The sequence below is a fragment of the Cydia amplana genome, chromosome 8 (genome assembly GCF_948474715.1).
Source record: "Cydia amplana chromosome 8, ilCydAmpl1.1, whole genome shotgun sequence".
NCBI classification, from domain to species: domain Eukaryota; kingdom Metazoa; phylum Arthropoda; class Insecta; order Lepidoptera; family Tortricidae; genus Cydia; species Cydia amplana.
The window spans coordinates 15,412,687-15,478,802 of NC_086076.1; the positions used below are offsets into that span (position 1 = coordinate 15,412,687).

The following is a 66,116-nucleotide window of genomic DNA, read 5'->3' on the forward strand; positions in this document are numbered from 1 at the left end:
CTGAATTATTACGCACCATCGACGATCAGGCGTTTTTAAATAAACAATAGTTTCAATACATAATATAAAAAATTGCAGCCGGTGGGTTGGGCCACTTCAGGGGAGTAATTTGACTCGAGATTTACTGATGTAGGTAATATATAGTTGGTCAAACCAATTTGTCAGTAAATAAGAACCAAAAAAACTACTCATCCTTTTCTTTCGGGTGCTAGTACTAGTGTAAGACAAATATATAAGTATGATTATCTCTGTCTTTGTTTGAAATGAGACAGTCCTTTGACAAACTATATTATGGTATTTTTGACAAATGGCGATATCACATCGAAGCTGTCAAATTAGATAGGAAAGACAACACACAACTTGGCTTGTTAAGTTGCTAAATTTGACTTTGACATTACCATTCATCACAAAATTACATAGAATTAATATGACTAGAACAACTGTCAATCTTCAAAAGTGTGACCAAAAATGAAATGCAAGTGTGTGCGTAAATTGTCTATGTGAGATCAAAAATAGTGATGTCATGTTACAACATATTAATAATCTGTCGATGTTTGATTGCTTTATCGACTACTTTTTCAAATGTGTTATTTTAAACGTTAAAATTCTACGACATTATGACGTATAAAGTATAAATAACACTTGCACTGCGTGTGCTATCAAAATCGTTACAGACTTATCTTAATGTAACTCTTACTGTGTTGGAAAGTGAAGTTTAAATTTACCGCTAAACATGAGCACCTTCAAAAAGGTATAACAATCGTTATTATTTGAAGTCGGTTATAAAAGATAATATCTTAATGATGTCTTGTGAAGAAATAATTACATAGCTATTAATATACCGACAAGTTATCGATACTGTCATATGAACATTTTGTCAAGCCCTAGCGTAAAGTAACATGTTATGTTTTTACACAAAATATTTTAAATTATAGACTAATATGATAAAATATTAGCACACAAAGGAAGAAAAACTTATAATGAACTTTATAAACCGGCTTCTTACACTTTTTACGCTGTTAATTTGACAAAATATCGTTATGAAAATTTCGCTCGGAATATCATAAATCCTCTGAAATGAGTATTTGCTTGGATTATTTGGCCCTGTAACACTGAAATCCGGCACACTACAAGACACCATCTTCACTGAATTACTTTATTTAATACCTTTCGTTCTAATCCGTGTATATTTTTCAATTTGAAAATGACCGTGATACGCTCTTGGCCGTCTGCGGCCGTCATCAAACTCAAAAGTGGTCACGTTTTCTCATTTGTAGTCTGACTCTTTCGCACTCATTGGATGTTCATATACGTGATGGCTTCCCTTTCGCACACTTCAGCTGTCTGTCAAGCGCAAGCGCGAAAATGACAAGTCTGTGCAAAATTACAATAGGGGCCCGATTCGGATTTTGAAATAGATATCTATAAGATATCTTTTAGACATCACCAAGATACGATAACGATATTTTTAGGATCTAACCTGTCAAATTTGACATTTCCGCGATTCTGGAGATACTCTTGAACGTTTTCCACAAGATATGACTTAGAGATCCAATTCACATCTAATATTAGATATCTAACTCTATCTAACGTAAAAGTGACATTGGTTGCCCGAATTGAGCTGCAAAAGAGAACTAGTTGAAATCTTAACTATAACGTATCTAGAATGGATCTAGTACGTGTCGTCTCTTGTGAATATCTTGAAGTTCGAATACGGCAGTTTGTATCGACTTTGACAGAACAACTTGTGGTCCTTGTGGTAGTCTCACTATGAAGATGAACGTCCTATTTTCATAGGATTTTGATGTTTATGGTGGCAGTATCAAACATTGATGGAGAATATTTTATTTAATAGAAACAATTAATTAACTATAATAATGGGAGCATTTGTTGTGTTTTATGCCAATGACCTTTTACCGTCCTTTGTTCCGTCGTACCATCGTACCCATCTAAATAACACTTCGCGCAAAAACTAATGTGATGACAAAGAATGTGGAAGTCATAGTTCCGTCTTAGTTAGAATACAAATCTATATTTAAAATACATGAAGATGACACAGATTGTTCTGTTTTCTCATTACCTATATGAAGTTATAAAGAGCAATTCAATGCCCACACCGAGGATATCTAGAGTTATAGTAATAAAATGGTATGATTATTTGTTTGTCGTCTACAAATCCCCATTCAGTCTACAAATTAGAAATATTAGCAAGCAACAAGTTGAAGACTAAGTAATTAAATAGTAGTTTTATGTTTGATTAATAATTCAAATAGAAATGTCAAAGTAGTGGATGATATTTACAAAGTAATACCTAGTTCACATGAATAATGTATCATAGGCCATACAAGAATAGATTCCTAGTGACACTGGAATATATATCTACTTCTATCACTATATATTCACTTCATCAAAATGTTTAAGCTATGGCTTTATTAATTAGTTTATGTGAGTTATATAATAAATCAATTACAGATTTTGAGAGATATTTGGAGAAAAGTAAAAATTTGTGTCAAGGTCAAAAGGGAAAATTACCTACGTGTGTAGTATATGCGTTTTTTTTAGAAAATGGAATTTCGTCATTGTTCGTTATTGAGGAAATGCGCCCTTGTCACAATAATATCAAAATAGAGGTGTGATTATAATATGTGTTGTAATTAATGTAGTAGTGTTACACATTTTCCTTCATAAATCTGAAATTGATTTATGAAGGAAAATCGCTATCGAGTTGTAAGATATTTAGCTATGTTACAGACGGACAGAATCGTACCATAAGGGCTCATCTATACCTTTTTGGCAGAGTTATTTGGAGCAAGAGGAATTGGTACTCAATATAATTGGCGAAATTAAAGCCACACGACTCAGCTGGCTCTGACACCTGCGGGCTCAGCACGGTTCCATTTTTATCGACTATCACTATGCCCGTCACTTTCGCACTTACATACTTGTTAGAACGTGACAGGCATGGTGATAAACGATAAAAATGCTACCATGCTACTAGGGCTGGAAGGGAAGGGATAGAGCTATGAGAAGAGCATGTGTGGGGTACCCACGTGGAAAACGATAGTCCTGACGACCTAGATAAAGCTGGAGTGACAAAGCTCTAAAAGACCTGTGAACCCAGAGTACCATTGGCGTGAAACTGCAGAAGCCCTCTTGTGTCCGGCCAAGGTCCTTTTTTGGTCACGGATTCAATGAAGCTAGTACCATAAAATGTGCCTACTTTGGCCCAAAATCCATACTAATATTATAAACGAGAAAGTGTGTCTGTCTGTCTGTCTGTCTGTCTGTTACCTCTTCACGCTTAAACCGCTGAACCGATTTAATTGAATTTTGGCATAGAGGCACTTTGAGTTCCGGGATAGGACATAGGATACTTTTTATCCCAGAACTCACCCCTCAAGGAGGTGAAAAGAGGGGTGGAACTTTGTATGGGAAATCAATAACCGCTGAACCGATTTAGATGAAACTTGGTATGCGGATAGTATGAGCTGTGGGGAGGGATATAGAATAGTTTTATCCCCAAAATCTCCCTTTAGAGTGTAAAAAATGGTAGCTATGTTGATACACCGATATAAAGAAGACTATCACTAAAATTACACACTTAAATGAGGTTGTGATATAGTTTTCATACCTATATAAAAACTGTTGAAGTACCTACAATTACCCAGTGGGGAGAAAAGTAGGAAAATTTTAAGGTAATTTGACCAATTCATTGGTGAATTAGCCTCACGAAATTTTCTTATTACCTTATGTTAACCACACCTAAGTCGTGACATAAACACTGACGTTGATTCATCACAATATTTTGAAAACAAAAAACCTAAAGCGAATTCTTAAATTGTCTCTCACTTAAGTGTGAATTACAATATGCTAGAAAAGGATTTTATATTGTGATCTTAGTAAATCCAAAATCTTGTATTATTGACATTTGAAATTTATTTGCACTATATGTGATCTGATAATGGTTGTCTATTTCATAGTTATAAACTTTTTGATTTATGGTTCAATTTCATTGGAATTTCTGCTTTGTTCTTTGTAAAAACACATTTTAATCTTAGCCGGGTTAAAGTAAAAAATAATGCTATGGTAGCCAAAATTTAACTGAAAGTGTATCATCACCTATGATGTGGAGAATTTCAAGGCTGTTATACTCATCAAATCAAACACATAATAAAATGACTATAACAACATTAATAACTTCATCACAACCAGATCAATAAAACTAAATTTATCTATGCAAAGCGACTCTATTGATTATAAATTTATAATTATTTGTTATAATGTATTTATTCTCGTAAACTAAAAAGGTCAAACCAAGTCAAAGTAATACTTCTGTAAAAAAATATATCGGTTTGAAAGTGATATTTTACGGTAGGAATGAATAATGATAATGACTATAGTTCGTTTTTTTTAGCATTAGAAAGAACTTGAAAGAAGGTAAGCGATTTTGACATGTCTTTTAATTGAAAAACACTTTTTAAAAATCAATAACTCTTACTTATGAAAGCAGAAGACTATAAAAGATCGTATTAGATTCATAATTGTTACATATTTACCGTAACTTATTTTTAAAATGTGTATTTCAATTAAAAGACACATCAAGATTGTTTACCTTATTTCTATTGCTAAAAAAAAACGAACTATACCTTCAACGAAGTATGTTCAGTCACATCAAAATTTGTAGGTAGATATAGGTACCTAATGATGACTGGCGCAGAAGTTAGCAAAAATAACTCTGTACTATAACGTATCTTTTTGTAACACGCCTTGTCTTGAAGTTCCATGATTTGCGCAGTTTAACATCAGGGTGCCTAGCCAAGGTGACAATTGCTTGCGCTACGAGTGTTACGACAACGAAACGCTTTGTGTCTCTCCATCACTCTTCCATATTAGTGCGACAGTAATATTTGCGTTTCATTCGCTACGGAGCGTAAACGATTGGCATGTTGGCTGCTTGACAGCCATATTCGGACCTTAAAATACGTCAAACATTAGATATAGAAACGATATGGATCGGATATGTCAGTTTCAAACTGTCCTGCTGTCTAACCTTCCACCGATAACTGCAGCGGCCCATAATCATATAAACTGTACATGTCACCAGGTACAAACATGGTTAGGCCATTGCCTAACCATGTTTGTACCTGGTGACACCCCATAAATGAGGTTGGGTGCTTCAAAACCAATTACTGGAGCCAATTACAACAAAATTAGCACCAGCTCCATATGAGCTACTAAATACCATATTTTTCAATTGTAAAAGGGGTGTGGTCCACGCTGAGGTTGCAGAAAATCAGGGTTGCAATGCTCTTTAGCTTGTGGCCAGTGCAATGGGCAAGCCACCGGGGTCGCTTTGCAATGCAGCTTCATTGCAAAGCGACCCCTATGATGAAAGTGATAGACTGATAGTGATGTGAAGATTTGATAATAGATGATAAAGAAGACGATGAATATGAAAATAATTGAACCGTTATTTGTTTCTTGTAATCTCGTTTTTATTGTTTCTCTCGGTCATCAACTACTCTAGACGATTGTAACAAAAAAGTTATCGAGAAATGCGTGGCTAATTTGGTAGCCGTTCATAGTTACATACGAACATCGGGATTAACTACTTATTAATTTTATTTAACATAAAAGCTTGTGAAAACAACTCTTTCCTGTTGAAATACCTAAAGTAAAAGGCTATAAAGCTTAATTTCCTGATTAAACCTGAATAAAGAGGTACCCTTTTTATGTTAAAATATGTCATAAAATCATTTGCTAACAGCTTGTGTGCATAATCACAAGCTGTTAACTGATGTCCACAGGAGGGGCAACTTTTGTTTTAAATTCTATGTATGACCCACAAGTGTAATTTTAACGGTTAATAACTATATAAGTAGAACGTATTATTCACAGACATTACCAGCGACCCTTCCGTCATAGTGCGTTAGGCTGGCCGCCGCGCCTTCTATGCCGTATCCGTATATCTTGAAAACGGCTAATTGCATGAAAAAATGTTTGATACCTAACTTGTCGCAAATTTTATGCTCTATAAGTCTTACCTACATGTAAACATCATGAGAGTTATAGAAATTTGGATATCCTCAAAAAACCGATTTTGATGACCTTTGACCTTGAATAACTTCCGACGCGCACACGATATATGCGTTGACTTTTAAGAGAACCTTTAATACATCATAACGAAGGTGTATACGCATTCCGAGGTGAAACCCTTAATTTAATTGGCCTAATTGTAAGTTTGGCTACACGACCTACATTACCATACCAGATTGTCTTAGTTGAAGCGTAAAATTAAGTAGATATGTTCCGATATGTGACTTAACGAGTTGACGTCAAATCCATCAATTCTACTAGGAGTTAACATGTATTCAAATTTATGCCTCATTTTAAAATGGCCAAGAAGTTTACTTAAGATTAATGAATAAAATCACACTTCGGAACTTCGATATCACGCAGTTTAAACACTTATAATTTAGGCTAGGCTAAAGATAAAGTTATTATAATAACCAAACAAATTTCTATGAGTCATGTTATTTGAAATAAATAAATAAATGAATTGAATTGAATAGGAAATAAACTTACTACTTACACTAAGTAAATGGTTGCCATATAAATATATTATATCTATGAGTCATGTTATTTAAAATAAATAAATGAATTGATGAATTTAATTGAACAGGTTCACTTAGCGAAATAAGAACGGATCACTTCATTTTCTTTACAAAACATCCCGTTTTATTGATCTTGAATGAAACCCAAGTCATGAAAATCACAAATTACCTGGGAGAATGAAAAACATTCAAGTTGTGCCAATATCTAGCGGAACCGGAAGTATTTAAATTACCTATTTATTTTCACATTATCTGCAGCAAAATATTAAGCTGAATTCAAGGGGTTTGTGATCGTTATAACTACACTAATATTCAGTGTCTAAACTATGAGTTTTTATATTTTGAGACTAAAGTAAAGATTGGAATGAATACCACTTTAATTTATAAAAAGTATATGATTAATTTTGATTAATTCTCCAATTCAATCATTGGAAACGTTAAAGCTGATAACTCGAATGGCTAGTTACTGAAAAAACTACAATCCAAAATAAATCAAAAATTATAAACTCAGTAAAAGATTATTTAATATTAATCTTGATCCGGTTACCTCACAATGGCATTTCGCTTTTAAAAATAAATCTCGATTTGATACTCATATAAATAAGTGATATTCTGCTCTCATCTCGCTCATAGTTGTATATTACAGCGAAAATACACTGCGATTAATATCATCTCGATCTTAAAAATATATTTTCTTAAATCTGAATGTCGCTAAAGGTGTTTGCAACAATGAAGAATTTGCGTGGGCCGTTGAATAACGATTTTTTTGTCTTAAGATACATTACGGTTCTGGGATAAGAGTTTACTGCGAAATGGTGTAACTGCGGACCGAAGTCAAATGCCATTTAAAAGCTGATTTTTATTTTATTGTCGATTTTTTCCTTAGATTCGGATAAAATTTGGCTGGGATCAAGAGAACATAAACGGTTTGTGTGCCACCACATGTCTGTGCGCCAATCGTTTACCACAAAGTGAATACTTAGTTTTAAAATGTTATTAAATTTTATCACAATAAATAAACTAAGTGTCAATATAACTATAATTCATCATAACATAGATATACCTACAGCGAATAATGTTCTTCTGTCTCCAACACCAATATTGTTGTTATGTTGTCTTTAGTTTGGCATTCCTACCTACATAATATATATTTTTAACTTGAATATTATGTAACTATAACTTGTTTACAAAAAGTTAAGTATAGGCACTGGTTTGACAGGGACATATGGAAAAGGCGAGCTTTGATGTTATTGAACCCATTTTCAATAACCTGTCAAAGTTCGTGAACAGGATGTCGCTTCTAGATAACCTGCCAGCCTCACGAACATTGTTTCTGATAGCCGTAAATCAAGTTTCCAGCATTATTGTATGACAACATCTGACCCATTATAAACATTAACATTAAACAGCCATCAATTTACTTTTGTGGAAGTATTGGCCTTGGTGACAAGACGAGTAGATAAATTTACGGTTCCATCATCTGCTTTGGTGAATTTAGTGGAACGTGTATTATGGATGATAATTAATTAATAGTTTAGCAATGGTCCCCAAACTTCGCGCTGTTTGAGAAATTTGCTTAATTTATATATCGGCTATCGATAATCAAAAGATTGACTTTCAGCTCCTTAGCTATAATTGACTACTTCCTGCCATTTTCAGTACAATGCGATGTGAAGAACTATTTACGGCTCAAATATAACTCATTTCTTATTCCACATTCCATAAAAATATGCATTTCACGTAGCATGTCTAGTTAACTTATGGCTAGGTTTGCTCAAGAGTTAAAATTGAAAGAAATTAGTCAAAGATTACACAATCATACAGTATTAGTAAAGGTTATCCCCGTGGACACGTCATTTTGTCATATCACACAAAAATATTTGAAAAGAATGAATGCAAATAAACAATGCCAAGCCATAATAAAAACTACGATTAATCGCTTGACGCGGCAATCAAATTAATCAATTCAACAGTGTTCAAGTTTGAGAAACGTTGCCTATGTATAAACGGCAACCGACACAGCAAATGAGACGAACCAGACAAGAGGATCGTCTATTTAAAATAATATATAAGATAAAATGGTATAAATAGGCTTTCGTCTTTGAAATAGCACATTCAGGGAGTTAAACCCCGTGTGTAACAACGAAAATGCGTGGGTTCTTCGTAAGTGCTTTTTTTTTGGATTAGTCGGACCACAGTTTTGATATTTGTGTGAAAACATTTAAAAAAAACGTTGGATAATTTATGTGTGCTTAGTGACTCATTATCAATTTATTGTTTTAGATTGTTTGTTTGTGTTTGGGCGTGGCCCTTGCTGCCGAGTTCCCTGGAAAGTAAGTTAATTATACAACTAGGGAACAGATCAAATTATTTTGATATGTGTTTTTTAAGTAGTATAAATTATAAACTGAAATAGATATAAATACACTAAAAATCCGGACCGGTGGACTAGGTCACTTTTTCTTCAGTATTTCAGTTTATAAGTTAGTTATATTTTAAATTAGTATTTTTTTTATAATTAAAAGTGTAATAAGTAATTTTTTTAATCTTTAAATTTTGTGGGCATTATTTTAATAATAGTTTAGCCGTATTAACTGACATTAAAATAATATCAAAGTATTTTAAAACGCTGACTTTGAAAACAGTGAACTTAACCCACCTACCTATTTTATTTTGCCAACTATAGGTTTCTAGGAAATATTTTTGACCTTTCTAGGTTTAAACCTAGGGCAGTTAGACTCAGACTAAGCACATTTTTGTCTTCGCAGGTTCCAGTTCAACTCAAATGCCCGCCGATTCAACAGCGGCGTGAGCGCCTCGGCGTCGGCCAGCTACAACCCTGGTGCCAACACTGACAATTCTGGGCGCTACCGCGGCGACGTCAACTCTGGACGCTACGTCGACAACTCTGGACGCTACAACCCGGCGGCCGACAACTCGGGCCGTTACGTGCCCGATGATCTTGGCAAATACGAGTAAGTTTTAGTTGTATGCCCTTGTTGTATTGGTAGATAGAACTTATATCGACCGGGATATGAACCGTGATTACCTTTTGTATTGTTTTTGAGCTCCCGATATTTCGACGCAATTACATGCATCTTGTTCACGGGTAAACAATACAAAAGGTAATCACGGTTTATATCCCGGTCGATATAAGTCTAGTGAAACTAACCGTGAATCATTCAAAACTGTTATGGTAGATAGAAATTTGTGTTGAGGTATAAAATTTAGTCTGGCAAATAAATTAGCCATTAGAAAAAAGGCAGCACATTTGAAGATTGTAGGTACGGAAGGTCAATATCTCATAAAAGTTTTAAATTTCGCGCTATTTATACTAGAAAATTGCTATTCCAGAATACATATATTGCCTATTACTAAATGTTATCAGTTTATGGCTTTATCAATGGTTAAAAATACTTTCATGGAAATATAATCAAAATATAATTTGGGTAGGACTTGACATCGTTTAAACGTTAATATAATACCGATAAAGTATCACTGTTCAGTATTAAACGATACAATGAGTAATAAAATACTTACAAGACACATCCTCGCCCAGCAACCCTGTGCGTTAAGCAATACAAATATGGTCTGATAATACTCCAAATAATAATTTAACTTGTCAGTGAGACATTAACATCCATTTTATTTGCTTTTTAATACTTTCTGCATGCACATGATACATGACTTATTATTGGAAGTCCATTTAAACTCTTCCGTCCACTCCTGCAGCGTGCATATTTTGCATAGTGAAACTAGAGGAAGTAGGTAGATTTCACGATAGTGTTGTAGGATTGTGGAATTGAAATAAAGTGATACATACTGGGTGATATTTTTAGGTGATACAAGATATTTGTATGCGATTTTACTCATTTATATGATCAACTTTTATTATAGCAGCAACTTTGAAATAATAACAAAACCATCCTGGTCTACAATTGTGTGGAATTGTTAAATGGTTTTTTTTGCGATTTCAGGGTTGCTCTCATAATAAAGTAGGTCACAGTATCACCTATGAATATACGATCAAAGGGATTGAAATAAGACAAGTAAGTTGATGAAACACTATCTTGCCAACTTCGTAAAAAAATCTTTAACTGTTTTGTATAATCCTGGAAGGAGGACTATTTTACCCAAAAATTTGACAAACTATAACTTTCAGCGGTGACCGAGGAGACCGCGGTGGCGCCGGCGGTTTCTATAGCGGCTCCAGCGACCGCGGCGCTCCCGGAGGCTTCTACAAGGGCTCAAGCGACCGTGGTGACCGCGGTGGTCCCGGTGGCCAGTACTCCGGCAGCAAAGACAAGTGAGTATACGACAAGGGTACCAGTAAAACGGGTGGGTCTAAGGGATACAATGACTGCCGCGGTGGCGGAGCCTTCTACAAGGGCCCCAGCGATCGTGGTGACCGCGGCGGTCCCGGTGGCCAGTACTCCGGCAGCAACGACAAGTGAGTATACAAGACAGGTGCCAGTAAAACGGGTGGGTCTAAAGGATCCAACGACCGCGGCGGTCCCGGAGGCTTCTACAAGGGCTCGAGCGACCTTGGTGACCGCGGTGGTCCCGGTGGCCAGTACTCCGCCGGCAGCAACGACAAGTGAGTATACGACAAGGGTACCAGTAAAACGGGTGGGTCTAAGGGCTTTTACAAGGGCTCCAACAACTGCCGCGGTCCCGGATCCTTCTACAAGGGCTCCAGCAATCGTGGTGATCGTGGTGGTCCCGGTGGCCAGTAGACTGGCGACAGCAATAAGTGAGTACTACGTTACACGAGTACAATACAAGAGCTCGACGATGACAGGGGTTCCAGCGATGCGAGTGTTTTGACTTAACCACAGGCAGTATTGTAACTTACCTTCTCTCGTGGTCTCGGTACTAAGCTTTGTTTCCCGTAACACATTTTGGCTGATTTGTTCTGTAAAATATTAGGTAGTATTATCAGTATATAATATACCATAGGTACATATTAATAGATAAAAGTAGTTTGTTAAGCCTGCAGTTTCTTTCCAAAATCAAGTTGAAAAATTAGTCGCATAAACTATGTTTAAGTTAATGTTATAAAATAAAATCGTAGGAAAGGTTTCTAAGTATTTGTCAATTTGATTTTATATGATTCTACGCTAGTTGAAATAATTCTAGGGTTTCAACTGGTGGATGTGCTTATGGTAAAATGTTTCTTCATTTTAGTGGCTCTGGTGCCGGTGGTGCTGGAAATGCTGGTGGCGCCAACAGGGCTAGCGCCTCAGCGTCTGCTGGCGCCGGCGCTGGTTCCAGGTTCGGATCCGGCATTGCCGTGACCAGCAAGGCTGGCTCCACCTTCGGTTCCGGTGTCGGTGTTGGTGTATCCAGCAGCGCCAGCGCTGGATCCGGAAAGGTTTACAGCAGCGGCAACGCCGGCAACTACGACTACAAATACGGCATCATCCGTCAAGAGGGAGAAGTCGAACCCGACGGCTACCACTACCTGTACGAGACCGAGAACAAAATCCTTGCCGAAGAGGCCGGTAAACTTGAGAAGATCGACAACGAACACGATGCTATAAGAGTCAAGGGATTCTATGAGTTCGTTGCCCCTGATGGCATCACCTACAGAGTCGACTACACCGCTGACGAAAACGGCTTCCATCCCTCTGGAGCCCACATCCCCAAGTAAAGAGTCTAAATTAGTTAACCGAAAAAGCGTACATGACAAATATGCCTTTTGCCAGACAAGGCTCGAACTGTGTTCATTAAATTATACTAGGCATTGATTGTACAATGGCTTGTTATAATAAATATTCATAAAAACTTGTACCGACTTTTAAATCCCTTATCTTTCAGCATGACTCACGTTAGACCGTGTGTCTGGCCCGGGCTCGGAGCTACCGGCGCTTACTTTTCTATGACAGATAACAGGTATTACGTGATGCTGGATTACAACTTACAACCAATGTTAATAGTTGATTCCCGCACATTTACGCTCATCTTCGTCTCAGGAAGGAAGTCTATGAATTGACAAGTTGATACAGGCGCTTGACTGCAAAAAGTCCTAATACAGTATAAACAAGCTCAAGTATTACTTATAGCTCAGAGTAAAGAAAATGTCAAACCTGGACTGTGCCGCCATTATTCTAAAGGTAACATTCCATTTCTGACTGCAGCTGCACTACTGGCACTGAATGCGTCGCTGTACTGTCAATTTCCATAGTAAAATGAGCAGTAGTGCAGCTGCGGTTGGAAATGGACTGTCACCTTAAAGGTGATACTCAGATGTTAACTGCAGCTGTATTTAATTACTGTTGCGATATTATACCGGCAGCGTTGATATCGCCGTTGTTACATGTGATCAATTTCCTTGATAAAATTAGTGACGTTCGCCGTCGTATTTCTGCCGCGATTGTGACGTTCAAATCGTCACTAATTTTATCAAGGAAATAGACAGATTAATGCCGCCGTAATAATGTCACATCACAACAATGCAGCTGCAGTTAACATCCGAATGTCAACTTAAGAGTTACATTCCGATTGCAACTACAAGTAGCGTTGCTGGTGCAGCGTCTTTTAACTATCGACCTGACTCGAACGATGCTTATAAGAAGTTACAGCGCTACGGTAACGATTTGTCAGTGTCAAAAGTGATATTTATTCAACCGAGAAACGTCACTTTTGACATGGACTGTGACTTCTTATAAGCATTGTTCGAATCAGGCCGTATTTGCATTCAGCCTAAAGGATCAAATCCTGATTGTGCGCTTAAGGGCCACTGCAGCAGCATTACTGATGCAGCGTTATTCCTGCAGCAGGAAGCAAGAGATGTAACTGTCTGTTGTTTCAGTTCTACTAAGTAGGTAGGTATAGTATCTTGCCTAGGAAGTTGGAAGTCCCGGGTTGGAGTCCCGAATTTATTTGGTTGTCTATCACAAACATTTATTCCTGAGTTAAGGATATAGCTATAAGATATATCGTCCACAATAAAAACTTTATTGAGCTTACTGTGCGAAGTTAGGTCGATTTGTGTAAGATTATCCCTACAATGTTTATTTATTTATTTAATATACTTGATTAAATGCATGACGCATATTATAACATTATACCTTATCGCAAGAGCAATGCGGCAAAGATAGATATGTACGTAATTTATTGAGAAATTGGACATTGTAATCTTACGGTTACGTGACAGTGATATAAAGTATAATGCTACACCAGCAAACACCGCTGCAGTAATGCTGTAGTGGCTGTATGAATGTAACCTTAAATTTCAATTTTAACTATGACATAATTGATTCTGTAATGAATATCGAAAACGTATACCCTCTATATCAATTACCCCTCTCAAAACTAAAAATAGTCGCATCCAGCCCTCTCTATACGCTAATTAAAATATACAACCACCTACCGAACTCCCTAAAAAATATAAAAAAACTGCCGAATAAACACTTAAAAACATTTTTTGTCAACAAATGTTATTACAATGTGAATGTTTTTTTAACGATACTAATAACGATACTAATGTTAATTTATATGCATATTAGTTTTAAGCATGTTGCTGTGCCCTTGCAGGGTGTCACATGTAAACCCACCTACTTATAAGCTCCACCTAATAATGTGTGATGTGATATGCAATAAACATTTTGAATTTGAATTTGTGTTGTTTTATAAGCCCCTCAAACTGATATTTATTTCGAACAACTAACAATTAAAAACTATAATAAACTTGAATTAAATCTAGAAAACACAAACTATAAAATACTAGCGACCCACCCCGGCTTCGCACGGGTTAACAAATTATACATAAACCTTCCCCTTGAAGTCCTTGAACCACTATATCTATTTAAAAAAACCTCATCAAAATCCGTTGCGTAGTTTTAAAGATGTAAGTATACATAGGGACAGACAGACAGCGAGAAGTGACTTTCTTTATACTATGTAGTGATACTGATTGTATTGTATGGATACGTAGCAACTGGACACTATACATAATTATGTTTGTAAAGATGCAGATAAGACAAAAAATGTCACGTCGGACCCTGTTGACCCACATTCTACAAGGATGTCCGACCCATCACGTAAGCATCTACTTTTTATGAGATGCATCGATTTTATATCTGGTTTTGGATTAATAGGTCAGTAGGTTCTTAAATATGGTATGTGGTATTTAAATTCACCTATGATGCTATTTGTATTGAGATTATTTTTTGGGTTCCGTCCTCAAAAAAAAAAGGAAGCCATCGTCATAGGATCTCCGTTTTAAGATCCGGCTTAAGTTTTTTGTTTTTATTTGATTTGACCTTAATTAACTTTATTTACCATCTAGGCCATATCTTTGTTTGTAAACCTACTTATACCGTATTAGTGTAAATTGCTGTGAATAGTTTCCAGTTTAAAATAATAAGTAGTAATGGATAATGATTAACAATAATTCAACTTGCCAGAATAACATACTTAAATGTAACCTATGTATGTATAAATACAACACATTTTAATTTAATTTAATAAAACCTATTTTAGCCTATCAAAACTTTATTCCTAATATGAATAGGATGGTTAAGCTTTATCGTCTGTCGCTCTCGCACGTTCATTCATATGTTTGAAAACCTGACGGTTACAATGAAAAAGGATAAAAGGGCGACCACCATAGACCCGCAGGACTACTTAGGTAGGTCTTAGCTTGAACTACCCTTTAGTTCAGAAAGTGTACTTATAATCAGTTTTGTCATGAGGGTCATGACAAATATCAAAGCAAACTAGTTCGATCCAGGAGAAAAAATATAGACGGATATTCGAGAGACCTTGATCAATATTACACCTTTGATCTAATAAATAAAACAGGAATTGATTATGTGCAAAAATTAGACGTATATTCTATTATATTTCGACGTTAATCGGTACTTTCAAGATCGTAAACCATATCATGAATTTAAACATAGGTATCCATGTTTTGTTTGTCAATCGTATATGAATTAGTCATTCAAAATAAAGAAAATAAACCAACGGATAAAGGTCTCATTGCGGTGACTATAAGCATAATATTGTATATTTTATGTACCCATAATAAACTTATTTATAAGGTATGCGAAAAGTTTCTAGACGCAGATGGAGTCATCGCTTTGCTATTTCGATGCATAAGGGAAATCCGTAGTGTCATCGATTGGCGTCAGGGATCTGAGCGCATCTTAATAAAATTGGGTCTTTGGAATGCATAAGGTACATTGTCGTTCTCGACGCGCTGGCATGTTTATGTCTCTTCGTGTAAAGTGGGTTCACGCCAGTACACCCCATGTAAGAGTAACGCCTCTCACGTAGGCCGGTCGACTCGAAAGTGCAAATATTGTTGTGACTTTTAAATATATGTTTCTTGTGTTCACGCTCGAGATTTGATATCTAGTGCAGTTAATCCCTGTGTGAGTGATTTATGATTAAAGGATTGAAGTTCTTTGGCGGAAATCCAAATATACCACCTATGCTAATATCACTGACCGACCTCGGCGCACCCTGAAGAGGCTCTAATTTTCGGTATGTTTTGAACAAAATTTATAGCGCATCTAAATGTTAATCAGATTAGAACGAAAACTTATGTATAGAAAATTAAAGATCAATGTCATTAAAAATATTTCCACGTGTAATATAACGGCTAGTCTAGTTTCAGATAGAAGGCGTAGTCAGCCGAGCGAGCTCCGATCGCGGGAGCCTAAATAAATCCTCTAGATACAATATTCAGGACTGGGCGGAGTTTTAATATTCAGTGAAAATCAATATGACGCAATATGCAAAATATGTAAGTGTATAATTGATTTTAGTTTCGGTTTAAGATGTAGCCATTTGAATGCTGTGCATGTTGTTCAGAATCATACGGAGTAATACAGTATTTTGTTCAAAATATTTAAATTAATTAGTTGTCATATTTTTAGAGAAATGTAGTTTTTAATTTAGTTGTGTAGATATTCAACGTCCATATATATAATTTGAAAATATAATTTTTCAGATTTTACTGCTGTCGTTACTATCAATCATTCACAGTTCCCCGTTTGACGACGGGAAATACAACCCGAGAAAATACCAAGTTTACGACGACGGACGGTATTATCGGCCTTTAGGCGAAGGAAAATACGTCAGAGGCGATGAGGGCAAATACACGTATGTGTACAGACAAGGTCTGTATCCCGAAGACGACGGAGACTACAGATATATACACCAGGAGGGTCCAAACGGCGGGTTTGGGGGCAACGGTGGATTTGGAGGGAACGGTGGATTTGGAGGGAACGGAGGGTTTGGAGGATTTGGAGGAAATGGATATGGAGGAGGTGACGGGTATGGAGACGGGTATGGAAATGGAGATAGGTACGGTAACTGGAACGGTCAAGATGATTCGTCATATAAGCCAAATAAAATCGATTATGGGAGAAAGATCTACGCAGAGCGATACCCTCATCTCCACAAGGTCATTAAAGCGCTGGTGAACCAGTACGTGTCTCTGGACTACATCGGCTTCGGCGACGAATCGCAGGGCAGCACGGCGCACTACAACAAGTTGTACGCGGATAAGGTGGCTGTCAAGTGCCACTATCTCTCGCCTACGGAGCCGGCGAATGCTTCGGAGTTCGTTACGCAGTAAGTACTTATGGCGTTATTTATAAACAAGCCTTAATTAACTATTAATCGTTTGTCTTCATCTGTCATTTTGACTTATGGATTTGTAAGGAAAGAAAAGTATAAATTAACTAATTAAGGCTTGTGAAGTTTTATGTAATAAGGGTGCTAGTGTTTCCATTTAGCTTTATTTTTATCTTTTCCTCTGTGAGGCTTTCTTATTAAAGCGTTTTCGTATTAAATATCAAATATGATAGGACAATCTTACACATACTCAGACCTATACTCCATTCCATATAAGTAGTATTAAATAGAAGGAAAAATGGTTGTTTGTCGTTCAATAAGTAACATTTTACAATTATACGCTCGAAATTAACCCAGTTCTAAATTACATCGAAAAAGAAAATATTCCTACCCAAATTATCCACTAATCATTTTAGCGACTTTCACATTATAATTTGTAATTCTATATTCTACTCTAAATGTAGTTTATGCATGTAAATACATTAATTTAATATTTTTAGCAAAGTGATTATTTCGATACAAGCTTATTATTGCTAACTGTATCTACTTTTCTCTACACAGTCCCCAACTTTGCAGACTCATCATGTCTACAGACAGACTATAGAAACAGTCTCAGTTAGGGCGAAAACGTTGCAGACTGTAGGCCCAATTTTCGTTATACTTAAGTATAATATGTTTCATAAAAGAAACATTTATTACAAAGGATAACCTTTATGACGTTGATTTTGGCTTTGCGTGCGTTTATTGGCAATAAAAACGAAATTTCTTGGGCCGATTCTGTTGTATTTTGACACGTCTTTGGGCGGCGCGGCTCCAATGAGCGTGAGGCGCTAACGCTGATTGGTGTTCACGCAATGCAATCAAGTGTCTTCTCATAAGGCATCTCGCTCGCACTTAGCGATGCGGGTGAGACGGCTCAAGGACGTATCAAAGTAAGAAAAAACCTTATCAAATGGATATCACAGAACCGGCCTCCTGCGGTCACCGCCCCGTGGAGTTTTTGTAAAGTACCAGGACTAAATCACCACTTTTTATTTTTAAATAAACCACTGTATTATATGTATCTTAAATCGTAAATAACTTTTTTAAGAACATAATTAAAAAGGGCAGGTTCCTTATCGCGAAGTGCTTTGGTTAAAATTAAATAAAAGTTTAAGTGATGAACTGTAGTATAAGATATTTAATTTAAAATGGTTTTAAAAAGTACTTGTAAAACTTAAGTTTACTTTAACTAATTAGGCAATATACAAGACATAGATACTTGAATATGTGTAGTTACTATAAGTTCATGATAAACCTCAACTTACCTAGAATCGATCACCAAATAAATAAATGTAGGTAACCAAATAAATAAATAAACCTATAACGTATTATAGTAATATATTGGTCACTAAAATAATAGGTCTATCATTAAACTTTGATAGATAAATAATAAATATTTTAATTTTGAACGCTTTCAAATATGCAAAAACACTCAAGGGGTAAGTAGGCCGAACCAAAATTACGTGGGTAATGGGATAATTTATGTCAAGCAGATACATGATATTTCAACTAAGTACTTATAGAGCTGACTAATATTATTATTTAATTATTAAAGAGCGTTTTAATTGTTAAAGAGGTACCTATATATAAGATTAAACTTTGGTAGGCAACATAAAACAGTATGATAGGTCTTAACAAAGTTTTAAATAATAGTACCGCAGTAGATTGAATATAACGAATGCAAATGTAAGAAAAATAGCAGCAACTTTTGAGCCTACCCGTGCAAAATTCGGCACAAATACTCTTCGACTGCGATGACGATGACACTTAATAAATAAATGTATAATTTGCATTGATATCAGTAGATTGATACACATGTTCACAATAACGCCTACACGTTTGTCAGCCCACGCAATGCAATAAATTCGTACTCAAGTAAATTAGGAAATTTAATACCATTTGATAATCTCAGCCGCTAAAAATACAAAAAGTCAATAGCTATGAACTAATAGTCATTTGCTAAATATGGAGCTTCTAGAGACCTTTGAGTATCTAGTAAGTAGGTATACGGAACAATGGTGATATAGATGGGATATAGAAAATATGTTTGTGTCTTGACAACAAAATAAATTTTACAGTACATATGTACTTTCCCGAACTAGTGCGGGAACGCACTTTCCGTGCGCCAACGCACTTTCCGTGCGCCATACGCCATATGTACTGTAAAACGTTGTACGATACACGTGCGAATAAGTAATTCTTGCGAATTAAAACATTCCCTTCGGTCGTGTTTTAATTTATCGCCACTCTTTTCGAATTTCCTCTTTTCCGCACTTGTATCGTAAATAACTATACTTGTATGATGCCATCGAGCCCGCTCGATGATGACCTCATTAAAATAAGCCTTGTTAAAATAATAATAGAATAGTACAGTCGAAAATTTTATTTAACTTAAACTTATTTCATTTCTAGCTACCCACCACATTTAAATTCCCTGCCTGGAGATAAATCAGGGTCTTTCTACAGCTTCAAAGGCACGAAGGTCCTCAGCACAGTCGCCAATTCACGCCCGGCCAAGCTTAATCTGGAGTATGAAGTGATCGTCAGGGTGGTCGATATTACTGATTAAACATTCAATTGTTTATTTATTTATTAACTTTGGTCATAATTAAAGTATTTTATTAAACTGAGACGTTTTTTAAAGATCTTTATTATTTGATAAATAATAGTGAATGTGAATAAATTATAAATAATCACTATTAACATAAAATAACAAATTAAAAACCCCCTACTTAAACCCTTAAAAAAACCGCATTGAAATCGGTCCTTCCGTTGGAGACATTCGATGCCACAGACAGACAGACAGACAGAAAGAGATTGAAGGGGCCCTCTTTAATAAAGTTAATAAACTGTTAGAGGCCACATTATAATATTTATTTTAATGAAGACGCGATCGTAAAATACTTCAAAGCTTGTTTATGTTTTAGAGCTTACATTGTTATATTTTTTTGGCCAGTGTAGGTATTAGTTAGTAGGTAACGTTTTAACATATAGAATATTTAGATATTGAACAGGGATGTTGCGGATGCCGATTTTTTGACATCCGCGGATGCGGATGCGGATGCGGATTTTTAAAGGCTCACATCCGCGGATGCGGATGCGGATGCGGATGTCAAGATAGTACCATAAAAAACGTCAAATATTACATTTTAGTAATCTTTATTTCAAAAAACCGGCCAAGTGCGAGTCGGACTCGCATTCCAAGGGTTCCATACATTAAGTCCCACTCACGCTTGACTGCTCATTTCTAATAGGTTTTTTTGGTTAATGACTAAATTACCTAGCAGTCTAGCACTTACGCCAATGCTAAGACGTTCCTGTACCGACCTGTTCCACATCCGCATCCGCATTAAATCCGCATCGATTTTATGCGGATGCGGATGCGGATGCGGATATTCGCAACATCCCTGATATTGAATATTGTAATATTATTAATGTAAATGTTTTTGTTTTGAACACTTTATGTAACTGATGCAGTACAGTTGAAATAGTACATAAGCGTTGATGATAATAATTAATAAATAATTGATTAGCTTTAATTTTAAATTATGTATAATTCTATTTTATTAAGTGACAAAGACTCGCTAAAAACATGGTGATTACCATTATACTAATTTCAGATTCACAAATAATTCGATAACAATTTTAGAAGGACGACGAGGTCCCAACTTGATCTAATTTTCGGCCATAGGCGTGGTTAATATATCACTTATTAACCCAAATCCGTCGCGCCGAATGCCAGCACTACAAATAAAATTACCATTTTCTGCAACTTAGACATATGTCTTCGGCTATCCATTTTCGAGTTTCCTCTATGTATAAAAGAACCGATTGGCGTTTAAACTGTATCATTCGAGTTATTTCGCTCGGTTCAAGCGTTCTTTTGATAACATGAAGCTGATTTTGGTAAGTAAAATGTGATAGAAAAACAAAACGTCTGAAATATATCTACTTAGGTACTTCCTTGTAATACTAAATTTTACGTACAAGTGTAAAATAAAGAAACAAAAAACTCAGTGTTGTGATGCCTAGGTACAAGTTAAGTAACAATAAACTATGTATGTTAAGTGTTATAAAATAAACATATTATTTATATTTTGTACCGCAAGCAAACATATCGTTTTTTGCATCATCTAATCATTTCTGAATATTAGTTGCAGTTAATCCACTACCCTAAGGTTGTCTGAAAGAAATCTGTCAGCGATAAGATCCGAGAGATTGTGGAATGTTGCGTTTTGTAAATAGCTACATCCTGAAATAATTACAATATAGTTACACATGCATTTTGTCTGATATAGACATGTGTTAATAACATTTTGACACTCCCCTAGTCCCTTGTGGTGGTAGCTGTACTCGGCCTCAGTGTAGCTGAGGACGATGGACAGTACAAGCCAGGGCTATACGGGGATGACGGCAAGTACCGCCCGGACGCCGAGGGCCGGTACTACGGATCGCCTGACACAAAGTACCGTGTGTACACAGCTTTGGATAATAGGTAAGTATCATGATTATATTTGTACTAGCGACCCGCCCCGGCTTCGCACGGGTTAACAAATTATACATAAACCTTCCTTTTGAATCACTCTATCTATTTAAAACAAACCGCATCAAAATCCGTTGCGTAATTTCAAAGATCTAAGCATATATAGGGACAGACAGACAGCGGGAAGCGACTTTGAGTTATACTATGTAGTGAAGTACTTCCTGATTTAAATAAGCGGTAGCAACGTTCTTCAAGTTACTTTGTATTAAGTTTAGACATAGCAACTTGTTGTGATTACCTACCATTAAAGTGGCATGTGATTTCAGTTAAATGGAAATGACATAAACTTAAAAAATATTGCTCTACTATTAATTATGATTTATCAACTGATTTAAAGGGCTATTTTATAGTCAATATTAATTGCATTTCGTTAATAAATGGATCCCTATGATTTGAAAAGAAAGTTCAATTGAATTTATTAGGCGTTTTTACTATTATGTATTAGACAACAACAATGTTTTAAACTTTCCAAATTCATTCATTCATTTCAAAATTATTATTTCATTCATATTCAAAATATAATAATAATAAAACTACAGTATTTCGCCCAGCAGAGGTTTAGATACCATTTATTTGAAAACTCTTGATTGCTGAGGCCGCCGTCATCGAAATTGACGCGGAGGACTATATATTATGTATTTGGCAAATGTTATAACACTAATTGACTGAAACATAATGTAGGTACAGGAGCCTGATCGGACGGAATGGCAAATACGATTCGATCTACGCCGCGTACCAGCCAGTTTATGTGAAGGCGTACAACCCGTACTACCAATCGCTACTCACACCCTACGTCAACTATGGAGATCAAAATGGGTTAGTTTCTTGAACTTTTTTGTTACTTTTTTAATAATAAAACTCACTACTTTCCTTGAAACGAACCATGAATCATCACAAGGAGGATTTAACCAATGAATACATTCTGAAGTGAACTTACTTTTTTGCACCTTTTACAACTATAATTTTAAGAAACTTTTTGACGTTTTATTGATTTTGTAATACTAATTTTCAATACCTAACCCTGTTAGCCGCGAAACAATTTACTTATGTCTTATAACTACTTAATCTTCAAAATTACCTCCACCGTCTCAAAGAAAACATTATCGTCGTCGTCTCGTTATGTAAACTAATAATTATATTATTTTCCAGACTCGAAGTACAACCTTTCGCTTCGTCCCTAGCAACGGTGACCGCGCGCCCATCAGTCGTCTCCGTTATACCATCAGCTCGTCCCTTCGTCTACTCAGTCAAACCTAGGCCTATAGCTTCCTACACACCCGTGGTCTACTCAAGGTCAGGCTATGAGCGCAGCGCAAAAATTCTCAGACAAGAAAATGATGTCGGTGTCGATGGATACCATTACCTCTACGAAACGGAAAATGGTATCGCGGCTGAAGAGGCAGGGAACGTCGCGCCAGCTGTTAATGGTGGCGGCACTAGAGCTAAGGGATTCTATGAATACATTGGGGATGATGGCGTCAAGTACCGCGTGGATTACACGGCTGATGAAAATGGCTTCCGACCGACTGGTGCTCATTTACCTAAGGCTTGAATTTTCTTTTTAAATGTTCCCATTTGTCATTACATTTACATCGTTATATCATAGTAAAATAAATTGTTGACGTGGAAGACATTTTTAATGCTGTTAACTTCGGCGTTTGGCTAAGTACTTACATTTGGAAAGTAGCATAGTAGACCATTAGGTAGGTAGGAAAATAGTATACTATATTTAATAAAATACTTATTAAATCAGGTAGGTAGGCTAAGAAGCCGATTTAGTAACAGTACCTATTCATAGAAACAGCATGATGTTTTCTGATTATTCTACTCTGACAAGCAACTCTTGCCTAACTACGGTATCTATATAACATAACAATATCAATCATTATTATCTTAATAATCAATAACATATAAAAGATAATAGAATATAATACAGTTATAAAAGTTAATAATGTACAAGAAACTTTAATTATAAGTGGAAATTAGACTACACTGTATTTAGCCTAATTTCCACTTCACCTACATATCTGGCAATAATTACGAGTAATTATGGAAATTAATTATTTAAAGTAATATATACGAAGCCGATGTTTTATGAGCAGGTATATTTATCTTTTACGACATTTTTATAGTTATCAAATCGGACCCTAAATCAGACAAGATCACAAATAATGACAGTCAATACTCAAATTCGATTAGGTAATAAAACATGCTACCTATAAAACTACTATAAAACAAAAGTGCTGATCTAAACTGGGGCGCTATCAAATCAAAGTTTTACAAACTCCATATACTCGTAGTAGACGACTATAAATCGTCCAATAATGGCAATTAGAATGCTAATAGGAGCATAATGTAACGATAGAAGACGGATCACAGTTGAATCCGATCGCCCTTGGTTTTTATCGCAGTCGAGGAGAACCCACGCCTGATGTTTTCATGCCGATGATGCAACGACACTGATTTATGTGGTTAACAAGTTTCTGGCCGTTTTTGGTCTCGAAGGAGTGTTCTAAGGACTCATCAATTTGACTTTAGCCGTGGGACTGGCACGTGCTATTTATAAGAACCTAGCCGACGCCATACATTCAAAGTTACGTTCTCATTTTTCAACGATATTCTGAAATAACTTGAAAATTAACACGAACAATCTAGTAACACATATGTCGTTACATCCTAAGCGCCTGTCATAAAGTAATAGCAACGTAGTAGAAAAAATTAGTGGCAAGTCGCCTAGCGTGATAAAAAAAAAAAATTGTGCTACATTACGTGTTTTTTCAGTAAGTGGTATCTTTGTAATACGAACAGAGGCTACCTTTTGTTTAAGTTAGTGGCAAAGAAAGCATACGACCCGCCTGATAGAAAGAGGTCACCGCTGCTTATGGATATCAGCGACTACAGTAGTGCACTACATAAGCACTTTACCGACCGTGTAGAAACAGAGGATTTCTAGAAACCGGAGGATTTACCGCGAAAAGCGAAATTCTGAATTTTCGTTATCTGTCTCTCTAGCGCTCAAATACGGTAGAGTGATAGAGAGGCCGATAACCTCTTACTGTAATCCCTCAAAAAAACTACGACATTGAGTTTATTTCATAGCCGGAGTCTATCTCCTTTTTTTTGTCATTTTAATTACTAAGTGTAGGTAATTAAATCTATTGTGCCTAAGAGTTTTATCACAATGTTCGATTTGAAAAACAGCTTTATAAAAATAGCTGCTAGAAAATGTTTTCTGAACAAAAAACAATAATGAAATTAAAAAAAAAACAGGCCAAGTGCGAGTCGGACTCGCGCACGGAGGGTTCCGCACCATCAACAAAAAATATATCAAAACAAGCAAAAAAACGGTCACCCATCCAAGTACTGACCCCGCCCGACGTTGCTTAACTTCGGTCAAAAATCACGTTTGTTGTATGGGATCCCCATTTAAATCTTTATTTTATTCTGTTTTTAGTATTTGTTGTTATAGCGGCAACAGAAATACATCATCTGTGAAAATTTCAACTGTCTAGCTATCACGGTTCGTGAGATACAGCCTGGTGACAGACGGACGGACGGACGGACAGCGGAGTCTTAGTAATAGGGTCCCGTTTTTACCCTTTGGGTACGGAACCCTATCTAAAATTACACTTTTTACTTTTTTCTTCCTTATATTAGTCGTATCCAACATCCAATATCGGTTTGGACAATGTGAAACAGCTATAACTGTATGTGGAAATATGTTAAAATGGCACACCCGAACCGTTTTCCAGGTACAAGTCAAGGAATTTAATTTCAGTACCATTTCGTACCTTGTCACAGTGAATAGTATGAGGTCCCTATCGACTTTTATATTGTTTTTTACTGTGACAAGGTACGAAATAGTACGGAAATATATAATCATTTATTTACAAACAAGATAAACAGTGTATTACTAAAAGAAATTAAAAACTAGCTTAAATCTAAAATAGGCCCTTACGGAAATTAGATTTTTGTCTGAACATCCTATTGTTTCATTTGAGTGATGTGACAGACGCGCTCTTCACCTCTCGACATCGCGATGCTATGCAGTCCGTTGCGACCTTAGCATTTGCGACTCAGAACAACATTAATATATCGGGGTACAGTCGTTTTGTGATTAATACCGAGTAGAACCTGTACTCCAGTCAACGGAGTGACCCAACACTATGTATATCTGTTAATTACATAATATCTGGGAGATCGAGCAAAGCTCGGAAAACGTATAAAAACTCAAAAATACGCGTTTTCCCAGGGATAAGTCAAAGTCAAAGTCATAATATACTTTATTCATGTAGGCCTAGCAACAAGCACTAGTTTATGATAAGACCTAGCTAGATCGATTTTTCGCCCCGAAAACCCCTTTAACCCGTGAGTTCCCACGTGTGTGACGTCACCATAAGCGTTCTGGCTCAAATTTGAGCCCTTGGGAGCTGACAGGTTAAAGGTATTAGATAATATACCTATTGTTGTCATTATTTATTTTAAGATTATTATAATTATAATGGTATTGGCTGTTGTATTTATAAATATTGCTATGTATAATTATGTAAGCCGCTAAGCTTAAATGGGACTGGGCCGGACACATCTCCCGTATGCCAAACGACTTGTGGGCCAAGAAAACTACCGAGTCACGGCAGACCTCGAAGGAGATGGCGGCACGATCTTGACGTCTTTCGGAAAGATTGGCCTAATGTTGCCATAGAACGAGACGTGTGGAAGAAAGAGAGGGAGGTCTTTGCCCTGCAGTGGGACACAACAGGCTAGAGTCAGACCGAAAAAAGTCTGCAGCGATTTTGATAGCCCACGCAGTGCAAGTATCATTTTAAACGTCAAACTTCTATGAATTTATGACGTGTAAATAACACTTGCACTGCATGGGCTATCAAAATCGCTGCAGACTTTGCTTGGTCTAACTCTAACAAATAAATAATATTTCATGACACTATATGATGTCTGTAAATGTTGAATTAACTTGTGAAAGAACCCTTCAGGCCTACTTATAATTCTAATAAAAAAATTTTATGAATCAAATATTTTATTTCGTCAGTTAGGTTTATATTTTAGTTAATCGGGGGTCAAAATATTTTATTTCACTGGCGCGGCTCAAAGTAGGTCGAACATTATGATGAGAATGGGAAGAGAAAATAACCGAAATTAGATATTAATTGACTGGGCTACCATGGGCCTGTAAAGCTGACATGTGACCGATAACGAAGTGGTGCGTCTCGCCCGACCTTTACCATGCCTTGCTTTATTATGTTCCCTGTTTGGAGAATCACTTAGTCGTTGATCATTTATCTTAAAATATAATTGGATCACTTGTTAGGACTTAATGTAATTGGATTATAAATATTATAATTGTAATATTCGTAACAATATTGATAGTACTAAGCAGCTAAGGACAACCGGGATAAATGCAACTATGATGGCATATATTATTGCGTATGATAATACAGCCTATACACGTCCCACTGCTGGGCACAGGTCTCCTCTCATGCGCGAGAGCCTAGCCCAATGCGGGTTGCGTATATGTACCTAATTTATTCTTTGTCGAAAGCGATTGGTTTGAACACTCTCTACGTTACGTTTTTTGTTGTTTTCGCATACCTATATATAATTCGTTACCTATTTAAACATGACAATTATAATAAAACCTGTGTGTCAATGGATGTTTTTATAAGTCGGTCTAAAACCAAAAACTGAAGCAGATCCTATAGGATTTCTTAATCCTGTAGTCAAAACAAGCAAGCTATTCCATTTCATAAAATGTTATAGGTACCTGCGTATTATCTTCCAACTAACAAAATATTGATTTTTATAATGGCTAATCCTTAATTGTACATTATGAGCACTGCTAGCGGCACTTGATAGATCAAGCTATGGAGAGCGGCACTAGTGCAGTAATTACGTGTACCTAGTTATTTTCTTATGAATATGCACAGGAAAGGAAACATTTCCAAACTTTTTATAACATCGTAAAACTTTACAAGTTGCCTGTCAAGGTGAGTACGCAATTCAAACAACTTAGCAATCCCGATGCCGCACTTGGACTTAATATTCTGCGTAGAATTAGTACATATTTCCATACACCACTTACAATACATAGTTAATACAACGCCCCTTTTCACCCCCTTAAGGTATTTTCCAGGATAAAAACAATTGCATGTCTTCCTCGGGACTTAAACTAGGTAAGTATCTCATTACCAAATTTTAACGGCATCAGTTCAGCTGTTAAAACGTGTATAGACCAACAGACAGACAGACAGAATTATTTTCGCATTCATAAAATTATGTATACTTACTTACCTAGTACGGATACTTAAAAACGGTTATTTAAGTAAAATAGGTACTGAACTTTTGGATTGCGCATTTGGATAAGGGCCGTGGAATTTTATACAAATTAACATATTGTTTACTGGTAATATTATAAACATATTAGTACCTATTTTAGTAAAAACCTACCAATAAATATTCATGAATTGAAATCGATATAGTCGCCCAGCGTTATTTAGTATACATTTTCTTTATTTAATGGGTTTAGTAGCTCAAGTTATTATATATCTCAGGATCCGATCTAAATACTTTTTTTGTATTTTTATTAAAAAGCTTTTTCTAAACAATAAAGTTTGGAATTAAGCATACGTTGTTAGCTGGGCCGGAATCATTGTTCTATTATTAGCTACTATAACTACTACTATTTTACCGACTTGCATATGTATATATATGTTTATTACCAAGTTTGTTATGAACTAGAATAACTGTAGAAGTCTAGCTAGAGCTCAAAAAACCGGCCAAGTGCAAGTCGGACTCGCGCACGGAGGGTTCCGCACCATCAACAAAAAATAGAGCAAAACAAGCAAAAAAGACGGTCACCCATCCAAGTACTGAACAAATGTACTTAACTCATGTACTTAACTTCGGTCAAAAATCACGTTTGTTATATGGGCCCCACTTTCTCCATGGGCCAATCTTTATTTTATTCTGTTTTTAGTATTTGTTGTTATAGCGGCAACAGAAATACATCATCTGTGAAAATTTCAACTGTCTAGCTATCACGGTTCGTGAGATACAGCCTAGTGACAGACGGACGGACGGACGGACGGACGGACAGCGGAGTCTTAGTAATAGGGTCCCGTTTTTACCCTTTGGGTACGGAACCCTAAAAATGACCCAACTCAACTGTACCTACTGCGCGCATGTTGACTTTTATTGACCAATGACAACTTTTAATAATAGTGGAAAATTATGTACCGGTAATATTTAAAGCGGTATAATTTCGACGTGATTTAAGGGGTGAAAAGGGGGAGCAATTTACTTTAAAAGGGGGCATGGAAGTACCTTAGGTGTACCTACGCTGACGAGATACTGCCCTATTCGAACTTCAAGATATTCACAAGAGACGACACGTACTAGATCCATTCTAGATACGTTATAGTTTAGATTTCAACTAGTTCCCTTTGGCAGCGCAATTCGGGTAACCAATTTCCCTTTTACGATAGATCGTGTTAGATATCTATTAGATGTGAATTAGATCTCTAAGTAATATCTTTTGGAAATCGTTCAAGAGTATCTTCAGAATCGCGGAAATGTCAAATTTGACAGGTTAGATCTTAAACATATCGTTATCGTATCTTGGCGATGTCTAATAGATGTCTATTACAAAATCCGAATCGGGCCCCTAGTTCTAAAATAATCGATGTAAAAACTAAAGTGGTTTTATATATCTTCCTTTCCTTCCTTATATCTTGTAGTTTTATAGCAATCTTGATAGTGGAGGTAAGATTTAAATGCTAACCGAGTTCACGGGAAGGTAATTGAGCGGGGAAGTGAGCCAATACCTGTGGACCCGCCCAGATGACACCGTTGCACTGCAGATGTATAACCTGTTGAAGACGCAAATTTGCGTTTTTTTTTGTTGTCCCCTACACTTTTATTTCAAATTTGGGATTTTTTATATTATTTCTACTCAGAATCACGAGCTCTGTCTATCCTAATAGGAGAAAAAAAGTGTCCCAAAATTTCCATACATTTTTCGATCTTTTCATTGCGCGACCGCCATACAAAGTCTATGAAAAATGGTGACGTAATAGAAATAAAAACCTTAGGCCACTTTTTTTCTCCTATTAGGATAGAAAGAGCTCGTGATTCTGAGTAGAAATAACATAAAAAATCCCAAATTTGAAAAAAAAAAAAGTGTAGGGGACAACAAAAAAAAAACGCCCAAACACGGTTATCGAGCATTCTATCATTTCCATCAAAGACTGGGTCGGACTCTCTCTTTCTCTACCTCTCTTTTAGTGCCTATCTAAATAGTACAGGTGGCAGTCAGCTCCACATATTTCTCATGATTTCGGCATGGAAAGTTCATCGGTTTGTCCGATTCCGGTCCATTCTCGGATGTTACGCAGCCTAGATGTCTTTCTACGACCGGAAAATCTTTTACAGTACATATGGTGCTACTTCCCGAACTAGTGCGGGAAATAGCACTTTCCGTGCGTATGCCGAAAGTTTAAAGTGCCATATGTACTGTAAAACGTTGTACGATACACGTGCGAATAGGTAATTCGCAACTCGTGTCGATTAAAAAACACTCCCTTCGGTCGAGTTTTAATTTATCGCCACTCGTTACGAATTTCCTCTTTTCCGCACTTGTATCGTAAATAACTATTTCCAGTCACTTTGCCAGTTACTCGTACTGTCTGGTGCAGAAGTTCGTATAGGAAACAAAATATGATTGTACAGCGAGCGGCTAAAGCGCATGCTCACTTTATGAATGAAATTCATTCATAAACACCCAATAATTCATTCACACATACGCACTTTTGCGGCAGGTTGTACCTACTTAAATTTTGTAGGTAAAATTAATTTGTAATTATATACCAAGAGTTCGTTTCCATCTTCTTTATATCCATGCTCAAAGTTGCATCCGACGAGCTGCACCATGCGCCATAGGACTAAATATAACCGTCTATGTGTCAAAGTTCAGTGGTTTTCTTTGCCGTGGCACTCCTCAAAGCAAGTCTATCATTTGCAGCGTCTTAAAATAATAACAGTCTTGTTACGAGCGTAACCGCCACCACTTTTGACATAAATATGATAAATTTTATCTTAAGATTGGCGTTTATTGTGTATAATAATTCGTCAGGAGTATGTATAATTTAGATCACGTAACGTGATTTAAAAGTCAATATATTTGTAAATGTACAGAGTGTCCTTAATAAACAGATAAATTATAGGAAACTATTACACAAATTATCTAATCCCCACAGTAAGCTCAATAAGCTTGTGCTGTGGGTACTCAGACAACGATGTATAATCATTAGATATTCATAAATACTTAGATATAGGTATAGAAGCAGCCGTGAAACAAATATTATCCGTGCTCATCACACAATATATGCCCATACCAGGATTTGAACCTGGAACCATCGGCTTCATAGGCAGTCACTATCAACTAGTCCAGACAGCTCGTCAAATAAAGCAAATAGGTCACGTCTTTCTCCTAGAGTTGGTTGCACAGGCAAATAATTATTACAAGTAACATACTTTAAAAGTCTTTAATACTTTAAGTCTTGTAAATAAGGGCGATTTTGTTTCTGAGCTATTGAACCGCGAAGGCTACGCTAGGCCCAGCAATTATTTAAGCTCCGTGCTCCGAGTATGTCGCTTCGTCTTCAAATGTAGGTAAACTTAATGCCGCACAATCGCATTGCTGAGGACTCTATCCTAAGCCAAAAAGTCGTATGTCACTATAGAGCTCTTATGCCAATAATACTTTTTGACTTGCCTCGATAGATTTGCGTCAAAATGTCAGCATTCTTCTTCATATTATGCGTCAGCCAAGGTTCTTCCATGCAAACATCACGGTAAATTTAAATTAATTATGCTACGCGCCCTGTCTAACAAGTTATCCTAGGGGCATTTATATTATAGTTTTTTTTTATTAATCTGAACCTATTTCATTCGCACTAACGCATTATTATTACACAATTTTCTCAGATTGGTATGATATAGATATCATATTTTTTGAATTTCAATATGCCGCACAAGTAACGAACGCCACGCGTTGCACATGGCCACCATACCATAGGGCGGACACGCCATACATCAAAAATGATTTGCGTTTATATTGCCCAGTGCCCAGTGAGCACCCTTACCAAGTTGCGCAGTTGGTTCCTAGACAGCGCTAAGGCGTTCGAGGACGCCTGGGCCCCTTATTATTGTGAAAATACATAAGCGCCAAAATACTGGTATAGCATGACCACAAACCACATATTTTTTCGGAACTTTGTTTTAAAATTACAATACTAAACAAATAATCACTGCAAAACAACATTATGTCGTCAAATCTTCAAAACAATAGGTAATGTCTAACTGCTTCGTAAAAATGAAGGTCTAGCTTAGGTCAATGCGAGGACGATTATATGTCAAAACAGCTAAAGATAGGTAAGTATTTACTATTAATACCTATATTGAACTGTGTGTCTCCATTTGACTTGCGTGAAATATACCTACCTACCTAAACATAAATTATGCTTCAGCACCCATTCGCTTTGTGCTATTTATTTTAACAAGTTACATTGTAATATTGAATGCTTACCTAATTTTGAATATGTTGAGAGAAAAGATGGACGGTCATATGTCGAACTCATGGTCGTAGCAATTACCGTAATCTTCTTCAATGTTGCTTACATACAATGTTGCATGGTGGGCATTTGGGCAATGTTGAAGAAGTTTACGGTACCGGTACCATCACAATGTGTTTCACACTTGTCACAGTGACGAGCAAAAGTCTCTAGGGATCACTTATACAGTAGACAGTATGAAAAGGTACGAAGACTACCGGGAGTGGCACACATAATATGTCGGTACAAAAAGAGTTTTTAGTTTGAATTCCACATATTGACCCATTTTCCATGTTCAGGCTCATTCTGTAGATATTGTTGCAAACTTTTGTTTTTGCTCTTTCAAGGTGTTCACTATACGATTATAGCTAGGTACCCAAACGGTCAGTAAATTACTTATTTACAACCCTCATAGCACAGTAATATTACTTAGTGTTTGCGCCACGTATAAATATCTAACCTTTATTCTCCTATGTATTCTGACCTCCTTGTCGGGTTTTCAAATATACACGGCAAGGCGATAAAAAGAAAATGACACATGTCATGTAATACATCTAAAATAAAATTCGCTACGATATTGTGTGCAGAAGAAAATTAAGAATAATATAAACCAAAGGGATCCCTATAATTCGTACAATAATAATAAAGTGCCGCCGTTCAGTGGAGACTCTATAAGGAGAAAAATCAGAACCAATGCATAAATCGGTAAGTTTTTCCGCATCCCCATTTTGGTCCTTCGAACCGGATTCCAAATTTACCTTTAAAAATATTACCTACATAATAACCTCATAGTAACTCTTTGAAGTAATGGATGCCGTAAGGTAAGCAAATAATATTATTAACCTTTCTATGAGGTTTGCCCTCTAGCACTTGCATAGTGAATGGCACTGACGCATCCGAATGAGCACATGTAGTGACCATTTGAGTAACTGGCACTAATAACTGGTTTCTGGTAAATTTAAAAGTTACAAATCAATTCTTTTATTTATAGACAATTAGACATGCAAGCCAACTCACTCATACATATTGACATCTATAAATGATATCATTTTGTTATCATTTTATGCGTGCATTTTGTTTGTAGGTAATTACCTACCTACCTATTCGTACATGCATTGGCGTGAGTGCGATGCACGGGCGAATGATAACTATGTACATGACTTATTAAACCAAAATGTACATTTTGATTGACCTCATGGTATCTTTTGACGAAAAAGTGATATCCATGAAGTTTCCATAGATACGGTAAACCATCGTTACATCACCGACAAAAGAATTGAAATCAATCGAGAAGATGAGAGATAAAATGCATATAGATGGTCAAACCAATTTGTCAGTAAGTAAATAGGAACAAAAAAACTATACTCATCCTTTTCTTTTTGGGTGCTCGTACTAGTGTAAGACAAAGATAGTATGACTCTCTCCATCTATGTTTGAAAAAAAAATAGTCCTTTGACACACTAATAGTTCCAAATTATTGTTTTTTTTTAGTCATTCGAAATACCCAAAGCGTTGGATTCCAACATTTTATAAGGCACATTCAGCTACTAATATACGTACAATATGTAGGTAAGAACGATTCCGGTAATACTAGTTTATCACAATGTTTTTTTGTTTAGACGAGTTAGATACCAATTTTTCAAAGTAATTGTTTCAATTACACGCTAAAAGAAGTGGGTAGAATTGGATTGTGTAAACGTTAGTTGTCATAAAAAGTGGTGTGGATCACTTTAAGTGGTTGCATAAGTGCTTGTAAATGATTTTTTTGCTTGGTGGTTCACGCCCGTTTAACGTGTAAGTGTAAAAAAAACCATCACAATCTGTTACAGTAATTGCTTCTAGTCAGTTTATAAAGAAATTACCAGTACATGGTAATTGTTTACTACGTATTTGTATGATTCCATACAAATTGTATTACACCTTATGTGTATAATTGCATGAATTCTATAGTAATTTAAATTGTATTATTTTTTATTATTTTCTAGTTTGTTGCCGGTCCCATATTGGGATACCCTCCTCCAATTGAGGGGGGGCTTAAATCTTCTCGGGGCAGAGGTGTAGGGTTGGAGCCGGTCTACCTAGCTTTATTTGACGTTCATAAGCGCATTGTAATTATGCCTACTTGAACAAACTATAATTTTTTTTTTGCTTATAATCAAGCCAGACGTGTAAGCGAGTTATAACGTCGGATATAAAATCAATCTAAATTGTGACATAAATTATCATTGTTAGAATACAATAGAATAGAATGATCTAATCAGGACAATGTAAGGCAGGTTCTGGGACATTTACCTATTTATTTCGTTTTAAAATGGCACCACACATGAACAAGGATCCGTAAATATGGAGGCCGATTCTGATTTAACCGTTTGAGAAGTTTTGATCTTGTTACTACAGTACCTCGACAATCGCTCATGCTAGTACGAGCGAGACATTGCGAACACTAGTGAGACATTGCGAACTCTTGCGAGCCGTATCAAAATTTTAACAAATTGTTAAATCAAAACCGAACAAGCTAAAGCTTGTGTCTTAAACGACATGTGACTATGGGCCCGATTCTGATTTTGAAATAGACATCTACTAGATATCTTTTAGACATCACCAAGATACGATAACGCTATTTTTAAGATATAACCTGTCAAATTTGACATTTCCGCGATTCTGGAGATACTCTTGAACGATTTTAACAATGTCTAAAACGTCTCGTTATGTATTTTTAGATCTCAAAACGATCTTAAAACGATAATTTAACGTAAACGTGACATTGGTTGCCCGAATTGAGCTGCAAAAGATATCTAGTTGAAATCTAAACTAGTTGGTATCTAGTACATATCGTATCGTTCTCTTCTCTAGAACGGATCTTGTTTTCCGAATACCGCGGTATGTACCTACCCCGAAACGCTGTTACTATTGTATAAGACTGTTCCACACAAAAGTTCTATTCTAATCATTAAAAAGATTAACCCGTGAGCACTAGCGGCGCCTCGTGCAATTGCCTTTTGTGCTCGAAAACAATGCCTAAATCGTTTTATTGTTTTAACTTGATACCTCGTGAACCTAAAACAGGCATTTGAAATTAATTAGATTAAAATTAAGGTAAAATGAAGGTGAAACTTATTCATTTTCAGTGCACTTTATTTTTAGTGGATATCCTTTATTTCTTAATTTACATATCTAATCATAACCATTAACCAACCATAACCGTTACCCTTTTAACAAATATGTAATGTACCTATTTATAATTTTATTTAAAGTACTTTTTTATAAAAAACAGACGGGATTCAATGAAGTGATCCCCGTAAAATAGCAAATAAAGATGAACTTAAACTTTTTCATCCCAATCAATAGGAATTATAATGAGGTGACCCGTTACACTGTGACCATATTGTGTTTGACGATCCTTGTTAGTTATTCCATTGTATCTCGAGATAATGTTGCGCCGCGGGCCGCACTCGGCAGACTATCTGCAGAATGCACCGCTCTTGTTGCCAACATTCTTTATGATTTACAAACGTCATTCTTTTGTTTTCGCACGAGTGGCAAAATTGGCCAGTTATGTTTTGGATATAAGTTACGAATATGACTTTTTTGTGTGACTAAACGAACGGACTCAAAGCAATATAAAATGGATATTTAAAATTTGTCTTTTTTTATTTTAATAACAAACCATTACACGAGGTGGGCCCTGCAACACAAGTAAACTTTAAAGGGCGTTCGTTCCCAAACCGCAGTGGCCAGCTAGTGGTCTGTCTAATTAATCGGGGCAAGGGACATAAAACTGACGTAACTTTGGGCTAATCATTAGTGGGGGAAGTAAGTGTAGATATATATGCAGCAGTAAGCACTTTTTCTCAGACGACGCCAATTGGCACGATGGTTCCTTGGCTCATACAAAGTCGAACAAATGCCCTAGCCATGAGATGAACTCTATGTAGAAATAGAGCGTTAACTGGATCGCCGGAATCAACTTGTCCCTCTCCATTTTTCCCTATTTTTGGGTTGCCTACCCAAAAATAGGGAACGGCATTACTTTAGGGAGTTACTTTCGTGGCATTAGATCAGCTTATATGATCAAATTGTGCCAAGCGGCATAACCTGAGACAAAAGTGCATACTCACTTGTTAGCTCACCCTGTGGGCCTCGCTCTGGGGATTCGTATACTGCTTAAAAATGTAAAGACGATGTTCTTCTTGACAGGTTTATAATTAATATTCGTCGTACAAAGCTGGTTTCTCATCTTGCGGTAATTCTCTACAAGTTGACAGGCAAAAGCTAAGTGTCACAGATAACATATATCGCTCAAAGTATAGATTTGGCGGGCTTTCAATAACTGTCATTAGAACTAATATTACAAGCACCTTATGTTGGTTCACTGTATGGCCATATTGTTTTATTAAACCGTTACGTTGATAAGCTTGGAATAATACTATATAATATAAAAGTATCACAGAATATAAAAATGCTTATATTCGGCCAATCCTGGGTACAACGCGTCTCTGCGTTTTAAAGAGTTAAACATAAATAATCCACATTACACATAATGCACAACAGAACAATAGACAAAAGAATCAATATTACTCAACTTATGAACTGCATCATTACAGGCATTCCTCCAATGCCTGCAACGACTCACTCTTATAAACTACATCAATACATGCCTTCACATGTTATTGACTCACTGTTTCTTACACACTACATCAATGCATGCATTTACATGTCATTGACTCACTGTTACATCAATAACGCTTTCACATGTTATTGACTCACTGTTACATCAATAACGCATTCACATGTTATTGACTCACTGTTACATCAATAACGCATTCACATGTTATTGACTCACTGATATTCTCTTAATACATAAATACATGGATTCACATGTCATTGACTCACTGATACTCTCTTAATTCATCAATACATGGATTCACATGTCATTGACTCACTGTTAATCACTTAATACATCATTACATGGACTCACTGTTACTCATTTTTTTTATACATGGATTTACATCATTGACTCACTGATACTCACTTAATACATCAATACATGGATTCACGTCATCTACTCATTTCATACTAAAATACATTGATTCTCATATATCATTGGCTCACTATTACTTGTTACATCAATACATGGACTAACATGTCATTGACTCACTGTTTCTCACTTAATACAAAAATACATGGATTTATATATTATTGACTCACTGTTATTCATTTATTACATCATTGCAGCTCTTCATCTGCAATGCCTCACTGTGAATGTCTGTACCATATAATATAGCTCACTCAACTTTAATAATTGCATGTCTTTTGTACTAAATCACTCTATTATTTTTAGACAAATATATTTATAAATTCACTCTTACAAATTATTATAAAATATTTTTCTTGGTCACAAAATTCTCTGACTCGCTTTCAGAAAATGATCATGGGTAAGTATGTACCTACATATCTCTTAATAATATCACAAATTTCTCTGTTTCACTCCATAACAAGTTGTATTGAATATATCTTTCACAATTTCAATGTATTCATATTACTCATACTGTTACTCTTGTAGTGACCTCATCACAATTATAAAAGAAAGATAAAACAACATCTTTATCATCTTAAATATGCAAAATTTAAGTTTTCCATTTTCTTGTCCCTCTTGTATTCCAAATTATTATCACTAATATAACTTGCTTAGCATTTCAATTTTACAACAGGTATGAATACCATTTTATAATTATGATTAATAAACCTCAAATTGATCACAACTTTTCACTAGGCTTGTGCCTGCTCGTTCACTACAGAGAGCGCTCCACTCTCAGTCAATTAGTCAAAAGAACTAGTTCGGTCTTTTAGTTCCTTTAGGAAATGACTCAATCCTACTTTTCACATATATCATCATTATTATTTTTCCATTTAATAACATCTTAAACATATATCACTTGCTTTGATAGTAAACATGTTTACCCTTTGCTTTCACTCTGAATCACTATGTATGCATACTAGTATACTTCTCTCACACTTAAGTTTTCTTGTACATCTTAATAACTTGTTGAGAACGCTTGTGATTCCCGGGAATTCCCGGTTCTCGCCATACAAACTCATTACCAGGAGCAATCCCTAAATAGGAGTATCTTAGTACCCTCTCTAAATTCTACATTAGCTAGTACCGAACATAAGATTATGTCATCGTGCATCTCTAGGTATGAAATCATGTTTGATGACTATGCTGCATATGGCAATACAACCAGTTACTACTTTAAATGTCAAACAAAGTTTATATATTCTCAAATCATCCTAAACGTCAACGGTCAGTATTTTAATAATTTGTAGCATATACTTTACTTCCATAAGACCCTAACTGGCTCCATGTATAAATTTCAAGCATCAGTTTCTCTCATTGTGCTCAGATGCTCCGGCTATCAAAATCAACCTATGCCTAGTACTGTACTCTGGTGATATAAATTGACTCAAAATGGTTAGGTATCAATTTATTTCCTACCTGTTACCTGAAACAGCTTTATTACTGGATATCTCACACCTCTTCCTAATGCCATTTTATCATAATAATAATTCTCTAAGAGCTGTCCTATCCCAGTTTCAACATGTTTGTCAAAAGTTCTCCATAATATTCACAATCATAATATTTAATAATTTATTTGTCACAATCATTTATTTATTTTTCATTCCGGCCATGTGAAAATAACTGATGGCTGGTGTTGGTACTTGGTACCATCTATGTGAATGAGATGAATGTTACAACAATCCCTCTACTTATTCTCACGTGTGCGCCTTATCAAGAAACCCACTCACTTGTCTTTATGGTGTACACCACCTGCATTTCACTGTTCTTACTTCCTCTATCACACCTTGTACCACAACCATGGCATCCTTCCATATTTCACTTTTACTGTTAAAACTGACAATATCAAACCAAATCAAATTAAGTCAAGTACCTACACCAATAGCATATTTACAAGCAGTAATTCAGTGTGAAATTCATAGGTAACAATTATAAACCAGAATTTTCCCTGTAAATTATTATTTCATTAACAATCAATATGCTCACGAAAAGCCAAAAACATTATTAATCACTTGATACTATTCTCTATTGGTGGCTATTCATGACACAAAAACAAATCTCGCAATTTTATCTTAGTGTAAAGTTTGTTCAAATAGGTTAGTTTTCCTTATACGGATATCACTTTCTCCAACTCAATCTGGGAGTTAGTACCTAATCAATCACTCTTCTGACTGCCAAAACAGATGAAAATCACTGGAATTCTCTGACCACTGGCTCCCAATCTATAGATTTAGCGACTTTTCCAACTGGCGGGCGTCGGTTTTAAAGCAAGCTGGAGCAGCTTATCCCACTTCTGAATTGTTAGCTCACCCTGTGGGCCTCGCTCTGGGGATTCGTATACTGCTTAAAAATGTAAAGACGATGTTCTTCTTGACAGGTTTATAATTAATATTCGTCGTACAAAGCTGGTTTCTCATCTTGCGGTAATTCTCTACAAGTTGACAGGCAAAAGCTAAGTGTCACAGATAACATATATCGCTCAAAGTATAGATTTGGCGGGCTTTCAATAACTGTCATTAGAACTAATATTACAAGCACCTTATGTTGGTTCACTGTATGGCCATATTGTTTTATTAAACCGTTACGTTGATAAGCTTGGAATAATACTATATAATATAAAAGTATCACAGAATATAAAAATGCTTATACACTGCACTTATTTCCATCATGTTTTTAATACATTTGGGAATAATTACACATTCATACATATTTATAAGCCTGGTGCATTCGTTTCAAATAGCAAACGATTAAATTGTAGAAAATGGAAACAGTTTTTCACGGAGAAGTAGGCAATATTTTGAATTCGATATTATTTTTAAGTTGTTTGAATAGATAATAATAATCTGCTTGGTTATTCTAGCTAGGTGATCAACCGTAATGCCTACATATTTTCAAATTTGCATTTCTATAGTGACGGGCCCTCCCACATCCATCATCATCATCGGATGGGTGATCCGCAAACCCTCTCGCGCATGACAGGAGGCCTGTGTCCAGCAGTGGGATGTATATAGGCTGAATTATTATTATTCCTTTATTTATCTTTCCTCTTACGTTAGGTTATTTATAATATGAATATAAAAGTAAAATATAAAAACACTTACAAAACAATAAAAAATACATATAAACACATTATAAAAAACCTAACCTAGAATGCCGCCGGCAGCGGGGCAGGGCCCAAGCTACCGGTGGTCAGGGCCGCAGAGAGAGGAACCGGCGGACTATCCGCGCCGTGTCCAAGATCACCGCCTTCTGCATTATTATTATTATTATAGTGGCGGGAATAAATGGCGAGATTACCGTAACAAAATCAACTCCCGAGTCCGCCCCTGCGCAATGCACTCGGTGCAGCTCCCCTGCATCGGCTAGACAAACCCGCGTCTCTATAAAAGGTAGGCGTGATTACGGGCAAGTACAATCCGGCGCGGGCGACGCCGACACCACCATATGGGATCCTGTGCCTCCTGAAACAACTGCAATCATGGTGAGTAGCAGTGTGAAGATGCAATTAGGATATATTAAATTAGTAAAAAAAGTTTCAGCGTGTTAGTGATAATGTATGATTACTGGGAATCTACTTTAACTTGCCCTTCGAGTTATCTCCATGTGTTACAGCCCTACCTATGGTGCTCCTTTAGGTTACAAAGCGTTGGGGTAGGTATATATTTTTAAAATTATCTAATATCGTTAGGTATATGGCTGAATTGAGGACAACATTTTTATGATAAGTGAATTTTAAATCGGAATAAGCGAAAAAGCGGTGGTTCTTAGCTATGTTTCATAGAAATGGATTATCTCTGCATAAAGCGTAGGGGGTTTTTTAATTTTTAATTTTCATAATTACTTACGAGTTTGGCTAGATAATTTTAAAATATCCAATCATGATATTAAAATTTTTATTTAGAAACCTAGAAATTAAAAAAAGGAAAAAAGCTCCGAACGGGAGTTGAAATCAAGTGACTAAAAATGAAGAATATTCCAATGAAAAATATTTAAACACATACCTAATTCTTTTTAAAGAAAATACCACTTTATTTTGTATGTGGGCGTGTGTATGTATGTATGTATATAATTTCCCTAGGTACGTTTCCTTCTAAACTATTCTGCGGCCATTTTACAAAAAAAAAATCATAAGATTAAGGCTCTTTACCTTTAATAACTTAATGGCCTGCAGACCTTTTCAACAAACATAGGTAACTAGTTATGATGACACGGTTAATTAGAAAGATCATGACCCTTGGCTCGAAGTATCAATTAAAGATAAGCTAGCGCCATACAAATATTTGACAAGTATTACCTAGATTTGTAAATTAAAACATTATTCTATATGTTCCATAATGTAATGTTGAAGTAATATCAAATGTAAAAAAAACCGCAAATAATTATGCCATCACATTATGAAGGTTTATCTATGAATACATTTCGACTGACTCATAAGATATAATATAAATAGGGTAACTAAGTTAAATAAATCGTACAGCTTCCAACTTGACACATTTATTAAGCCATAAAAGCGTAACTGCGGCTAAATGTACAGCGGAACCTTAAGTTGACATTTGAGGAATCATATTGAAACATCTAGCGAGGATGTGCCCATAGCCGGTTCATAGGGCGACCGTCGTTACGCAACCAGCCCTGCCTATACAATGCCCTGCTGAACCAAAATGTCATACATCCATATCACCCAACTGCTATTCATACGAGACTCTAAGACCCATACGTCACTTTGGCATATACAGCACAATACCTTTGCGAAGACATTTGCGCGGCCGCGACAAGCGTGCCATCAAATTAAATTTTATTGCTAGTGTTTTCATTCTTAGGACTAAACATGTGCCTATTTCCATTTGAGTGAGGGAATGTTACGTATGTTTTCGACTTTTTTCTAAATAACACAACACAAATGCGACGATGATACCATCATCTTCCTCGCGCTATCCCGGCATTTTTAGCGACGGCTCATGGGAGCCTGGGGTCCGCTTGGCAACTTCTTCTTCTTCCCAGACCTTATCCCATTTATTTGGGGTCGGCCTTCCCTGTCCTCTTCTTCCATTCTGCACGATTTAGTGCCAGGTGTGCGTCATTTATCCCTTGCTCTCTCAGGCTTTTCTCCACCGTCGTCAACCAAGTGGCAGGTGGTCTCTCGCTTCCTCGCGTCGTCGTCGGCATCGCTAAGGCTACATTGACCATGTGTTCTGGAGGTCGTCTCTGAATGTGCTGTAGAGATATCTAAGACGGAATTATTGATTTATGGGTATAATCATCTCATTGATTGGTCTAGTTTTGTTACTATGAATATACCAACGAGTAGCAACGTCTTAATTAAATAATAATAAAAAAACTTAAAAACAAACCCTAAAATGCCGTTTTGTACGTAGGTAGGTACCTATATGATTTTATATCTAATTAAATGTGGTCTAGATTAAAGACGGTTCCTAATATTTATAAATATAACACGAAAAGCTAATAATAGATATAGCATTATAAATGTGGGGGTTAAATCTTAATCGAATAATTATTCCATATTATTATTCCATAAATACTAAATATTTAATACGAGTAGATATACTCAGTTACTTAAGTATCAGCATAATTTAGCATAAGTATCACTTTAATTTTTTGGCGATTTCCAGCCCTGGCTCATTAATGATAATAAAACGACAAGGTCCTACAGCGAGTAAATATAAAAGGTGCTGTAATTTCACGCCTTTGTCTTTACGCATTGTTTTTCAGTGCTTACTCGAATTCTTCGGCGTTTCCCACCAAGCTTACGAAACGCCTCGTTATCATAAATCTGCATGCACACAGATGTATTTAGTTTAACCGATTGTTTGACCACGGCTAGATGTATTAGCGTAGCAAGCGAAATCTTAGCAAATCGTGCTGACAATGCTGACATGTTAGTATTCTTGTATACGGGATGTATTTTTTAAGCTGATACAATAAATGATGTATACGTGACTAGTCATTAAAAATTGGGTGTTCCATACTAAAGGTCAATTTGACACAATTATATGGACATTATATTGAAGTGAAAACTTCTTTAGCGGCGCTGTGCACTTTTTGAGGTGGGGAAAAAATGTTAAACTCGAGACAGATAACGTGACCGTAAGACGGACACGTGACCTGATCGAAAAACTGTTATATGTAATGTCATTGAGTTTTTCTTTATTGATTTAAATGCCAATGCCATCTAGTGAGTTTCGCTCTAACTGGTATTAATATCACTCGAGTACTAACAGTGATGTGCTTAGGGGTTTCAAGTAATTAACGCTAACGCTAGATGGCGTTAACCTGAATTATACATGGTGCATTTTGCACTAGTCATTGAGTTTTCAACTTTTCACTTCTGCCGGCACTCCCTGAGTGCAACCCGTAGTTTTTTTATAATATTTTTCACTTAGCTTAGGTATGGTGACAGCTGTTATCTCCATACAATTTATAAACTTAAAACCTAAAATTGTATTGAGATATTTAGCAGCTGTCACAGGGCCCAAACTATGTGAAAATAGGAAAAGTAAGTAAATTAGGTACATATTACTAGGCTCTTTAGTACTGACCATATAAGGGAGTATTGGAAGGTCACGATGACATTACTTTATGTAATTATATATCTAATGCCATTAGGCCATGAAGCGTTGTGACCTTCGTAATTCTATCTAGCTTAGGTATACTAAAAGGTTAACTGTCATTTGATATGTGAGGATCCAACTTTACACATATTATTATTACTTTGTAACATTATTATGCGTACCTAGTAGTAGTAGTAGGTATTATGATTGAATTAATAAGTTTATCAATTTAAATTCACGGATTTCATTAATAAAATATAGGATAACACAATAAATAATCGCCTTATTAGAATAAAACTAAGAAATATTATAATTTTAGTAAGTAGGTAAAATCATATTAAATCACTATTTTGTAAGACTTGATTAGTTGATTAGTTCAATATTTTTTTTATCAACGTAATTAATTTAAGAACTATATTTAATATCACGTCAGTGGTAAATAAGCAAACGGCCGCGGCCAAAAGTAATCAGCCAGTGTAGTCTATGGACTCCTGTAACCCCTCGAGAAATGTTAACTTCTACGAATAATACAAACCTGAAACGGAAAGTCTGTGGTCTACGAAAAATAAGCATAATACAACTAAGAAGTATTGAACACAATTGCTTTTTGCCGGAAATTCGTATATGGCCTGCAACGCTATGTGAACACGACATATTTATTTGTCTACAGGTGCCTACAGTAAAACAATCGAATAGCGATAATAATAGCCCTTATTGGACGAAGCATTCGCGTGTTCGTCACGTGAAGGCCGCATGCCACAACTTTTATTGTCCTTATGCAAAAACGCTAAATTTGTATAGAATATGTATGTAGTTATGGCGTTATTGTTCTGTTCTGTACTAAAACAAACTGTATTTGTTTTGTGGGTACAATTAGCAAGTGGACATTACGTGTTTGTTTAAGTATGTTCGTGCAGCTGGCCTAAAAACAAGCTACCTATCCAATTAGGTTACAACAAGCTTGACCTAGTCATTCAAGGACTATTTTAAGACATAATATGCAGAATAGGCACCTACTCTTCTGATCAGTTTATGTGCTAAAATTAACTATAGAATAGAGCCTGTTTATTATTACTGATCAATTTATTCACCAAAATTATTTGCCGTAACATTTTCTTAAGGCGTTCTTATACAACATTCGATCAAAATGTAGTTTGCTACCCTAGGGTAGTAAGTATAGGGTAGATACTTACAGGGTAGGGACTAGTCCCTATGCATCTAGCCAAAAATGAGATCTAATATAATAAATGATTAATAATAATTATGATATTTTGAATTTTTTTAATAGGTATTTAAATATAACGGCTAGAATTCATTAAAATGTGTGTGTCAGCGCATACACAGTACAGTTAGTATTTTTATTCTTAACCAACTCTCACGGTTTACGTATATGTAAAATTGAATACAAAAACTATAGAACCTGATATTTACGGCTACCATCAGTTTGGCACTGACATAAACGCCGTCGAGAACGTAATTTACTTTCTATACATCTCGCTCGTACTCGCATATTTGTGCAAACGAGATGTATAGAAAGTAATTTGCGTTCTCGATAGCGTAAATGAGCGTTTTCCAAAAAAAGTGTACATTTCATTCATGTCTTCAAAATATTGACTTCTTGGGCTCATTTTACTCAGAATCATTTGTACATTCACGCCTCATACATAAAAAAATGTCTCCAAAAAATTCCTTTCCTGATCGTCACATTCTTGTATGATTTTTTTTTTATTTGTATGAACGTGACGCACTGGAAAAAAATTTTTTCATACAAAATTTTGGGACACGTTTTTTCAAGTATGAGGCGTGAATGTACAAATGATTCTGAGTAAAATGAGCCCAAGAAGTCAATATTTTGAAGACATGAATGAAATGTATACACTTTTTTTGGAAAACGCTCAAATGTCAGTTTTGACCCTGTCAGTGACCATGGTACGGGCTATTATTTAACGGACATACATTTTTCGTATAAGTATTAATTAACTTAATGATGTTTGATTCCAGAGAGTGATATTATTGATGTGCTTCGTGGCGCTGGGAGCGGGCGCGCCGCAGCAGAAGGCCGCGGACCAGGCCGTCGCCATCATCAAGCAGGACTTCGACCAGCAGGTCGACGGCTCCTACCGTTACAGGTAGGTTTTTCTTATAAAAAAAACAACGGGTTACACTCAGGGAGTGCCGGGAGAAGTGAAAACTCAATGACTAGTGCAAAATGCACTATGTATAATTGAGGTTAACGCCATCTAGCGTTAGCGTTAATTACTTGAAACCCCTAAGCACATCACTGTTAGTACTCGAGTTATATTAATACCAGTTAATTAGAGCGAAACTCACTAGATGGCATTTAAATCAATAAAGAAAAACTCAATGACATTACATGTAAAAGTTTTTCGATCAAGTCAGTCCGTCTTACGGTCAAGTTTAACATTTTTTCCCCACCTCAAAAAGTGCACAGCACCGCTAAAGAAGTTTTCACTTCAAAAATTATGTTATCTTAGGGAAAATTTAATATTCATAACAATATAAATCTATTAATCATCAGCCCACAACCAAGTACCTACTTAGAAGAGCCGCTCACAAAGTAAGTTTTAATAAAATATACTATGAAAATATATTTAAATTGTGAAACTGGGAGGATGCAGATAACATCGCGCATAATATAGTTGGAATTGCAGATACAGGTATTTGCGTTAGTCAACGAAATGTCAAGCGTCTTCGAGTCCTTTCACACTGACTGACTTGAGGAAAATAAAGTTCAATCCGACATGTCCGATATCAGAGCCTTGTTACGGATAACTTCGGACGGATTTTTTTAAAAAGCATAATCCATACTTACATAAAAACTAAAAATTTGCCTGGTGATCTGTACGGCTACCATCAGTATGGCACTGACATAAACGAGAACGTAATTTACTTTCTATACATCTCGCTCGTACTCGCATATTTGTGCAAACGAGACGTATAGAAAGTAAATTACGTTCTCGATAACGTAAATGTCAGTTTTGACACTGTCAGTGACTCATGGTACGGGCTCTGTACGGTTATTGATGGTCGTATTAATCTACGTGGCCGTATGACAATGACAGTGTCCGTCTCTTCCAGACGCGAGATGTTAATAAGTGACACTTATTTTATCTTATCACATTCAAGAGGCCGCTACCGCTATAAAGCTCAAAAGATGTCTAGGTTTTTTATTTGTTTACACTCATGAAATGTTCATATACGTGATGGCTTCCCTTTTACATACTACAATTATCTCGTCATTCTAGATCTGTGGCACAGAATAAATAAGAGTACTAAGTACAGAAGACTCACTCTCTAACAAAACGCGTCTGTTACGATCAGCACATATATGGCCGCTAGGTGGCGACAGCGCCACGAGCGGCTTATGGCTTTCCCCAAAATTGGGGCCGAATGGATGTACTTTTAGCTACCTGTAGCAAAGCGACGAAATCGCGGAGTGAGACACGCCTGTCTGTGGTAAAATGTGGGATCCGATACCGAGTACCTATGTCGGATATTGAAAAGGCTCCAGCATTCTCGCAATGACGCACGCATACGTGAGAAGGATAATTGAGAAACCACGCGTTTGCAGATCTCAACCAATCTGAACACACATCTGAATAATTCATATTCGAAGAAACATAGTCAAAGCAAATTTTGATGTGGGTGGTAACTTCCTTGACCCAATTATCTATACTTAGTTATGTTAATGAAGCACAATTTGATGATAATACTTATTGATTTATTTTTATGCTTAAGGTCAAGGTCAGTCGGCCAAGTTTTAAACTTTGATCGTGACCGTGACATGACTATAACTGATTATTAGGATGTATTTAATCTATTGGTTTCGAGTTAAAATTTTGGAACTCTAACGAGACTTAACGTGAATAAAAAAATATTCGAGTTTTAGTTCGATCGATCTGATTCCGATACGATACTGATCTGTCAGTGTCAAAAGTGACGTTTTTGGTTGAAGAAATGTCACTTTCGACACTGACAGATCAGTATCGTATCGGAATCAGATCGCATATCTAAAACTCGAATTGGGCCGTAACCGTTATTTTATATTTTGAAGTGGCTCCGATGATGATGTACTTGAATCTGTTTTTGTTAAGTAGGTATACTTATAAGTTATATTGAATCTCTCAAATAAAAACTATGCCTAAAGAATCAACGTTAAAATCCTGTGATGCAAATCGAAAGTAAATTACAGCAAGATATTTACAGTAGGTACTTATTCGCTATTGATCACATAAGAGTTTGCTATAGCAAGTATGGTAACAGTACTGGTTCATGCCAACCAAAAGACATCAACGCACTTGTTACTGTACTGCACGGTAAACTAGCACAGTACTGTAAAGTTCAAAATAAAATCGCGTATAACAACTATGAAACCAATCAATTTATTTATATTAAGTAGTAGCCCCTAAGTTAAAATAAATCGCAGACCTGTATACCCAAATGATTGATCCATCACTATTATTCAATCACCTATTGAGAATTCGGAAGAAAGATGCTCATCAAAACATCTTGTTACCATTCCAGCTTTGAAACAGAGAACGGCATAAAGGCAGAGGAGACGGGCACGCTGAAGAAGGCGTCAGGGCCGGACAGCAGTGACGTCATCATAGCGCAGGGCGGGTTCAGCTACACCGCGCCAGATGGCACCGTCATCAACCTCAACTACATCGCCGATGACGAGAACGGGTTTAAGCCTGAGGTATAGCTGGTCAACCAAATCTTGTCAGTAAAAAAAGGCGCGAAATTCAAATTTTCTATGGGACGATATCCCTTCGCGCCTACATTTTTCAAATTTGCCGCCTTTTTCTACTGTCAAGATCTGGTTGACCAAGTATATTCATTATTTTATCGGCTATACAGGGTGACATTTAAGCCGTGATCAGTAATATGTTCTAACTCAATAAACGACGGGCAATTTAATGCCCCTAAAATTAGACAACATTTTTTTTTTGTTTATTTTTTGTCATTTATTTTACTTTTACAAGTGGCAATGTGGTATTTAAACAGCTTTGTAAGATATTACCTAACTACTACTAACCGGGACAAATGACAAAATTGATGCCAATGACAGTTCCAATTCAAAGAGGCAATTCAATGTACTAATTTAAATATCTTAATAAGCCGTTGTAATATCCTAAATCCACTTATAAAAGTAAAATAAATTCCAAAAATAAAAAAACAAAAAAAAACTTTCTGATTTTAGTAAGAGTAGGGCATTAAATTGCCCGTTGTTTGTAGGCACAGATGCGACCTTCAGATTTGTCTCTGGTATCTCTTAATGTTAAAGCAGAATAAAGCTGCAATAGATGGACTCTACACGCAAGCGTAAGAGGACGGCTGTCAGAAAGGAATGGAGGCATCTTGTAAAGCTTGCTACTAGCACCTAAATGATGAACACGACCACGTGAAAACGACGAAGAAGCAGAAACGGCGACGAAGAAGTATAAATAGTATAGGTTCCTTCTTTTTTCTTTAAAGTCAAATTCTCAATCATATTTTATTGGTATTTTTAGATACGTAGGTAAATATATCTGAAGCTTGAATAAAAAAATTACTGACTTGACAAATTACTATCACGTCACTTCCTAAAAAATAGCTGGGCATGTCAAATGTTGCAATTATCACTCGTATCAATCTTTGTCACAGCTGTGTTATAAATGTGCCTGTATATTTTTTGATTCGCTTATTTGGTTACGTCAGACATGGCGTCACCATGTGCGTTGAGCCCAATTCTATAAACACAATGTCCCACATTGCACTTGGCTGAACATTGTACAGTCGCCGCCAGATATATCGGAGCGGCCAAGGCGTTCACAATATCTGAACACGCACTCTAACGCCTTGACAAGAGAGGCGTGTTCAGATATTTGTGAGCGCCTTGACCGCTCCGTTATATCTGATGGCGACTGTACAAGAGTTGAAGTTTGCAGCTAATGAGATATACTCGTAAAGTTACCTGCCTAATTCGATTGCCGCCGCGGATGTCATATAACCTAATATGTTATTGATTATGTCATATTATAATGTAATCGTTGATCTTTAATCACGGAATAAATAAACAGCGCGGCGTGCTGTGACTTTAGGGCTACCCCACATTTGGCGTCTTTCGGACGTCGGCGTCTGAGCGCCTACCGCGAACCACGTTCGACGTGTTACCTCCCTGTCACACTTACGTACGAATTTACAAGTGCGACAGAGAGGCAACACGTCAAACGTGGTTCGCGGTAGGCGCTCTGGTCAGCGCTGCCGCTATGGCCGCTGCTCGACGCAACGTCGACGCAACTGCGCAGCGACGTCATTTTTCATAGCGCTGACCAGACTCCGACGCCCGAAAGACGCCAAATGTGGGGTGGCCCTTAATCCTCTGTCAATTAGGTGTATTTAATATTATGTTTATCTTCAATAACGGAGTAGAAGCAGTCGCCGTGGCCGAAACCAGCCGGGAGATAATATGTAAAATAATACATTTAAAATTGTGACATCAACTGACCTATTGATGTTTTATTGTATACATTTTTTGTCAATGAAGTAACATGTCTATGTAACATATACCTATGCATTTGATAAAATAATTCTATTCACAGGTGGTAATGACAAAATCTTAGAATATCCAGGACATTTGTTATAAGTTATAAACTGAAATGGATTTATTAGTGCATACAAACTTAATATACATAAAAAAAACATAATTAAATAACTAACCTACAAAACTTAAAAACTAAATCTAAAAATAAATAAAACTAAAATAAACTGAAATATATGTCATATACGATAGAAAAAGTCACCAATATCGTATATTTGTTTACCGATAATATATTGGCATACTTCTTGACGTCTGTTCAGGGATCAAAAAATTGTTAGTTACATTTTAAAATGTTCTTCAAATGTGTTTCAGGGCGCTCACCTGCCGACTTCCCCACCGATACCGCCGGCGATCCAGAAGGCCCTGGACTACCTCGCCACACTGCCACCACCGCCCCCAGGCCGAAACTAAGGGCTCATTTAGACGATGTGAGAACTCGCATGCGACTTTCATTACATTGCGGGTTTTGATCCGTCGGTTGAATTGGACGTAACCAACAGTCCGCAATGTACCTAAAATCGCATGCGAGTTCGCGCGCCGTCTAAATCAGCCCTAACACTTCTGAACACTCCAACGACTGCAACTCGCCCTCAACGACCCGCTTGACCGTTTTGTAAACAGCCAAACAAAAAAAATAAGGCTTCTTTGAACCTTGCCACAAATTTTTCATCATTGCTGGCTAAGAAGGAGCAACGAATATTTGAATCGATCAACCAAATGCCGCAATGTATCGCAAACGCTTGCGATTATCGGTGACGTTTGGAGAAGCCAATAGATATTTTAGTTCCTAATTGTAGAAGGCTTGACAAAACGGTTTTAGATATAATGTATATTCAAGCAGCAATAAATAAAACAAAAAAATGTGACTGATCTGTGATAAGCGAAGATAGACCGAGAGTTTTTATACAATGTAAATGTTTTTTTATTTATTAAATTAAAGCAAAGTCAGTGCCAAAGATGCATTGCAAAACAACCGAATCGTTTAATCATTTGCTATCCTTTAAGGTCAGAACGGCTGTAAGCTGAACGATTCGCACCTTATACCTTCAGTAAGTACCTATGTACAGAAAGGTCTCAAATAGATACAGTGTGTTTGACAAGAGCGTGACCAGTGTTTATGTATATTTTAAGGATGTGGTACAGAAAAAAAGTACTGGCTGAATAGAATGCTCTTTTTTCTAAAATGCTTCGTAAAAAAGAATAAAAAACTTTTGACAGTTTCCCACCTAAAGTTCAATTAAAAAAAAGAATGCCGTTTATGATTCACGTTATGAGGCAGTGTTCCTCTGTACATACCCGAAAGGGCCCAAAATGTCATTAAAACCTGCGGATTGTATATAAGTAAGTCGAGGCCTTTGTAATTAAGTGGATTATATGGAGTATAAAAATGTTTACGACTTACCAGAACGCGGGAAAAGAAAAAAGATCTCCTCCACAGAGATTAAACGGGTCTTGCAGATGTTTTAAAAAAATCCACTTCTATCATTGCGTTCTGGCGGTTCTGGGCAAGTAAAATTGGAGAAAAAAGCTTTTTAGATATCTCTAGATACAATCAAAACGCGTTTGAATGAAAATGGTTTAAAATATCGCAGTACGGTGAAGAAGCTTCTCCTTTACTGAAAAACATGTGATAAAAAGTCTACGGTGGGAGAAAGAAAACAAAAACCGAGATTGCAATCATATTTTTTTCCGATGAAGTTTCTTTTTGGGCAGTTAATTACTTGACTTAGGCTTGTTCTACGACAAATAATAGAGTGCTCGTGCGAACCGAGAATTACCCAGTAGAGGAACATGTTTGGGGATGCTTCTCGAAGCAGGGTTTCGGCCATTTGCACTTGTGCACCGATATACTGGACGCCCATAAAATGGTAAAAATTGATGAAAAGGCAGTGTCGCCTTCCGTTATGAAAAGATCCCAAAGGATAAGGCTTCTTAGATCCCGCAAGAGAATATTGACCCTAAATGCCGAAGTCAGCACTGTACTGCATGAAAAACTAAAATGGTGTCGATGTTTTCGATTGGCCCTCACAATCACCCGACGCCAACCCAGTTCAAAATGTTTGGGCGTGGATAAAACTTAAATTACGAGGACATAACACTCTTAGTATTATTAACCTAACTGGAGAACTGAAGTCTGTGCGTACGTCTTTACTTTGCATTTTAGCTGAAAATTTGGTCGAAATTATGCCTCAAAGATACCAAGGTATTATTCATAATTCAGGAGACTGGACGTCTTATTAAATATAAAGCATGAATATGTAATTACAATACTCTCATATAGTATTTGACATGATTAACTCTTTACTTTTTTTCAAAGTTTTACCGGTCACGCTCTTATCGTACATAGTGTAGTAACGGCCGAAATATATCGGGACACATTCTTATTTTTACTATAAGCAGTATGTTACGATATGTTTGGTAACTTTGACTGTCACTATCTGTTTGATGCTGAATGTACAGTAACAAAAATAATGTCGATTTCCATATATGTAAAAGTATGAGAAGAATTCGAAATTGATCCATGTGAAAATTTCGCAATCTAGGAAACTTTTCGAGGTCACATAAGTATGTGAGTTTATTATTCCGTGTACCTGTCACCGTAAAATTGTAAACACTCGTCATATTATAATCTCGCTAGTTACATTATAAACTGACGGTAGGGAGATTATAATCTAACCTAACCTAACCTACGTTAGATTATAAACTAACGGGTTCACAATCTTACGGTGTTATACATACCTAATGTAATTTAGGTGATACCTTAGGTTACTAAGTGTTTTAATGACCACAATACGTTATACTTTCTTATACAAATTGGACAAAGTAATATAATACACCGTTACAGAAAATATTTAATAAAAATCTAAATGAAAACAAATTGTAAAAAGCGGCCAAGTGCGAGTCGGACTCGCCCATGAAGGGTTCCGTATTTAGGCGATTTATGACGTATAAAAAAAACTACTTACTAGATCTCGTTCAAACCAATTTTCGGTGGAAGTTTGCATGGTAATGTACATCATATATTTTTTTTAGTTTTATCATTCTCTTATTTTAGAAGTTACGGGGGTTACACACATTTTACCACTTTGAAAGTGTCTCTCGCGCAAACTATTCAGTTTAGAAAAAAATGATATTAGAAATCTCAATATCATTTTTGAAGACCTATCCATAGATACCCCACACGTATGGGTTTGATGAAAAAAAAATGTTTGAGTTTCAGTTCGAAGTATGGGGAACCCCAAAAATTTATTGTTTTTTTTTCTATTTTTGTGTGAAAATCTTAATGCGGTTCACAGAATACATCTACTTACCAAGTTTCAACAGTATAGTTCTTATAGTTTCGGAGAAAAGTGGCTGTGACATACGGACGGACAGACAGACGGACAGACGGACAGACGGACAGACAGACAGACAGACAGACAGACATGACGAATCTATAAGGGTTCCGTTTTTTGCCATTTGGCTACGGAACCCTAAAAAGTAAGTAGTAAAGTCATATTTTTCATACTGCTATATCACGAGGCAATGCCAAAAATAACGTGCAATAACGTCTAAAAATGGGATATGACATTTGTCATGTGTGTATGTATTTAATTCATTAGCATGTAGTAATCAACAACCAAGTTCATGTCTAGGTGTAAGATTAAACGTCACTTCCTGTATGTATACCGCTAAAACAATGACATAAGTAAGTGGCACATGCTCAATCTAATCGAACCAGCGGCAGTAGGGCTGCAAATCGATATCGATAATTATAAACTGAAATATATGTCATGTACTAAAGAAAAAGTGACCAAGTGACGTATTATTATTCCTTTATTTATCTTTCCTCTTACGTTAGGTTATTTATAATATGAATATAAAAGTAAAATATAAAAACACTTACAAAACAATAAAAAATACATATAAACACATTATAAAAAACCTAACCTAGAATGCCGCCGGCAGCGGGGCAGGGCCCAAGCTACCGGTGGTCAGGGCCGCAGAGAGAGGAACCGGCGGACTATTATTATTATTATTATTTATTGAACACAATGTAAGCTTACAGTTTCAGACCAAATCACTTACACGCTAGGAAAAACAGATACATTGTCAATATACATGCTAATTAATTAAGGACAATTAAAAACATACAAAAATATAAAATCATGCGCATAAAAATGTCATACAAATTAAAATTATAAGAGGGTCGAACGCTATGAAGAGGTCAGCATAAGCCGCCGCACAAAATGGAGACAAAATTACACGTGTACGCAATCCTCAGCAATTAGGACACGAGAAAGAAGAAGAAGAAAGAGGAACTATAGGGGATTAATCATTTTGGAATCTGTTAAGGTTTTGATGTTGATATGATATGATACAATCGCTAGTTGATGCGCGGCATTAGGCATCTCGCTCGTAGGTACGTAGTAGGTATTTGTGCGGATGCACTGTGAGCCGTGTCAATGATGTATCATAACAATAACTATCAAAAAAATCGTAAAATCTACTAGAGTAGATTTTACGATTGTAAAGTACAAAAGTATCTCTAGAGTAGACTCTAGAGATACTTTTGTACTTTACAATCAATTTATTAACCCGCCCGAACGTTAAATTTGTAAACTTTTTGTACCAAATATCTGTCCTGATAACTACGATACCAGTAGGTAAGTACCCACTGCAAAACTTGTCACGGTGGTGACAGTGTCAGGCTTATAATTATATCGATCGTGTGACTCCATTACGACTAGCTCAATTATATTAAACGGCAGCGTGGGAAAGTAAAGCGTATCGCTCGGTATGAATCCAAATGACCTTTAAATAATCGTCCTTATATGTCTCGCAAATATTATCTGCATCATAACAATTAGAGCGACAGAGTTCGAGCTAAGGACCTCAGATGGTCGCGCTTTTATCGTCTTTCATTGTGGCTGTCACTTTCTAACAAGTAGGTGCAACAGTGATATATGAGACGATAGATGATAATAGTGCAACCATATCCGCACAGGCTCAGTCAATTTAATATCAACCGCCTTCTCTCACTTAAGGATATATGTAAACTATGTACCTAAATATTGTCGTATTCATATCCATTTGCATGTAAGTAATGAAGCCTAATTATTATCCTAGTGTAGTCATTAAACATGAATAATATTTAAGACACTTTAAGACACCTATTTATTTATTATACATCTATTATGACACATTTTAAAGCCAAATAGATATGACTTTAGTCAGATTTTCATTTTATTTGTACTATTTGCAGACGGATCCCTAAAATGACGTAGAAAGCAAAAGTGAACAGGTTTAGCGAACCAACATTCCTCGCCAAACCCGTTCCGTGGAGTGAGCGTCTTCACAAGGTCATTGATGACACCATAAAATTATATTCCTAGAAGGATATTAACACACTTGGGTAATTTATGAGAACTTAGAGTAATAGTTATTTAGCACTAAGTACTTAATTATAGGAGTAGCACCACATTTGAACGAATGAAGTGGCGCTTACCTGCCGGAAATTGTAGGGTGTAAGATAGAGATAAGATGTAAGATCTATAAACTGAAATAGATGTCATATATTTAAAAAAAGTGACGAAGCCCTCCAAAGTTGTGTATGTAAGATCTAATTTGATAAGAAAGCCAAGGAGGCAAATTCGAACGTACACTTTGATATCTAAATGATGTCATTTAGTTATCATTCGCACGTGCATTTCGCTCGTGCTTGTCGTTGCGAGAGGCACGGGCGAAGGATAACAAAATGAATCGTTTTCATGTCAAAATGCAAGTCTGAATTCGTCTCAAAGAACTTCGTCGTCTCATAAACAGATCTTATATTCAATAGTCGATGTCGAAGATAAGTTGAGAATTTAGGAATGACATCAGTTTATCGAATTTCAATTTACGCTAAATATGAATCACGTATGTACTTTGACTTTGACTCACTGAAATGTAACACCGCTGCAATCTGTCCTTGGGTGGCTTTCAATTATTGTTGACATAGGTGACATACCCGTGTTTAGAGCCTAAGTAAAATCCGGGTTACAAGCAATGGATATTAAAATTTCTAGAACATTAAACTTTATGAAGACCTTAATATTAAGCATACATACTCCAATTTTCATATTACCATACTACCATGTCCATACTACCTTATGGTCCATAAATATAAAAGCGGCCAAGTGCGAGTCGGACTCGCCCATGAAGGGTTCCGTATTTAGGCGATTTATGACGTATAAAAAAAAAACTACTTACTAGATCTCGTTCAAACCAATTTTCGGTGGAAGTTTGCATGGTAATGTACATCATATATTTTTTTTAGTTTTATCATTCTCTTATTTTAGAAGTTACAGGGGGGGGGACACACATTTTACCACTTTGGAAGTGTCTCTCGCGCAAATTATTCAGTTTAGAAAAAAATGATATTAGAAACCTCAATATCATTTTTGAAGACCTATCCATAGATACCCCACACGTATGGGTTTGATGAAAAAAAAATTTTTGAGTTTCAGTTCGAAGTATGGGGAACCCCAAAAATTTATTGTTTTTTTTCTATTTTTGTGTGAAAATCTTAATGCGGTTCACAGAATACATCTACTTACCAAGTTTCAACAGTATAGTTCTTATAGTTTCGGAGAAAAGTGGCTGTGACATACGGACGGACAGACGGACAGACGGACAGACAGACAGACATGACGAATCTATAAGGGTTCCGTTTTTTGCCATTTGGCTACGGAACCCTAAAAAGGACTGATTGGCGTCATAAAAGAAAACGTGTACACATCATACCTGTTGTCATTAAAAAACTCACTCTCTACTTAAGGATATGACAGACGAATATGTTACTGGTCGTGTTCTACTAAAGATTTCGTGACCGGTTCAGGGGTTGTCTTAGTAGCTAAATATGCAAGTGCACGTGCTATTGCGGGCGGGATGGGTGGTGGTGTGGGCAGGTGCGCGCCCACCGGGCGGTAGCCATTCTCATCTGCTGTATAAGACAGGCTGTACTCGTTACCGTCTTTAGCCTGGAACAAAACACAGCATTATTTATGAAATCCTCCATACATAGCTTAGGCTGCGGAGATGAGAAAAACCAACCAATAGAATTGGTTAAAGTACACATCTCTTCTCCGCTCCGCTTGATTACAATCAATACAATTGGTTGATTCTTTGCTCATCTTCGCCTCACCGGGAAAGTACACTTTTACAGTATATATATATATATATATATCATACCGTTAATTTCGGTTGTTGTCGAAGTTGTTAAAGTCCAAGCCTTTTGACGGCTTCAGAGCTTCCAACAGTCAAACTGCTCATAATTATCTTTTAAAGATTCTAGATATTCCTCTAGGTTGAAAGATCATGAATTGGAAGTGCTCATTGAACACATTGTTGTTGTGGCTGTTGATTTTTGTATTATTGTTAAAATATAAAGAAAATAAAATTTAAAAAACTATTTACTAGGCATCCTGGCTCCTGCTTAGCTTAACCGTAAAAATATAATATAGTATTTTTACCGTAAACGAAAAACCACCGCTGACAGCTTCTCCTGCGGTCTCATCATCAAAGGTTTTCAGTTCTCCCGCTTCGAAGGCTTTTGTTCCATCGCCTCCTTCATAACTGCAATTTAAAAAACATATTTAGCAAGGCTAAACTCAATTCTACCCCATGAAATGATGAGCACAATAATTTACCTGTATTTGAAGTTGCCAGAATGTGAAAATACAACATTCTCTGACTGAACAATTGGAACTACTTCGCGAACTCGAGTTGAGTTGTCACGCTTAAATTGTTGAACATTGTCAGTATTCGATTTTCTTGATTTATCAACTTTAAGGGCGGAAGTGTTTTCGTTTTCTAGTGAACTAGGAGGTTTTTTGTCATCTTTATTTATCTTTATAGCTTTAACAGGTCGCATTTTATCTCTTGTATTTAATGGTTCTTGTTTGTTCAATGTTGAATTGGGAGATATTTTATTTCCAAGAGGAACTTTAGCTTCTTTATCAGTAGGTATGTGAATTTTATTTGGTTCTTCTGTTTTGTCAGACAGATGTTTTGACAGTGTGAACGTATTACCCCGGATACTAGAAGGTGTGTTATCTCTGACAACAGTTTGCTTCTCTGGAACAGGCTGGCGGTTTTCTCGCCCCTTTCCTAAGTCTTCACTTTTGTTTGAAGATGGAATTAAAGGGCCAGTATGTCCATTCACCTGCGGACTAAAGCTGATGTTGTCTTCTTCATCTGTATGTTTTTCTTCTAAGGCAGGCGCTTGGATCCTTCTTCTTTTATTTGTAGCTCTATTTTTGTTAGGTGTAGGTTTTCGAGATGTCGGTTCTGGTTCATAAACAACAGCCACAGGTATCTGATGTTCTTTCTGAGGTCTATAAGTAGTTACTTTAGGTTCTTTTTCTCCGGAGTTAGTTGGTTTCTTAGTCTCAAGTTCATCATTATTAATTGTCACTGTAGTAGAGAATTCATGTTTTACACCAGATTCAGATTTAAGTGGTTCTTTACTCACTTCGTCAGTACTGTGTTCCGGTGTAACATCACCTTTAATTGATTTGTCTTCACGGTTGCTCTCATTTTCATACACCACTGCTACTGATATTGCTTCTTCCGGAGTCGGTGGGTGATTATACTTGTATTCATCTTCAGCTTGCTTGGGGCTTGTGTTGCCTCTGCGAGTGTCACGGCCTAATACACCATTGAATATTACTAGTGCAAAAACAATTAACTTAAAGGCTAGCATAATGATAGCAAACTAATAAACTAAAATGTATAGTACACAACAACACACCACGCCCGCGCTTAGTAAATTAATGAAGATGAGTCAATAATACCCAGCTCAAGCTGGAATGTTTCGGTGATTTTCGCCTACACACCTAGTGGGATTAATTTTATATTTAAATTTAGAAGATTTTTCTTTGTATTTATATATTCGGAATGACATCAGTATTTGCATAAATTTTAAACGCGGAAACGGACATTTAATAGACTCATTTTATTACAAGAATAAAGATTTATTAACTGTTTTCGTTGGTTGAGTCAACAAATATTGCTCTTTTGGGAGTTAAGCTTAAGACGATAACGGACCCTGCTTCTCTATACAAACGTAGTACCCCATTTATTAATTCTAAACATTTCATTATATACAAATATTTTCCATGTTGATATCCAGAGAGGAATGGGGACTACGTTTGTATGGGGTACCGGTCGTCCCTGTTTCTCTTAAACAAAACATAATGGGCCTACTTCACGAAGTCTAGTAACTTTAACCAGATACAGAGTATTTATAAAGTAAAAAGGCTTTCGTTTGTATTAAAAGCATTCATAAGGGATCCTGGGCATAGTGTTAGTCACATTATGCGGCAAATGAGCTGCCCTCTCTCATTTTCCTAAAGACGATTATATCTTAATGTAAACGGCGAAAAACCTTGATGTATTTTTTGACAAAATTGGAATGAGAATTCACAACGAATGCGGAGAATTAAAGAAAAATGGGCTGATCAGCAAGACACTGATTTGAGCAAACATTATTGCATCTTTTACGATTGAACTGATGTATGACCAATAACCACTCGTTATCCTAGAGCTATAGGTACGATCATACTTGGTTATAAAGTTAAAACTTTACCTCAAACAATAATTAGAATACTTACTCTCAAATATACTGAAAAACAAGTCTTTTATGACATCTTAACTTGTCATGCCGTACAATACATGCTAATTATTATGAACGTTGCGTGTGGCCCACTTAGTGACATAGCTGTTCGTTCGACTCAAGTTAAAATGCAGTAAGTAGTAAATAGATTGTTTAGGAGAAAAAAGCGTTTTGCGTTGGGGTGGCAATAATATGTATTAGTGTCAAAAGTATAACTAATCTGAGGCGGAGCTTGAGGTTCTCGAAATATTTAAAATAATACGTGCAAATATTTATGCTGCATTTCTTTTTCTTCTTCGTTTGTTATCTGTTATGTGTCTATTACAACAATGAAATATATAACTAGGTAAGTAACTATAGTCCGTATATGCAATGCTTCGCTGCTGCAAACAGTCAGCACATACGTGGGCATGTGTGATAGTACGCTGCAGAATTAAGCATTTGTGTGGGAATTAAAATGACGTTGTAATTATGTACTTAATTGAGGCTCTAAAAGGGTTAAACAGTTCGTTGTTTAAAGTACACAACACACTTACGGTGATTACAATTTTAAAACAGTTGTGTTTTGCGCCGTGGTTAAAGAATCCATGATTACCTTAGTCTCTCATAATTATGAAACCGTTATTAGTAGAAATTTCTAGGAATTGCTACTAATAACGGTTTGTTTTCAGCAAGCCAATAAATCTTGTTGATCACGTAGAATCGTCACCTTTGTTGACACCTCGACGATTGTGCAATTTTTCGAAGAACACATCAGTCAAGCGCTAAGGCTGAAGTATTTAGCGTACGTTTAGGAACCACCGGAAGGCGGGGGGCGGGTAGTGTAAATAGATGAGCCTTACATATAGGTGGCGAAGGAGTCTGGACTATCATTCATCAGTGAGTTAGTGAGTGAGGCAAAAATGTATTCTAAATTAGTTTTCGTGTGTTTGGCGATGGCCAGCGTGAGGGCTGCGCCTGCGGCGACCGATGTCGTACCGCTAGAAAAGCAGCAGCCTACAGTAATTCCTATAGTTTCACAGTCGGAAGAGTTAGAAAATAATGGAACATACAAATTCAGGTAAGTTACCCTAAAAAAATTCAGTGATAAAATGATATAAGCCTGACTTATAAATTTCGTTTTATAGAAAAAAATATTTGTAAGCACTCATACAAAAGTGAAGTTTTATTTTTAACTTTAAGTAGTATTTATCTATCAAGCAAGTCAATCATTGTAATCTTTGTAACTCTATCATTAGTACTTAATATAAAATGATATATTCCATAATGTATCTATAAAACCAGCCTGTGAATAATGATATCGTATGCGAAATTTATTGTGCATTGCCTCATCTAAATTGAAACAATACCTTGGTAGTAGGTGTTTGTCTCATCATACAAATTGTTATTAATGCAAATGGGTTTTCTAAATGCCAATAATGCATTTATTTTCTTACTTCTCGATATATTTTCTGTAGTTATTTTTTTATCAAATCGATGTAGGGTTGATTACTAGTGGTTAAATTGGTACAATTTATATGTAGGTATGACAGATAAGATAGCCATTGACAAAATAGTTAAGTTTAAATGCGAGACTAGACTACGAATAGTGTATAATTATAGACTAATTATATTTTGCGTTACAAAAATCTAAGTTCTTTATACTCGTATTCTTAACCAAATAGCAGAAAAGAAAATACTGTTGTGGATTCACGTTGTATCAGCTAGTGAACCTAACACTGGATTGAACTAAGTAAACAAAATTGCCTTCATAATAATAAAAACAAAATTTCAGTTACGAAACAGGCAACGGGATCAAGCGTGAAGAAACATCGTACGACAAAGTTCTCCCGAAAGTGCAGGGGCGGTCAGCGGCGGGAGACAGCAACGAGGGCGGCGAGAGCGAGGAGAGCAACGAGGTGCACGTGCAGCAGGGATCCTACTCCTACACCGCGCCGGATGGCACTGTCATCAGTGTCAGGTATGTTCTCCCGAGAGTGCAGGGGCGGTCAGCGGCGGGAGACAGCAACGAGGGCGGCGAGAGCGACGAGAGCAACGAGGTGCACGTGCAGCAGGGATCCTACTCCTACACCGCGCCGGATGGCACTGTCATCAGTGTCAGGTAAGTTCTCCCGAGAGTGCAGGGGCGGTCAGCGGCGGGAGACAGCAACGCGGGCGGCGAGAGCGACGAGAGCAACGAGGTGCACGTGCAGCAGGGATCCTACTCCTACACCGCGCCGGATGGCACTGTCATCAGTGTCAGGTAAGTTCTCCCGAGAGTGCAGGGGCGGTCAGCGGCGGGAGACAGCAACGCGGGCGGCGAGAGCGACGAGAGCAACGAGGTGCACGTGCAGCAGGGATCCTACTCCTACACCGCGCCGGATGGCACTGTCATCAGTGTCAGGTAAGTTCTCCCGAGAGTGCAGGGGCGGTCAGCGGCGGGAGACAGCAACGAGGGCAGCGAGAGCGAGGAGAGCAACGAGGTGCACGTGCAGCAGGGATCCTACTCCTACACCGCGCCGGATGGCACTGTCATCAGTGTCAGGTAAGACATTTACGATTGGTCATCATAACTAAAGATAAAGATACGTTTAGGCTGGTGGAATATTTAACTAGAGTCCGTCTAAACTAAGTCTGCACAGACAGAATGCAATTCCTATTTAAATTTCCATAGGATTTTCGAGTTTATGAAGGCTCCTTCGTAACCCCGGCTGTCAAACGATAAGCAGCAGATTTTTCTAGGTCCCTTGTAATTAGTTTAATTTTACTGATATTTGATATTTCAAACTCTCGATAATTCGTAATATTTTAAAAGTCTTTCAAGTTTGGAATTAACGAGAGTCGACTGTAGTAGTCAACGGGTTAATGAGACGTCATTTTTTGTGAAACAGGTACATTGCTGATGAAAATGGCTTCAGACCAGTTGGCGATCACATTCCCCCATCAATTGTAGCCGCGGCCGCAGCAGCCGGTTCTTCAGCAGAAAAATTAAAAGCGGCTGACAGTGCAAATTCCGCATCAGCGCCTAAGCAGGCTTCTGCACCCGCACCTAAGGCTGCTGCAGCGCCCGCACCTAAGGCTGCTGCAGCGCCCGCACCTAAGGATGCTGCGGCACCCTCTCAACCCGCTCCTGAAAAAAAGAGCGAGAAACAAGAAGCAGCTGCGTCTGCTCCAGCAGAAGCTTCAACCACTGAAGCTGCCAAGACAACAGAAAGCGAAGCATCTGCTGAAAATGCCAGCGAAGCCTCGCCTAGCACAACTGAAGCTAGCACTACCAGTGCTAGTAGCGGAGCCACAGATGCTAGGGAAGCAAGCACGCCGGCTGAAGCGACAACTAAGTCTGCTGATGCTACCACCCCAGCTACTTCAGAGGAGCCCTCTTCTACTAGCGCTGATGCATCTACCACGGAAGTTGCCTCTACCACTGCTGCCTAACCCTATCTAAACAATTCTTCACTCTTTTAAGGTATGTCTACATGTATTTTAGGTGTGGATTTTTTTATAATGCTAGCGTAAAAATGTAAGAATGGACGGGTTGAATAATATGATAAACTATTTTAATCGTACAAATTAAAAATCTACTACCATCTGTCATGACATTAGGAAACGCTGTCGTCATTTAGTCGTACCAGTAGAAGATGATCTTATGATGTTTAAAATGTTTCAAAGGATTACCAAAAAATGTTTTTTTAAGGTATATACTCGTTTTCGTTACTTATGTTTAAATAAGTTCTCAACGAGTTTTCATATTGGCAACTTCCTAGAAACCAAACCATTATTTAAATTTAAGGTTATTTAATATTTAATTTGTAAATACATACTTCTATTGTACTTTGTTGTTTTTTTAATTAATATAATAAGAATACCTAGACCACAGAGTAATTAAATCAACTGTACCAACTTACCAGAACTTACATTACAATTACGTATGTAATTTTCGTACTGAAGGTAAAACTGCCCTAACCGCGCTTTTTTAACAGCCATACCAGCCGTAGCAAAACCAGCTTGAATTTATTAATTTTTTGTGCTGAGGATAAGGTATAAAATTTAACAAGTTTTCCAATAGCTTTTACAACTATTTTGCGTGGTGAAGCAGAATAGTTCAAAGGTTAGTTTTATGAGAGGATTCCCCCGTGTAACGTGACTTCAAATTTTAGTTCGATACAAATGTCAAGTGCAATTCACTTCTATGTTAGCTACAGTCGACAGTTAAAGAGATCCTCCTCTCACTTTCGTTTGAAACCATTGACAAGAGCGAACCCTTGCCGCATGCTCGTTTAAGTTAATTTAGATTTATTTATTATAGGCATTTTACGATAATTACAAAGACACTCGCAGATTTTCACACGTTTCACACAGTAACAAGTTCTACAGTAATAAAAATAAACCACATATTACATTTCAGTTTTTTTTCATATAAATGGGATTAACAATAAATATCGATAGTATTTTGTATGATTTATTATAAGTACAGAGTTTTTAAAAATCAGCCGGACCCAATTCATCCGTGCATAGCAAAAATTTTAATATTGACATTGATGGATATATTACGGAAAATAGTCACACAATTAAAACATGAATCGTCCAATATGTAAGTTATATAGCGTCCATTATTCTTACATGCATTTGCTATCCAGCTATCCACATTCTGCCTTTAAGCTAGTACTTGTCTTTTAATTTGTATGAAGTTGTATGCGTTAAGGTCAAAAACAAAAATAAAGCGTTACATCTTTTAAATATACCGAAGGTCATTTAGATTCCGCATCCTGGTACAAAGTAACAAAATTACTAGTGTTTACTATAATTGTACTTTTAACAAGAATTTTAATTCAGAACCCATTGAAAATAGTGTATTTAATGTGTCAATAAGCAAGCACCTACCGCAAAGATAATTAAATAAATTATTAATTAAGTAAATGTTAAAGGTTACTTACTATTTTATGGTTTCTGCATGGAGATCCTGTTATTTAAATATTCAATACATAGTTTGTATTATTGTGATTTGGAACACATAAGACGATATGCTATTCAAAGTTAATCAGTTTGAATTTTAACTTTAAGAACATTAAAAATAATTGGCGAAAGGGAAATATTTCGCAATCTGAGCGATTCACATCAAGTCAGGATCTGATGATGGAAAAATTAAGCAATTTGTGGGTAATATTTCACGATTTATGATAATTCTTGGAATAAAAACTCTAGGTAACTTCTATATAGTTTTGATAAAAAATATTATTATAGTGACGCGCATAGTAGGTAGAGTAAATGTGATTATTGGCATTTTAAGAAAAAAAAAAATTCAAAGGTGCTTTAGAAAAAAAAAACAACTTCATTTCATGATTACTATTGTTACACACAGTGTAAACTAAAGAAACGTGTTAATAATACCTACCCACATAAATCAATTATTAAATGAGTACCTAGAAATAGCAGTAGTATATAATAGTACTAAACTTTTTTAAATAAAAAAAAATAGAATAATTAGAAGAATCAAACATAAATTACTAATAATAAAAATAAATCAATGGCAAAAAGAAAGCCCTCTAACCCATATACCTACTGATGTAAACATGTGATCACAAAATGACCAAGTAAGTGTTTCTTGAACAAAGTTTTGTACACACAAAATATTACGGAACCTTAATAAATTAATCTGTGGTCAATGGTCAATCTGCATACCATTTTTTATATAACATGCTATGAAGTCTACCGATAATTGTTTTAAAGAGCAAATATTCGGTCACAGAATGCACATTAATCATTACATTGAATAGGTCAGTTAGGTTAGGTGACACTGAAAGTTAATGTAATATAATGAAATTCCTACATATACTTG

The 66,116-nt window shown here is 36.5% G+C and overlaps 6 protein-coding genes across 8 annotated transcripts; all 6 read left to right on the forward strand.

Moving 5' to 3' along the window:
• Positions 1 to 8,646: 8,646 nt before the first annotated feature.
• LOC134650483 (larval cuticle protein LCP-30-like) lies at positions 8,647 to 12,389 on the forward strand. Its single transcript, XM_063505440.1, has 7 exons — positions 8,647 to 8,777; positions 8,898 to 8,947; positions 9,383 to 9,589; positions 10,777 to 10,920; positions 10,964 to 11,064; positions 11,109 to 11,211; positions 11,802 to 12,389. The coding sequence occupies exons 1-7, from the start codon at positions 8,763 to 8,765 to the stop codon at positions 12,265 to 12,267; spliced, it is 1,086 nt and encodes a 361-aa protein (XP_063361510.1). The 5' UTR covers positions 8,647 to 8,762; the 3' UTR covers positions 12,268 to 12,389.
• Positions 12,390 to 15,967: 3,578 nt separating this feature from the next.
• On the forward strand, positions 15,968 to 19,835 carry LOC134650266 (keratin, type II cytoskeletal 1-like). 3 transcript variants are annotated; one of them, XM_063505223.1, is made up of 4 exons: positions 15,968 to 16,106; positions 16,234 to 16,368; positions 16,576 to 17,201; positions 19,659 to 19,835. In XM_063505223.1, exons 2-4 carry the CDS (start codon positions 16,348 to 16,350, stop codon positions 19,813 to 19,815), a joined length of 804 nt encoding a protein of 267 aa, XP_063361293.1. In that variant the 5' UTR covers positions 15,968 to 16,106; positions 16,234 to 16,347; the 3' UTR covers positions 19,816 to 19,835. The 3 variants fall into 3 exon arrangements, with proteins under 3 accessions (XP_063361293.1, XP_063361294.1, XP_063361292.1); XM_063505224.1 differs by having other exon boundaries at positions 15,985 to 16,106; positions 16,244 to 16,368; XM_063505222.1 differs by having other exon boundaries at positions 15,988 to 16,106; positions 16,240 to 16,368.
• A 1,077-nt stretch (positions 19,836 to 20,912) lies between these two features.
• LOC134650271 (larval cuticle protein LCP-30-like) lies at positions 20,913 to 23,362 on the forward strand. Its single transcript, XM_063505230.1, has 4 exons — positions 20,913 to 21,152; positions 21,578 to 21,741; positions 22,471 to 22,605; positions 22,939 to 23,362. Exons 1-4 carry the CDS (start codon positions 21,138 to 21,140, stop codon positions 23,339 to 23,341), a joined length of 717 nt encoding a protein of 238 aa, XP_063361300.1. The 5' UTR covers positions 20,913 to 21,137; the 3' UTR covers positions 23,342 to 23,362.
• Positions 23,363 to 40,792: 17,430 nt separating this feature from the next.
• Positions 40,793 to 51,637, forward strand: LOC134650308 (endocuticle structural glycoprotein ABD-4-like). Its single transcript, XM_063505269.1, has 5 exons — positions 40,793 to 40,972; positions 46,062 to 46,189; positions 48,606 to 48,780; positions 50,977 to 51,078; positions 51,224 to 51,637. The coding sequence occupies exons 1-4, from the start codon at positions 40,970 to 40,972 to the stop codon at positions 51,073 to 51,075; spliced, it is 405 nt and encodes a 134-aa protein (XP_063361339.1). The 5' UTR covers positions 40,793 to 40,969; the 3' UTR covers positions 51,076 to 51,078; positions 51,224 to 51,637.
• A 9,332-nt stretch (positions 51,638 to 60,969) lies between these two features.
• Positions 60,970 to 62,406, forward strand: LOC134650485 (endocuticle structural glycoprotein SgAbd-1-like). The gene is made up of 2 exons (XM_063505442.1): positions 60,970 to 61,361; positions 62,076 to 62,406. The coding sequence occupies exons 1-2, from the start codon at positions 61,204 to 61,206 to the stop codon at positions 62,404 to 62,406; spliced, it is 489 nt and encodes a 162-aa protein (XP_063361512.1). The 5' UTR covers positions 60,970 to 61,203.
• A 115-nt stretch (positions 62,407 to 62,521) lies between these two features.
• On the forward strand, positions 62,522 to 63,715 carry LOC134650486 (nematocyst expressed protein 3-like). Its single transcript, XM_063505443.1, has 3 exons — positions 62,522 to 62,543; positions 62,690 to 62,825; positions 63,172 to 63,715. The coding sequence occupies exons 1-3, from the start codon at positions 62,522 to 62,524 to the stop codon at positions 63,713 to 63,715; spliced, it is 702 nt and encodes a 233-aa protein (XP_063361513.1).
• The last annotated feature ends 2,401 nt before the right edge of the window (positions 63,716 to 66,116 follow it).

Coding starts and splice junctions, on each gene's coding strand:
- LOC134650483 (XM_063505440.1), top strand. Junction 10,921..10,963: donor TACTCCGGCAGCAAAGACAA/GTGAGTATACGA, acceptor GGTGGGTCTAAG/GGATACAATGACTGCCGCGG. Junction 11,065..11,108: donor TACTCCGGCAGCAACGACAA/GTGAGTATACAA, acceptor GTGGGTCTAAAG/GATCCAACGACCGCGGCGGT.
- LOC134650266 (XM_063505223.1), top strand. CDS start 16,348: ATGACGCAATATGCAAAATAT. Junction 16,369..16,575: donor TGACGCAATATGCAAAATAT/GTAAGTGTATAA, acceptor ATAATTTTTCAG/ATTTTACTGCTGTCGTTACT. Junction 17,202..19,658: donor GCTTCGGAGTTCGTTACGCA/GTAAGTACTTAT, acceptor TTTCATTTCTAG/CTACCCACCACATTTAAATT.
- LOC134650271 (XM_063505230.1), top strand. Junction 21,742..22,470: donor TACACAGCTTTGGATAATAG/GTAAGTATCATG, acceptor AACATAATGTAG/GTACAGGAGCCTGATCGGAC. Junction 22,606..22,938: donor AACTATGGAGATCAAAATGG/GTTAGTTTCTTG, acceptor ATTATTTTCCAG/ACTCGAAGTACAACCTTTCG.
- LOC134650308 (XM_063505269.1), top strand. Junction 46,190..48,605: donor GACGGCTCCTACCGTTACAG/GTAGGTTTTTCT, acceptor TTACCATTCCAG/CTTTGAAACAGAGAACGGCA. Junction 48,781..50,976: donor AGAACGGGTTTAAGCCTGAG/GTATAGCTGGTC, acceptor AATGTGTTTCAG/GGCGCTCACCTGCCGACTTC.
- LOC134650485 (XM_063505442.1), top strand. CDS start 61,204: ATGTATTCTAAATTAGTTTTCGTGTGTTTGGCGATGGCCAGCGTGAGG. Junction 61,362..62,075: donor AATGGAACATACAAATTCAG/GTAAGTTACCCT, acceptor ACAAAATTTCAG/TTACGAAACAGGCAACGGGA.
- LOC134650486 (XM_063505443.1), top strand. CDS start 62,522: ATGGCACTGTCATCAGTGTCAG. Junction 62,544..62,689: donor GGCACTGTCATCAGTGTCAG/GTAAGTTCTCCC, acceptor GTGTCAGGTAAG/TTCTCCCGAGAGTGCAGGGG. Junction 62,826..63,171: donor GGCACTGTCATCAGTGTCAG/GTAAGACATTTA, acceptor TTTGTGAAACAG/GTACATTGCTGATGAAAATG.